The 72,089-nt window shown below is 45.4% G+C and overlaps 5 non-coding genes and 1 pseudogene across 5 annotated transcripts; 5 read left to right on the top strand and 1 right to left on the bottom strand.

Annotated features, from left to right (window-relative positions):
* Positions 1-1,454: 1,454 nt before the first annotated feature.
* Positions 1,455-1,526, top strand: trnat-agu (transfer RNA threonine (anticodon AGU)). Its single transcript has one exon. It is a non-coding gene; the product is annotated as a tRNA-Thr (tRNA).
* An 8,162-nt stretch (positions 1,527-9,688) lies between these two features.
* LOC137363040 (U1 spliceosomal RNA) lies at positions 9,689-9,836 on the top strand (annotated as a pseudogene).
* A 5,409-nt stretch (positions 9,837-15,245) lies between these two features.
* trnar-ucg (transfer RNA arginine (anticodon UCG)) lies at positions 15,246-15,334 on the top strand. Its single transcript is given in 2 exon segments — positions 15,246-15,282; positions 15,299-15,334. It is a non-coding gene; the product is annotated as a tRNA-Arg (tRNA).
* A 7,235-nt stretch (positions 15,335-22,569) lies between these two features.
* On the top strand, positions 22,570-22,641 carry trnam-cau (transfer RNA methionine (anticodon CAU)). Its single transcript has one exon. It is a non-coding gene; the product is annotated as a tRNA-Met (tRNA).
* A 10,298-nt stretch (positions 22,642-32,939) lies between these two features.
* trnam-cau (transfer RNA methionine (anticodon CAU)) lies at positions 32,940-33,011 on the top strand. Its single transcript has one exon. It is a non-coding gene; the product is annotated as a tRNA-Met (tRNA).
* Positions 33,012-45,992: 12,981 nt separating this feature from the next.
* Positions 45,993-46,066, bottom strand: trnas-aga (transfer RNA serine (anticodon AGA)). The gene has a single exon. It is a non-coding gene; the product is annotated as a tRNA-Ser (tRNA).
* Between the last annotated feature and the right edge of the window lie 26,023 nt (positions 46,067-72,089).

The raw sequence follows: 72,089 nt of genomic DNA, 5'->3' as shown, positions 1-72,089 counted from the left end.
GGGGGGAAGTGGGGAATGATCGTCCGGAGAATGGGATGGCACTGTTTAAAGGGGATTTGAGGAAAAAATGTTTCACCTCGAGGGTGGTTGGAATCTGGAACACATTGCCTGAAGGAGTGGTAGAGGCAGGAACCCTCACAACATTTAAGAAGTATTTCGATGAGAACTCAAAACGCCACAGAATACAAGGCTACGGCCACGTGCTGGAAAATGGGATTAGAATAGATAGGTACTTGATGGCCGGCACGGACACGATGGCCGAAGGGCCTGTTTCTGTGCTGTATAACTCTATGACTCTATGAAACCTCACTGAATTACAGAGGGTGTGCAGCACTGTCAGAGGTGCTGTCCTTCTGATGAGACTTCAAACAGCGCAACGTTCTCCGAGTATCAACCAAAACATGTCCATTGTGTAGATATGTGCCATATTTGCTTATGAAATGACAGTCACTGCTCCGAAAGTAATTCACTTTAGGTGAATTAAGATGACTTGGTACGATATAATGCACAAGAAGGAGCGGGGGACTGTTGGGGGTGGGACGGAGTCGGCGATGGCAACCTTTGAGGGGATTTTTGGGTCGAAGTTGTTTTCTGTGATAAATTGAGGAGCTCCATCTTTAAGCCTGGCAGCTGCCTGAATGTCACAGACAGTGACGTTTCAGTGGAAGAGGCTGCATTTGCGCATGTGCTAGTACAGCGTCACCTGGTGGTTGCGTTGTCAGCAAATGCAGCGTTTTAACTTTGGCTCCACGATGACATTTTTTTCCTCAATTAAAATAGGTTGAGTGCCTGAATAACTTCTTCACATGTTGCCTTCTGTTCTTCATGAGGATGTTGCCTGCACACTCCCTTCATTGCAGACAATAGCGTACTGACCTGTTCCATGTCTGGCTTCTGCACGAGACCCGATGCAGTACGATACCTTGCAAACCTCTGGAACCATCTCGGCCAGTCCTCGGCTTGGTTCAGTCCAGTGACCTTTTCAAAGGTACAGGCAAAGATTTCTCCATCTTCGCTTTGGTTTACTGTGGCCCCCATATAATATTCTGATATATGTCAAGGCTTAGTACAGAATTTATAAGAATCTGACGGTTAAAATAACCTGAGTTTACTCTGCACACCTTGCATTGAAGGTTCCATCTACAACTCTCCATGAGGTGCCGTACAGATTATATTACAGCATTTCCTGTGATGATGCACATAGTCTATTTATATAATCTGCCCAGTAACAACCCAATGTCCACTCATATTATTGTACAGATGTGAGAAAAGCTGAGGATGGGAATGGGATGTCTGAATGAAGATTTCATGATGCTGATGATGTAAATGAGGCTGATCTGTTCCCCATTCCACAATCCCTCTTCATTTCTGTGCATGTTTCTCGATGCTGTTTCAACCAAATTGAAAAAGAATCACAAATCCTCCTCTGGAGCCTCAGGTATTTGTTCAGGAAAGGCATGGTGGCCAGGTGGTAAGGCGTCAGTATAGTAAACTGAAGATCACGGGTTCAATCCCCGTCCATGCCTTATGATTAGTTTATCACTTTAAATGTGATGTTTCCAGAAAAGATGTCCGTTTCATTTGTGTCGGCCATCTGGAAATCAGTGTCATGTTGCACTTTATCCTGGACACTGGGAAGAACATGACGAGAAGCCACATGGTTCCTCGAGCCTTCTCTGCCGTTGATAGAGTGAAAATAACTAAGGTCCAAGCACAGAACCTTATTACTGTGCATTTGCTTGATATTTAACAGAGCTATTCTATTAATCCCACATCCCGCACTCCTGTCCTTTCCCCCATTGCCCTGTCATATTTTCCATGTCAGGTATATATCCAATTCCATTTCGAGTTAACATTGAATCTGCTTCCACTGACCTTTCAGGATTGCATTCCAGACCAGAACAACACACTGCTGAAAAAACAATCTCCTCATCACAACTCGAATTCTTTTGTCAATTACTTTAAATGTGTTTCCTCTGGTTACTGACCCTTCTGTCACTGGCAACACTTTCTCCTTCTTTACTCTATCAAAACTCTTCAGGATTTGCATTTCCTGCTGCCTTTGCTGATATAACAAGGCTGAGCACACATCACCAAAAGGAATATGATTGGCTCTGAATCACATTTATCCTTCCTGTCAATCTGATGTGGACCTTGTATTTTCCCGGAACCAAACAACCTGAGCAACAAGTGTGGGTTCCAGCGATTCCCACCGCTCTGAGAGAGAGAGGATGTGATAATGAGCCAGATAGAAGAAAGGAATGAGATAGAGAGTAAAATAGCCCTGGTCTGTTTCTACTAACCCCCGGCCCCCTACTTAAAATGGCATCATTTTCTCCTGCCTCTCCACATTCTAATCCATTGATTAATGCAATCCTTTCATCTGGAACATAGAACATAGAACAGTACAGCAACGTACAGGCCAGTCGGCCCACGATGTTGTGCCGAACCTTTAACCTACTCTAAGATCAAACTACCTACATACCCTTCATTCTACTATCATCCATGTACCTATCCAAGAGTCGCTTAAATGTCCCTAATGTATCTGCTTCTACTGCCACCGCTGGCAGTGCATTCCACGCACCCACCACTCTCTGTGTAAAGAACCTACCTCTGACATCTCCCCGAAACCTTCCTCCATCACCTTAAAATTATGCCCCCTGGTGATAGCCCTTTCTGCCCTGGGAAAAAGTCTCTGGCTATCCACTCTATCTATGCCTCTCATCATCTTGTACCCCTCTATCAGGTCACCTCTCATCCTTCTTCGTTCCAATGAGAAAAGCCCTAGCACCCTCAACCTTTCTTCGTAAAACATACCCTCCAGTCCAGGCAGCATCCTGGTAAATCTCCTCTGCACCCTCTCTAAAGCCTCCACATCCTTCCTATAATGAGGCGACCAGAACTGAACACAATATTCCAAGTGTGGTCTAACCAGGGCTTTATAGAGCTGCAGCATAACCTCGCGGCTCTTAAACTCAATCCCCCTGTTAATGAAAGCCAAAACACCATACGCCTTCTTAACAACCCTATCAACTTGGGTGGCAACTTTGAGCGATCTATGGACATGGACCCCAAGATCCCTCTGTTCCTCCACACTACCAAGCATCCTGTCTTTAAGCCTGTATTCTGCATTCAAATTCGACCTTCCAAAATGAATCACTTCACACTTTTCCAGGTTGAACTTCATCTGTCCCTTTAATTCCTGTTTCCTAATCCATTGATGTTTCACAATGTACTGAACTGTCCCAATCCATTGAAATAACTCAGTCTATAGAATTTCCCAATCCACTGATATTTTCCAGTCCATTGACTTTCCCAATCCATTAATGGTTCCTGACCATTGACATTCCCAATCCATTTATATTGCCTGTGATTTCAAAGCAACTGTGGAATACAAATAGTATCAGTATTATCAGATACATCGAGACGAGGTGCAATAGCCAAGTGGACAGATGTCAGGTTTATAAAGAAAAAAGCACTGGCTCGATATTTGTCCAGTCTATCACTGGATCTGAACTCTCAACCTACTGTTTTTCTTTGGGTCTGCTGACTTGTAGATGTGAAGAACCATTGGATGTTTCTCAATCCTCTGACTTTTCTCATTCTTGTGCCATATTTGTTCCTTTGGGTTCACCAGTGAAGAAAATTATTCCCTATTACATTTGGTGAAGACTTTAATAACCTCACATCCTTGTGTCTCACCGTCTCAGGTCAAACTCCCAACAGAAACTTTAAACATTTAACTATTCTGCTGGAAACATTTTCAAGGGCACAGACATTCCTTCATTACGCTTCCTTCTTTGACATGTGATTGACAAATATGTGTGTAATGGAGAGAGAGAGAGTGAAAAAAAAAGAGAGAGAGAGAGAGAAAGAAAGTTAGAGGACCAGCTAAAGACAGATAGAGAGAGGGAGGCAGAGAGAGGTAAAGCGATAGACAGAGAGAGAGAGAGAAAGAGAGAGAAGGAGAGAGAGTCATTGAGTCCTGGAGTCACTACAGCACAGGAAGTCATTTTGCCCATCAAGCCCATGTAAATCAATCCATTCAGTCCCATTCCCCCGCTCTATCCCCATCGCCCTGTAAGTTATCTAAACCTGTCATATTTATTATAATCTTGTACATGTCTATCAAATCTCCGCTCAATCTCCTTTGCTGCAAGGAGTACAACCCCAGCTTCTCCAACCTAACCTTACAGCTAATATCCCTCATGTCTGGAACCATTCTGTTAAATCTCCTCCACCCTCTCAAGGACACTCACATCCCTCCAAAAGTGTGTTGACTAGAACTGGATGCAATTCTCTGGTTGTGGCCCAACTAGAAATTTATACAGGTTCAGCATAACTTCCCTACTTTTGGACTCAGTACCTCTATTTATGAAGCCCAATATCGCATATGCTTTGCTAACGACTTTCTCAATGTGTCCTGCCACCTTCAAAGAACTATGCATATGAATTCCCAGGTTTTTATTCCTAAAAATATGCTTTCTTCATATAAATCTGTAAAAAATGCATTATACAACAGTTCAAAACAGCACCAAGTTGACATTCCAAAAAGTGCAAAGGAAATCAGTGTTCTTCAATACAGGAGTGAGTTGCCTCACAACCCTTCCATTCCATTTTACCTGACATGGACATTTTACAGCAAACCCATACCTGGTGTATACAGCACAAGGGTTTCCAATGGGTCCAGCTGCCCAGTTCACTATGGCGGGGGGACCTTACACAGTGGTCTTTCCCCATTGAGCCTTTGCAGTGGCTACCCCAAGCTTTAGTGCGTCCCTCAGCACGTAGTCCTGGACCTTGGAATGTGCCAGTCTGCAAAACTCGGTCGTGGACAACTCCTTGCGCTGCAAGACCAGCAGGTTTCGGGCAGACCAAAGAGTGTCTATCACCAAATTGATGGTCCTCCAGCAGCAGTTAATGTTTATCTCGGTGTGCATCCCTGGGAACAGCCTGTAGAGCACAGACTCCTGTGTTACAGAGCTGCTTGGGATGAACCTCAACAAAAACCACTGCATCTCTTTCCACACCTGCTTTGCAAAGACACATTCCAGAAGGAGGTGGGCAACTGCCTCTTCCCCATCGCAGCCACCTCGAGGGCCGCGTGTGGAGGGGGTGAGACTTCGGGCATGCAGGAAGGATCTGACAGGAAGGGCTCTTCTTAGCACCAACCAAGCGACATCTTGGTGCTTGTTTGAAAGTTCTGGTGATGAGGCATTCTGCCAAATGACTTTGGCAGTCTGCTCGGGGAACCATCCGACCGGATCCACCATCTCCTTTTCCCGTAGGGCCTTGAGGACATTCCGTGCAGACCACTGCCTGATGGATTGGTGGTCAAAGCTGTTTTCCCGCAGAAACATTCCGACGAAGGATAGCTGTTACGGCACAGTCCAACTGGATGAAGCGATCCGCGGCAATGTGACCAGACCCATCCTTCGCAACACCGGGGACAGATAAAACCTCAGCACATAGTGACACTTGGTGTTTGTGCACTGGGGCTCTACACACAGCTTGGTGCAGCTGCACACGAAGGTGGTCATCAGGATGAGGGCGACGTTGGGTACATTTTTCCCGCCCTTGTCCAGAGGTTTGAACATCGTGTCCCTCCCGCCCTGGTCCATTTTAGATCTCCAGATAAAGCGGAAAATGGCTCGGGTGACTGCCACAGTGCAGGAGTGGGGTATGGGCCAGACCTGCGCCACGTACGTCAACAACGAGAGTGCCTCGCACCTGATGACCATTTTCTTACCCACAATGGAGAGAGATCGCTGCTCGCACACACTCAGTTTATTGTGCACCCTGGCCACTCGTTCCAGGTTTTGGAGCAGGCCCCGGCCCTTCCGAACCATATCCCCAGCACCTTCAGGTAGTCTGACCTGATGGTGAAGGGGACAAAGGATCGGTCGGCCCGGTTCCCAAAGAACATGGCCTCACTCTTGCCATAGTTGACTTTGGTTCGAACTGGTCGCAGATGCTCATCTGTCTGCGAGGGGATGGTGGATCCGAGCAGAAGACAGCAACATTGTCCATGTGCAGGGAGGCTTTTACCTGAGTGCGTCCACTGACTGGGATTGTCACCCCTCTTATGCCTGCATCCTTCCTAATGGACTCTGCAAAAGGTTCGATACAGCAATCAGACAAGACAGGGGAGAGAGGACAGCCCTGTCTGACTCCAGATTGGATCAGGAAACTTTATGATTCCCACCCATTGATTGAGACTGCACTACTGATGTTTGTGTAAAGCAGTTTGAACCAATTGCAGATTCCCTCCCCAAACCCCATTTTGGAGAGCACGTCCATCATGAATGTGTGCAATATCCAGTCAAAAATCTTCTCCTGGTCCAAGCTGATGAGGCAGATGTCCATATCCCTGAGCAGTGTGAGACTATCAGAGAGCTTCCTGCTGAGCACAGTGCAGACCTGGTCAGGGTGAATCACCAACTCCAGAGCAGACTTGACTCGACTGGCTATGACTTTGGACAGAATCTTGTAATCAACATTAAGCAGTGAGATGGGCCGCCAATTTCTGATTTCCGCCCTCACCCCCTTCCGCTTGCAGATGAGGGTGATGATGCCTTTCCTCATGGATTCTGACATGCTGCTGGCCAGGAGCATACTGTCGTATACTTCCAGCAGGTCTGGGCCGACCCAGTCCCACAGGGCCGAATACAACTCAACCGGTAAGCCGTCGCTTCCGGGAGATGTACTCGTCTCGATGGACCTGATGGCCTTTGTCAGCTCGTCCAGAGTTAGCGGCTTGTCCAGTCTCTCCCTCATGCTGTCTTCCAAGACCTCTGTGATAGATGACAGGAAGAACTGGGAAGCCGTGCTGTCTGTGGGCTTCGCGTCTTGCAGCCCAGCATTAAAGGATTTGCTGATCCTTAATATTTTTTTAGAGATACAGCACTGAAACAGGCCCTTCGGCCCACCGAGTCTGTGCCGACCATCAACCACCCATTTATACTCATCCCCTATTCTTACCATATCCTCACCTGTTCCTATATTTCCCAACCACCGACCTATACTAGTGGCAATTTATAATGGCCAATTTATCTACCAACCTGCAAGTCTTTTGGCAGGAAGCCGGAGCACCCGGAGAAAACCCACGCAGACACAGGGAGAACTTGCAAACTCCACACAGGCAGTCTCCAGAATTGAACCCGGGTCACTGGAGCTGTGAGGCTGAGGTGCTAACCACTGCGCCACGGTGCCGCTGTGTTGGATTGCAAAGACGTTACTGAGCCATCCTGTTCCTTCAAGCTGCTGATAACAGAGCTCTCTCTGTGTACATTTTGGAAGAATAAACGTGAGCACGTCTCATCCTGCTCAATGGAGAGGACTCTGGACCGGAAGATGATCTTGGAGGCCTCCGTGGCAAAGAGCGAGGCCTGCTCGTTCTTCACCTCTTGGACATCCTCCTTGACCTCGACTCCCATCGACTGCAGCCAGAGCAGATTTTGCATTCTTTTCTGGAGTCGGGACATTTCCCTCTGTCTCTCTCTCGCCCTCTGATCACCTTTGAAGAGAAAGAATCTTTATCTTAACAACCTTAATAAAAGTGCGTCCCTCAGCATGTAGTCCTGGACCTTGGAATGTGCCAGTCTGCAAAACTCGGTCGTGGACAACTTTTTGCGCTGCAAGACCAGCAGATTTCGTGCAGACCAAAGAGTGTCTATCACCAAATTGATGGTCCTCCAGCAGCAGGGAAATGGACCGGGTCCGGAGGGACACGATGTTCAAATCTCTGGACAAGGGCGGGAAAAATGTACCCAACGTGGCCCTCATCCTGATGACCGCCTTCGTGTGCGGCTGCATCAAGCTGTGTGTAGATCCCCAGTACGCAAACTCCAAGTGTCACTACGTGCTGAGGTTCTATCTGTCCCCGGTGTTGCGAAGGATGGGCCTGGTCACATTGCCGCGGAATGCTCCATGCAGTTGGGCGGTGCCGTACCACCTATCCTTCGTGGAGTAGTTTCTGCGGGAAAACACTTTTGACCACCGATCCATCAGGCAGTGGTCTGCACGGAATGTCCTCAAGGCCCTACGGGAAAAGGAAACGGTGGATCATGTCGGATGGTTCCCCGAGCAGACCGTCAAAGTCATTTGGCGGAATGCCTCATCACCAGAACTTTCAAACAAGCACCAAGACGTAGCTTGGCTGGTGGTGAGAAGGGCCCTCCCCGTCAGATCCTTCATGCACACCCGAAGTATCGCCCCTCCGCACAATGCCCCCGCGTTGGCTGTGGTGGGGAAGAGACGGTCGCACACCTCCTCCTGGAATGTGCCTTTGCAAAGCAGGTGTGGAAAGAGATGCAGTGGTTTTTGTCAAGGTTCATCCCAAGCAGCTCTGTAACACAGGAGTCTGTGCTCTACGGGCAGTTCCCAGGGACGCACACCGAGATAAACATCAACTGCTGCTGGAGGACTATCAATTTGGTGAAAGACGCCCTTTGGTCTGCCCGAAACTTGCTGGTCTTCCAGTGCAAAGAGTTGTCCACCACCGAATGTTGCAGACTGGCACATTCCAAGGTCCAGGACTACGTGCTGAGGGACGCACTAATGCTTGGGGCAGCCGCAGCAAAGGCTCAATGGGGAAAGACCACAGTGTTAGGTTCCCCCACCAAGCTGGACTGAGGGGCTGGATCCATGGGAATCCCCTCGAACTGTATCGTTAATATTCTCAATTGCTGTAAATGTAAAACTGTAATTAACATGACAATTGTGAAACAGAAGGGTTGGGAAGAAACTCATGACAGTATTGAAGGAAACTGATCTCCCTTGCAATGTTTGTATTTTTTGGTGCTGTTTGGAAACTGTTTCGCAATGTAATTTTTACAGATTTTTATGAATAAAGAATATTTTGGAAATAAAAAAAAATAAGGTTCCTCCCACCAAGCTGAACTGAGGGGTTGGATCCATGGGAAACTCCTCGAACTGTTTTGTTGATATTTTCTTTTGCTGTAAATGTGAAACTGTAATTGGCATAACAATAGTGAAATGGAAGGGTTGTGAAGAAACTCATGATAGTATAGAAGGAAACTGATCTCCCTTGCAATGTTTGTATTTTTTGGTGCTGTTTGAAACTGTTTGGCAATGTAATTTTTGCAGATTTTTATGAATAAAGTATATTTTGGAAATAAAAAAAAAGTTCAAAGCAATACAGTGGTTTTTGTCATGGTTTATTCCAAGCAGCCTGATAACACAGGAGTCTGTGCTCTATAGACTGTTTCCAGGGACGCACACTGATACAAACATCAACTGCTTGGAGGACGATCAATTCAGCGGGAGATGCCTTTTGGTTTGCCAGAAACGTGCTGCTCTTCCAGTGCAAAGAGTTGTCTGTGACGGAATGTTGCAGACTGGCACGTTTCAAGGTCCAGGACTACGTGCTGAGGGGTGCACTTAAGCTTGGGGCAGCCGCAGCAAAGGCTCAATGGGGAAAGGCCACAGTGTAAGGTCCCCCCACCAAGCTGAACTGAGGGGCTGGATCCATGGGAAACCCCTCGAACTGTATCGGGAAAATTCTGTGTGCTGTAAATGTAAAATGACAATGAAATGGAAGAGTTGTGAGGCAACTCATGATTGTGTAGAAGGAAACTGATCACCTTTGCACTGTTTGTATTTTTTGACTTGATGCTGTTTTAAACTGTTTGGGAATGTAATTTTTACAGATTTTTATGAATAAAGTATATTTTGGAAATAAAGAAAAAAGTTCTCCCAGGATGAGGCTAACCTATTGTACTGTGGGTTTGCTGATGCCTGTGATGTCTTCAAATGTGGGATACTCAACTGCAGAATTTGTGATAGTTGGGGGTCAGCTTTTGCGCTCACCCCTGATTATATGAATCAAAAATAGAATTTACTAGCTGTTGCTGGACAGTGTTTCAGATCCCAATTATTTTTTGCTATAAACACTCGTGCTCGTTTCTTCGCAGCTCCAAGTACGCACTTCTCCACCTCAATGCGTGGACTTAGCTGGCAGGGGAGAGACCGTGATCAGTGGCGTTTGATAATACAGGTGCTGTTTTTGTGTTTTTTTGGGGGTGGGTGGTGGTTTCAGCACCGTATTTAGGGCATTTCGCCCTTTGGGATTGGAGATCTACCGTGGTGGTGGTTTCCCTGTCAGTTGAGGATTTCGTCCTTGTCGCAGGAAAACGTCAAGTAAAAATGGCTGCAACCAACACCAGAGCTCCAGGCCAGGGGGTGTGTAACACTGTTAGGTTGGCGGTGAAAGATAGTGAAAAAGGTGCACCCATCGACTGCGCCTACTTCATTAAGAATTTTGTTTTTCCAAAATATACTTTATTCATAAAAATCTGGAAAAAAACACTGCAGCCTCACAGCTCCAGCGACCCGGGTTCAGTTCTGGGTACTGCCTGTGTGGAGTTTGCAAGTTCTCCCTGTGACCGCGTGGGTTTCCGCCGGGTGCTCTGGTTTCCTCCCACAGCCTAAGACTTGCAGGTTGATCGGTAAATTGGCCATTGTACATTGCCCCGAGAGTAGGTAGTTGGTAGGAGAATTGAGGGAAGGTGGGGATGTGGTAGGGAATATGGGATTAATGTAGGATTAGTGTAAATGGGTGGTTGGTGGTCAGCACAGACTCGGTGGGCCAAAGGGCCTGTTTTAGTGCTGTATCTCTCCATGACTCGATGACATTCCAAAAAGTGTGAAAGAAATCAGTTTTCTTTCATAGAGGAGTGAGTTGCCTCACAACCCTTCCATTCCATTTTACCTGCCATGTACATTTTACAGCAAAACCATATTTGATGTATACAGCCCGAGGGGTTTCCCATGGGTCCAGTTCCTTAGTTCACTATAGCGGGAGGACCTTACACAGTGGTCTTTCCCCATTGAGACTTTGCAGCGGCTACCCCAAGCTTTAGTGCGTCCCTCAGCACGTCGTCCTGGACCTTGGAATGTGCCAGTCTGCAACACTCGGTCGTGGACAACTTTTTGCGCTGTAAGACCAGCAAGTTTCGGGCAGACCAAAGAGTGTCTATCACCGAATTGATGGTCCTCCAGCAGCAGTTGATGTTTATCTCGATGTGCATCCCTGGGAACATCCCGCAGAGCACAGACCCCTGTGTTACAGAGCTGCTTGGGATGAACCTCGACAAAAACCACTGCATCTCTTTCCACACCTGCTTTGCAAAGACACATTCCAGAAGGAGGTGGGCAACTGTCTCTTCCCCACCTACTCAGCAGAGATGACATCTGTTATTGAAGCAAAAAGCAGAACCGACCTGACGCACAACATGAAACCAGCAGCCAGAACATTATATGACTTGAAATTAGCCAAGGCAGTTGTGCAAAAGACAGTGAGACACTGTGCAAATAAACACTGGACAAAATCACAAATGTAACAAGGGTTGGGAAGAAACTCATGACAGTATTGAAGGAAACTGATCCCCCTTGCAATGTTTGTATTTTTTGGTGCTGTTTGGAAACTGTTTGGCAATGTAATTTTTACAGATTTTTATGAATAAAGTATATTTTGGAAATTAAACAAAAATGTGGGAGCAGCGTTCTCTCTCTATTACGGGTAAGAACCTGGTCATCAGGTGCAAGGTGCTCACGTTGTTGCTGTAAGTGGCACAGGTCTGGCCCATACCCCACTCCTGCGCTGTGGCGGTCACCCGAGCCATTTCCCGCTTTATCTGAAGATGCAAAATGGACAGGGTCCAGAGGGACACGATGTTCAAACCTCTGGATAAAGGCGAAAAAATGTACTCAACGTCGCCCTCAACCTGATGGCCGCCTTAGTATGTGGCTGCATCAAGCTGTGCATAGAGCCCCAGTATGCAAACACCAAGTGTCACGACGTGCTGAGGTTCAATCTGACCCCGGTGTTGCGAAGGATGGATCTGGTCACAGTGTCACGGAACGCTCCATCCAGTTGGACTGTGCGTTCGTGGAAATGTTTGTGTGGAAAAACACCTTTGACCACTAATCCATCAGGCAGTGGTCTGCACGGAATGTCCTCAAGTATATTTTTGGAAAAGAAAAGTCTGGAAGAGGAAAGACCGGCGGGAAAGCTCGGTCCAAGGCCAAGTCTCTCTCCTCCCGGGCTGGACTGCAGTTCCCGGTGGGCCGTGTACACAGGCTCCTGAGAAAGGGCAACTATGCTGAGCATGTGGGTGCCGGAGCCCCGGTCTATCTGGCTGCTGTGCTCGAGTATCTGACCGCTGAAATCCTCGAGTTGGCCAGTAACGCAGCCCAGGACAACAAGAAGACCGGCAACATCCTCAGACACCTACAGCTGGCTGTCCAGAATGACAAGGAGCTCACCAAGCTGCTGGGAGCGGTGACCATCACTCATGGCTGGGTGCTGCCTAATATCTAGGCCATGGTGCTACCCAAGAAAACCAGCGCTCCGGGCACCAAAACCAAGTCAATCTGCCAGGATTTTATCAAATACCCAAAGGTTCTTTTCAGAGCGACCCACAGTATCATTCTTGTAAATCTCCTCTGTACTCTCTACTCAGCAATTATGTCCTTTCTGTGATGTGATGACCAGAACTGTACGCAATACTCCAGCTGTGGCCAAACCACCGTTTTAAACAGTTCTCGCATTACATCCCTGCTTTTGTCGACCAAGAAAGGAAAGCATTCCATATGCCTTCTTCACCACTCTAGCTACCTATCCTGTCACTTTCAGGGACCTGTGGACATGCACTACAAAGTCTCTCACTTCGGCTACCCCTCTCAATATCTTCCCGTTTATTGTGTATTCCCTTACTTTGTTTGCAATCCCAAAATGCATTACCTCACACTTCTCCAGATTGATTTCCATTTGCCACTTTTCCGCCCACTCAACTAATCCATTCATATCATTCTTAAGTCGACAGCTATCCTCCTCACCATCAATTACACGGCCAATTTTTGTGTCATCAGCAAATTTCCCAATCATACCTCCCACATTTAATTCCAAATAATTAAAATATACCACAAACAGCAAGGGACCCAACACTGAGCCCTGTGGAATGCCACTAAAAACTGCTTTCCATTCGCAAAAACATCGTTGACTACTATCCTTTGTTTCCTGCCACTGAGTCAATTTTGGATCCAACCTGCCACATTCCCCTGTATCCCATGGGCTTTCATTTTACTGACCAGTCTGCCATGTGGGACCTTATCAAATGCCTTACTAAATTCCATGTAAACTACATCCACCGCACGATCCTCATCAATGCTCCTTGTTACTTCCTCAATAAACTCAATCAAGTTAGTCAGACATGACCTTCCCTTAACAAATCCATGCTGACTATCCCTGATTAATCCATGTCTTTCTAAGTGGTAGTTTATCCTGTCCCTCAGAATTGATTCTAATAATTTACCCACCACCGAGGTCAGACTGACCGGTCTATAACTATTTGGCCTATCCCTCACATCCTTTTAAAATAATAGTACAACGTTCGCAGACCTCCAATCCTCCGGCACCTCCCCCATATCCAGTGAGGATTTGAAGATGATCCTCAGCGCATCCACTATTTCCTCCCTGGCTTCCTTTCACAACCTCAGATGCAAACCATCTGGCCCTGGTGATTTATTCATTTTCAAGGATGTCAGACCCTCTAGTACTTCCACTCTCATTATGCTTATTGTATCTAATATTTCACACTCCTCTTCTTTTACTACAATGTCTGCATCATCCCTCTCCTTTGTGAAGGCAGAGACAAAAAACTCATTAAGAACCCAGCCCACATCTTCTGAATCCACACAGAAGTTCCCTTGTACATCTCTGATAGGTCATACCCTTTCCTTAGTTATCCTCTTGCTCTTAATGGACTGAGAAAACATCCTTGGGGTTTCCTTCAAGTAGTTGTATCCAGTCCACATCCACCAAATCACCTCTCAGTTTTGTAAAATTTGCCTTCCCCCAATTTCGAACTTTTACTTTTCGAGCTGCCCTGCCATTACTTAGCTTTACAAACTCATTATTGCTCGTGTAATAAGTGTAATAAGTAGAATAATTTACCAGTTACTCACCGATCAGCTTCTTCCCCTGTACCATGGAGGCTGAAAAGGCAGAAAAGAAAAGAGAGACCAAAGAGCACCTCTTTCCCCTAGTCAGTGAAGTCCCTCACACATCAACTCACAGCTTTACACTCTGTCCAAACAGCACTTTCTAATTAGTAATTATTAATAAATTACACTAACTAAAACATTAGTAAGCTGACCAATTACAAGGTCGCTATTTGAGGGTTTTTAAACAAAGAGCTTTTTTCCCTATCCCAACGGCTCTTTTCAGATCCACCCACAGTATCTAACAGGGCTGATTACTGTCTGAAGTCTGCTGTACCCACACCTCTGTCTATCCCTCTTCATCTGGAACAACCAGCGTCATCTTCCATTCCTTTCACCATCATGTGTTTAACTCGCTTCTCCTTATAGACAGTCAGATATCAATGTAATAATGAAATGATCTGTGTCAGTGCTGGCCATTTCCCTGTCCTGATTTCAGACCCCACTCTGGACACTTGTTTCTCATTCCAGGACCTTCTTGTATTAATATTCAGCACCACCTGTCAGTCAGAAACTTGTCTCAATGAACCGATCCTTTTACTGAACTTCCAACTGCTGCTGTCTATTTCTCGAGGGAAAGAGCAGCTCACTGTGGAAGGATGTGAGGGGAATGTAACCCGGCTGCTGGTGAGAAGGTCCCATCTTCTCAATTAAAAGCCTTTTATTTTACTACAGTGATTCCTAGATTCCCAGCTGGTCTGTTGAGGATTTTGTTTTCACAGAAATAACTTGTTAAATACAAATCTGATTCCAACACGTCAGTAGCAGGACAGAATGGGAACCTTTTAAAAGAATGAAGCAACTATTTCAGTGGCTTCTCACTGTCCCCCTGAAGCCTGTGTGAAGGGGAATTACCAATAGTCTGTAATTTATTACTTCCACACCGAGTTTGAGTTATTTGTCGCGTGAAAGATTGCTGAACGGAGTCTTTTACTGTCAGTTACGGATGAGAAGTTGACAAAAATTGGCAAAATAAAGCTGTTCATAAAATAGCACCAGCAATTTGAGTCGGTAAAAGCAAAATTGTGTTTTAAAAGTTTATTTAAACCGCTACGGGAAAATAGATTTTCATGTACTTTTCCAGTCGATCACTTCTTTTCCACAGTGAAATTGGCGGCTATCACAAATTCAAATATTCTGCCAGGTTGACAGGTTCAACCAATGATTTTTTGTATTTTGTGCTTCGAGGTTCTCTGATTGAATCATTCATGTAAGTTAATGGCTGTGTGGCCCAATGGATAAGGCGTCTGACTTCGGTATATTCTAAGACGTTATCAGAAGATTGCAGGTTCGAGTCCTGCCACGGTCATTTTGACCCGCAGGGATTTGGGGATTGAGTCGGGGACTGAACAGATTGGAAACCCGACATGGATTTAATGGGGCGAATGGCCTCCTCATGTGCTGTCACTGACTTTATGAGAAGAGGGTGACCAATCAGAAGTGGGCTGGGGTGACAGCGGGCTCAAACTGCAGGAATTCCAGGTCCCTGAATGACTGAGCTGAAACTGATCAGTTTCACTGCAGGAAACACCGTCTCGGGGGAAATAACATCACAAATAATTCCATTTGACTAATTATTCAATTATAAAACAATGGGCAGATGTGAAGGTGTGATGTTACTTTTCACTGTGAGGGGAGAATCCGCCATCTGGATAAATCAGTAACTTTATAACATCGTCTGTACGTTTGGTAAAGAAACAATGAAAACTCTCCCCATAACCCTGGTGTGGTGGAAAGGCTCAATTCAGAGATTGGAATATAACGAGAGCACAACATAAATCATTAACTGATATTTCCGGCATAAAACACACCCCAGCTCCCGTTCCCAGGTCACTGCTGTCCCTATGAGGCGGTGTGTGACTCTGAAAAGATACTTTGTTTTGTGTTTCTGCAGGAAAACCACAAAGATCCTCCCAGGCAGTGAAACTCATCTTCCCAGAAACTCCATAGCAGATTGAAACAGAAAACACAAAGACAGTGAGAAAGTTCCAGAGAGTTACTGAGCATTAAAACCAATGAAATAAATCAATTCTAGAGAGATGTTGGTGCAGTTTTTTCAGAGAGATTGTGGGTGGCTCTTAAAAGAGCCGTTGTGTTTCGAGTGTTTTCACTACATGGTGGAGTTTTCCTTGGAGTTGATGTACTTGGTCACTCACTTTGTCCCTTCTCATATTCCGAGCGCTTTGTTGGGTGGAAATATTTATTCAGGCAGTTTCAACAGCTCAGAGCCGACATTGAGTCAGAAACCAGAAATGGGAGTACGGGACACAGACAAGGAATTTACGCTGGACCTTTAGAAATCTCACTGGTTATAGGCCTCAGTTAGAGCGTTGTGTCTAATTCCATGCTCCACACTTTAGCAGGAATGTCAAGGCCTTAGAGAGGGTGCAGAGGAGATTTACTAGAATGTATCAGAGATGCAGGAATTCAGCTAATGTGGAAAGAATAGGGGTCTGGGGTGTGTGAAGCTGGGGTCATTCTTCTTAGAGCAGAATGGCAGTTAATAGTTGTGTTCAACATTGTGAAGAGTTTTTAGAAGAATAAAGAAGTTTAACTGCAATTAGACAGAGCCTTGGTGAGATCACACATTATGGGCGGCACAGTGGCGCAGTGGTTAGCACCGCAGCCTCACAGCTCCAGCAACCCGGGTTCAATTCTGGGTATTGCTTAGGTGGAGTTTGCAAGTTCTCCCTGTGTCTGTGTGGGTTTTCTCCAGGTGCTCCGGTTTCTTCCCACAAGCCAAAAGACTTGTTGGTAGGTAAATTGGCCATGATAAATTGTCCCTGGTTTAGATAGGTGGGAGGGAAATATAGGGTCGGTGGGGATGTGGTAGGAATATGGGATTAGTGCAGGATTAGTATAAATGGGTGGTTGTTGGTCGGCACAGACTCAGTGGGCCGAAGGGCCTTTTTCAGTGCTGTATCTCTCTGTGACTCTCGAGATGTGGATGCTCAATCATTGGGTATATCCAAGAGAGAGATCGATAGGTTTTTGGATACTAAGGGAATCAAGGGATCTGTGCTAGTGTGGGAAGATGGAGTTGATGTAGGAGATCAGCTGTGATCTTATTGAATGGCAGAGCTATTTCGATGGGCCGAATGGCCCACTCCTATTTTTTATGTAAAGTTCCATTCCTCTCAGGGAATATTTTATTTTCAAAAAGAGAAATACTGCACACACTGGAAATCTGAATAATAACAGAAGATTCTGGAAACACTCAGCAGTTCCAGCAGTATCTGTGGAGAGAGGAAGGTAGGAGCAATGTTTCAGGTATATAGAAGGGTCACAGAACTGGACCATTAACCCGAGCTTCTCTTCTCCACAGTTGTTTCCGGACTGGCTGAGTGTTTTCAGTATTTTAGGCTTTTTCTTTCTGTATTTCATCCATTTCCCATTTGACTATTTGCTGTGAAACTTTCAGCGTTGTGCTCAATTCTTTGTGTCGTTGTGTTTCCTTTATTTGAAGTAATGTAAATAGTATCCTGAAATGAATTTGCCAAATGGTTGGGCAAATTGTTCCAACCAGTTTTTGAGCAAGTTCTCCACATGCACCGTGAAGGATTCCTTCACATTTGCGAAGACCATACAGGACTTGCCTATCGATAGCAATGCCGTGTCCCTGTGTCATTTGACATTGCTAGCCTATTCACCAACGTACCACTTCAGGAAGCCATAGATATTTGCACTGCAGTGCTATATCATGGCGATCTAGACCCGTCACCATTGTGTGAATCAGTATTCATTGAACTTATGAACTCGGCAACTTGCACAGTTGGGTTCAGTTTTTTTGACACCATGTATCGCTGGTGTTGCCATGGGATCCCCTCTAGGCCCAGCTCTCACAAACATCTTTGTTGGATTCCATGACAAACCTGTTTTTAAGGGAATGACACCTAACCTCCTACCTCTTGCATATTTCCAATATGTAGATGATACGTTTGCTATATTTGAATCCGCAGCTGCATGAAATAATTTCCTTGCACGTCTTCATGGGCTCCATCCTACACTCAAATTCACCTTTGGAATGGAGCTGTCAAATGAGCTCCCTTTCCTTGATGTACTAGTTGAGAAATCTGCTAAGGGGTTTTCTACCACGGTCTACCGCAAACATACCTTCACTGGTCAATACACGCGTTGGGATTATTACAGTTCCACGCGCTATAAGATTGGTCTTATCGACAACCTCATAAATAGGGCTGAGCCATTTGCTCACCAAGCAAGCTTGATGCTGAAATAGGGCGAATCAAAGACATCCTGCATTACAATGGCTACACTGATCAGATCATTTCTCACTGTATATCACACAAACTTATAAATGGGCTGAAGGACATCATTTTGAGCCCTGAAAAGTGCCCAGTCTCCCTCAAATTACCCTGGAAGGGTAATATATCCCCAGTATTTGAGTAACAGGTGAAGCGAGCTGTTTCCTACTGTTCCTATGCAGGAGCAACAAGTGTGGTGTTCACCACTAACAGGATGCTGCTGTCAAGCAAAAGAGACGTCCTGCCTATCACACAAATAAGTAACGTGATATATGAATTTCAATACCATTGTGATGCTAGGTTTCTAGACCGTACATCCCAAAACTGGTGGATTGTATCAAATAACATGTCCCTTCCGCTGTTCGCAATGGGCCCTACCCAACCAACCCGTGCTTGCAAAACTCAAAACACAGTATCCAACATGAGATGTGATTCCACAATAGGACAACATTTGCTAAATAATTCTCAGTGTGCTTAGAATTACACTGACAACCGATTTAAGACTGTCAGTGGGGCTCGCAGTGTGGTGCACTGGTGTGTACTGTAAGCTACATATATTAATACACAGGGCCCTGTTCTTTGCAGACAGAAAGAACATGCACACACATTGTGCCAGTTTCAGCTAAACAAAATAAGTGACAGCCATTCACTGGCTCATTCCAAAGGGCAATGCCTTGACCAATCAGAGTCAAGCTGCCTGGTTTAAATTTCAAACAAAGCTGGGCAGTTATCTGTCAGTTACCATAAACTGATGCATTCTGAATGGCAATGCCTCGACCAATCAGAGCTCACTTGCCAACCAATCAGCACTCTCTTCTCAGACAGAAGAAAGTTGTTGTTTTCCTTTAAATTGGTATTCTTGTGGATTGCCCTGCTGAGTGCAAGACGAAAACAACTGGCTACCAAAGTCTGGACAACATGTCACTATTTTCTCGAAATGATTACTTTTATTTTCAATACAAAAATATAAAGCAATATGAGTGTAACATTTACAGACAAATTCTATTACCTCAAATTGCCTGATTCTTTCACACTGACAGACTATGTGAACTACTGTCCCGATTTTGCAGTTCTCACTTCCAGTTAGCAAATGTCAACAATCTGTGATACAGTGCAGTTTACAGACCAGACCGTCAATCACAACATGCAATAATTGTTCAGCTTCTGTTGGACTGGTGGGATTTAGAAATACTAGGAATTGAGATGAGCTGTTATTGTATTTAATTATTTCTTTCATGGGATGTGGACGTCGCCAGCCAGGCCAGCATTTATTGTCCATCCCTAATTGCCCATGAGAAGGTGGTGGTGAGCTTCCTTCTTGAACCACTGCAGTCCATGTGGGGTAGGTACACTCACAGTGCTATTAGGAAGGGAGTTCCAGGATTTTGACCCAGCGACAGTGAAGGAATGGCGATCTAGTTCCAAGTCAGGATGATGTGTAGCTTGGAGGAGAACTTTCAGGTGGCGGTGTTCCCATGCATCTGCTGCCCTTGTCCTTCTAGGCAATAGAGGATGCAGGTTTGGAAGGTGCTGCCTGAGTAGCCTTGGTGCATTGTTGCAGTGCATCTTGTCGATGGTACACACTACTGCCACTGTACGTCAGTGGTGAAGGGAGTGAATGTTGTGGACGGGGTGCCAATCAAGCGTGTTGCTTTTTCCTGGATGGTGTCGTGCTTCTTGAATGTTGTTGGAGCTGCACCCATCCGGGCAAGTGGATAGTATTCCATCACACTCCAGACTTGTGCCTTGTAAATGGTGGACAGGCTTGGGGAGTCAGGAGGTGAGTTACTCACCGCATGATTCCTACCCTCTGACCAGCTCATGTAGTCACACTATTTATAAGGCTCCTCCAGTTCAGTTTCTGGTCAATGGGAACCCCCAGGAAGTTGATAGTGGGGGATTCAGCGATCGTAATGCCGTTGAATGTCAATGGAAGATCGTTAGATTCTCTCTTGTTCGAGATGGTCATTGCCTGGCACTTGTGTGGCGCGAATGTTACTTGCCACTTATCAGCCCAAGCCTGGATATTGTCCAGGTCTTGCTGCATTTCTACATGGACTGCTTCAGTATCTGAGGAGTCGCGAATGGTGCTAAATTTTGCAATAATCAGTGAACATCCCCATTTCTGACCTTATGATTGAAGGAAGGTCACTGATGAAGTAGTGAAGAAGGTTGGGCCGAGGATACTACCCTGAGGAACTCCAGCTGTAATGTCCTGGAGCTGAGATGATTGACCTCCAACAATCACAACCATTTTCCTTTGTGCTAGGTGCAATTCCAACCAGTGGAGAGTTTTCCTCTTGATTCCCATTGACTCCAGTTTTACTCTGGCTCCTTGATGCCATATTCAGTCAAATGCTACCTTGCTGTCAAGGGCAGACACTCTCACCTCACCTCTTGAGTTCAGCTCTTTTGTCCTTGTTTGAACCAAGGCTGTCATGAGGTCAGGAGCTGAATGGCCCTGGCGGAACCCAACTGAGCATCACTGAACAGGTTATTGTGAAGCAAGTGCCCCGTCGATGACATCTTCCATCACTATACTGATGATTGAGAGTAGACTGATGAGGCAGCAATTGGCTGGGTTGGATTTGTCCCGCTATTTGTGTTCAGGACATACCTGGGCAATTTTCCACATTGCCGGGTAGATGCCAGTGTTGTAGCTGTACTGGAACAGCTTGGCTAGGGGCGCGGCAAGTTCTGGAGCACAGGTCTTCAGTACTATTGCCGGAATATTGTCAGGGCCCGTAGCCTTTGCTGTATCCAGTGCCTTCAGTCGTTTCTTGATATCACGTGGAGTGAATCGAATTGGCTGAAGACTGGCATCTGTGATGCTGGGGACTTCAGAAGGAGGCCGAGATGGATCATCAACCCGGCACTTCTGGCTGCAGATTGTTTCAAATTCTTCATCCTTGTCTTTTGCACTGATGTGCTGGGCTCCCCCATCATTGAGGTTGGGGATATTTGTGGAGCCACCTCCTCCTGTTGGTTGTTTAATTGTCCACCACCATTCATCATTGGATGTGGCAGGGTGTAGATCTGATCCGTTGGTTGTGGGATCACTTAGCCCTGTCTATTACATGCTGCTTCTGATGTTTGGCATGAAAGTAGTCCTGGGCTGTAGCTTCATCAGGCTGATGCCTCATTTCAAGGTATGCCTGGTGCTGCTCCTGGCATGCCCTCCTGCACTCTTCATTGAATAAGGGTTGGTCCCCAGCTTGTTGGTAATGTTAGAGTGGGGGAATATGCCGGGCCATGAGGTTATAGAATGTGGTTGACTACAATTCTGCTGCTGCTAATGGTCCACAGCAACTCATGGATGCCCAGTTATACATTGCTAGATCTGTTCAAAATCTATCCCATTTAGCACAGTGGTAGTGGCACACAACACGATAGAGGGTATCCTCAATGTTAAGACGGGACATCATCTCCACAAGGACTGTGCAGTGGTCACTCCCACCAATACTGTCATGGACTGATGCATCTGCGGCAGGCAGATTGGTGAGGATGACGTCAAGTATGTTTTTCCCTCTTGTTAGTTCCCTCACCACCTACTGCAGACCCAATCGAGCAGCTATGTCCGTTAGCACTGGGCCAGCATGGTCAGTAGTGGTGCTACCGAGCCACTCATGGTGATGGACATTGAAACCCCCCAGCCAGACTACATTCTAGACCCTTGCCACCCTCAGAGCTCCCTCCAAGTGGTGTTCATCAGTCTCTCGCTGTCTCTTATAATAAAAACAAGAAATGCTGGAACCACTCAGCAGGTCTGGCAGCATCTGTGGAAAGAGAAACAGAGTTAACGTTTCGGGTCAGTGACCCTTCATCGTTCCGATGAAGGGTCACTGACACGAAACGTTAACTCTTCGTTCCGATGAAGGGTCACTGACCCGAAACGTTAACTCTGCTTCTCTTTCCACAGATGCTGCCAGACCTGCTGAGTGGTTCCAGCATTTCTTGTTTTCATTTCAGATTTCCAGCATCCGCAGTATTTTGCTTTTATCTCGCTGTCTCTTGCTGGTTTGCTCAGTACCTTTCTCTGTCTGTTCCTTTCTGGGTCCTGATAATATCTTCCTGGTTTTCTGTGTGTCTTTCTCTGCCTGCCTCATTGTCGGTGCTGTTACTCAGTGTCCTTGTGTCATTGTGCAGTGAGGGTGAGTCCGTCAGCACGTGTGTTGCTGAGTCTGGGATTCTTGAGAAATCCGACTCCAATCCTATTTTGATAAAAACATTGGGGAAATGAACATATTTCACTAACGGGCAGCTGAAATTGAAAGCAGCAGCTAGCAGAGTGGCGCAGCGGAAGCGTGCTGGGCCCATAACCCAGAGGTCGATGGATCGAAACCATTCTCTGCTATTTATGCTTGGTAATAATGCAAACAGTTCACTTTCAAAACATCAAGTATTTCCCCATAATAACAAGATGCTTCCAAAGGCACTTTATTGCAATCAGCTTTTTCCTTCCAGTGAACACATCAATCAGCAACAAATCACTTTTGCTCACACGAACACAAGCTGCAAACACGGACCAGCCAAGTCTCTCCCACTTTGTCAACCCCTTCCTGCAGAGCCACCTCTCCACCACCAGATGGTGATGTTGGCCACAATAAAACCAGGACAAATGGTCACAGTGAGGAGACGGTCAGCAACAGAAAATAAAACAATAACAGGGAAAACCTTTACACAACAACAGGGTACATCTTTACACAACAGAAAACATATTTACACAACAGGAAATACCTTTAGATAACAGGGAGAACACAATCATACAAATGCCTTGTTTCTCCATCTCAGTCTCGTTGTCTCTCTCTCTGTCCCTCACTTTTGCTTCCTTACAGTCTATAGGTTTTCTGTGTGTTTTACTCTCTGTCCCGTTGTCAATGGTGTTACTCAGCATCCTTGTAACATTGTGTAGCCAGGCTGAGCCTCCCAACACCTGTGTTGCTGTAATGAAAACAGAAAATGCTGGAAATGCTCAGTTGGTCTGGCAGCATCTGTGCAGAAAGAAACAGTTAACAGTTCAGGTCTGTTTCCTGAGCTCACATTAACTTTGTTCTCTCTCCACAGATGCTGCCAGACCTGCTGAGTATTTCAAGCATTTCTTGTTTTCATTATGGCACAGAGTTCCCTTTTCAAACTGACTGAATTAACCACAATAATGTACTCTGAGATTCAAGTTAAATATCAGCCCAATATTTATACACATTATGAGTTTATAAGTTTCAGTATTAATTCCCATAGTGCATCCTGACATATACATTAGATATAACATAACATAAGAACAGAAGAAATAGGAGCAGGAGTAGGTCATTCGGCCCCTCAAGCCTGCCCTGCCATTCAGTAAGATCATGTCTGATCTGCCCCAGACCTCAACTCCTCTTTACATAAAAGCAAAATACTGCGGATGCTGGAAATCTGAAACAAAAACAAGAAATGCTGGATTCACTCAGCAGGTCTGGCAGCATCTGTGGAAAGAGAAGCAGAGTTAACGTTTCGGGTCAGTGACCCTTCTTCGGAACTGACAAATATTAGAAAAGTCACAGATTATAAACAAGTGAGGTGGGGGTTGGGCAAGAGATAACAAAGGAGAAGGTGCAGATTGGACCAGGCCACATAGCTGACCAAAAGGTCACAGAGCAAAGGCAAACAATATGTTAATGGTGTTTTGAAAGACAAAGCATTAGTACAGATTAGGTGTGAATATACTGAATATAGAACATCAGCAAGTGCAAACCTGAAGAAAAACAACCTGAAAAAAACAGTGGGTAAGCAAACTGAACAAACTAAGATGAAATGAAATAAATGCAAAAAATGTAAAAAGGAATGCAAAAAAAGGAAGAAAAAATAACTAAAAATGACTAAAAATGAAAGTAAAGTGGGGGGCTGTCATGCTCTGAAATTATTGAACTCAATGTTCAGTCCGGCAGGCTGTAGTGTGCCTAATCGGTAGATGAGATGCTGTTCCTCGAGCTTGCGTTGATGTTCACTGGAACACTGCAGCAATCCCAGGACAGAGATGTGAGTATGAGAGCAGGGGGGAGTGTTGAAATGGCAAGCAACCGGAAGCTCAGGGTCCTGCTTGCGGACTGAGCGGAGATGTTCCGCAAAGCGGTCACCCAGTCTGCGCTTGGTCTCCCCAATGTAGAGGAGACCACACTGTGAGCAGCGAATACAGTATACTACATTGAAAGAAGTACAAGTAAATCGCTGCTTCACCTGAAAGGAGTGTTTGGGGCCTGGGATAGTGAGGAGAGAGGAGGTAAATGGGCAGGTATTACACCTCCTGCGATTGCAAGGGAAGGTGCCCTGGGACGGGGACGAGGTGGTGGGGGTAATGGAGGAGTGGACCAGGGTGTCGCGGAGGGAACGATCCCTTCGGAATGCTGACAGGGGAAGGGAGGGGAAGATGCGACTGGTAGTGGCATCACGCTGGAGGTGGCGAAAATGGCGGAGGATGATCCTTTGGATATGGAGGCTGGTGGGATGAAAAGTGAGGACAAGGGGAACCCTGTCACGGTTCTGGGAGGGAGGGGAAGGGGTGAGGGTAGAGGTGCGGGGAATGGGTCGGACACGGTTGAGGGCCCTGTCAACCACAGTGGGGGGAAATCCTCGGTTGAGGAAAAAGGAGGTCATATCAGAAGCACCGTCATGGAAGGTAGCATCATCAGAGCAGATGCGTCGGAGACGGAGAAACTGGGAGAATGGAATGGAGTCCTTACAGGAGGTAGGGTGTGAAGAAGTGTAGTCGAGGTAGCTGTGGGAGTCAGTGGGCTTATAATGGATATTGGTAGACAACCTATCCCCAGAGATGGAGACAGAGAAGTCGAGGAAGGGAAGGGAAGTGTCAGAGATGGACCATGTAAAGGTGAGAGAAGGGTGGAAATTGGAAGCAAAGTTGATAAAGTTTTCCAGTTCGGGGCGGGAGCAGGAAACGGCACCGATACAGTCATCAATGTACCGAAAAAAGAGTTGGGGGAGGGGGCCTAAGTAGGACTGGAACAAAGAATGCTCGACATATCCCACAAAAAGACAGGCATAACTAGGACCCATGCGGGTACCCACAGCGACACCTTTTACTTGAAGGAAGTGCGTGGAGTTGAAGGAGAAGTTGTTCAATGTGAGAACAAGTTCAGCCAGGCGGAGGAGGGTGGTGGTGGATGGGGACTGGTTGGGCCACTGTTCCAGGAAGAAGCGGAGAGCCCTCAAACCATCCTGGTGGGGGATGGAGGTGTAGAGCGATTGGACGTCCATAGTGAAGAGGAGGCGGTTGGGACCAGGAAACTGGAAATTGTCAAAATGACGTAGGGCGTCAGAAGAGTCACGGATGTAGGTGGGAAGAGACTGCACCAGCGGAGAAAAGATAGAGTCTAGATAGGAAGAAATAAGTTCAGTTGGGCAGGAGCAGGCTGACACAATGGGTCTGCCGGGACAGTCCCGTTTGTGGATTTTGGGAAGGAGATAGAAGCGGGCTGTCCGGGGTTGCGGGACTATGAGGTTGGAAGCTGTAGAGGGAAGATCTCCAGAGGAGATGAGGTCAGTGACAGTCCTTTGGACGGTGGCTTGATGTTCGGTGGTGGGGTCATGGTCCAGAGGGAGGTAGGAAGAGCTGTCTGTGAGTTGGCGTTGAGCTTCTGCAAGGTAGAGGTCGGTACGCCATACAACAACAGCACCACCCTTGTCTGCAGGTTTGATGACCATGTCGGGGTTAGACCTGAGAGAACGGAGTGCCTCAAGTTCAGAGGGGGACAGGTTAGAGTGAGTGAGGGGGGCAGAGAAATTGAGACGACCAATGTCTCGCCGACAGTTTTCAATGAAGAGATCAAGAGCGGGTAAGAGGCCAGGGTGAGGGGTCCAGGTAGAGGGAGAATACTGGAGGCGGGTGAATGGGTCTGCTGGTCGGGGGGAGGACTCCTGGTCAAAGAAGTGAGCCCGGAGGCGGAGGCGACGGAAGAAGAGCTCAACGTCATGCCGAGCGCGAAATTCATTGAGGTGGGGGCGTAAGGGGATAAAACTGAGTCCTTTGCTGAGTACAGAACGCTCAGCATCAGAGAGGGGGAGGTCAGAGGGTATAGTGAATACACGGCAAGGGGTCAGATCAGAAGGGGTGGGGTCAGAGGGAAGTGAAGCGGAAGGAGGATCTGGAGGGGCATTAGTCCCCATCAGCTGCTGGAGCTTGCGTTCCTTAACACCTGAAAGGAAGAAAAAAAGTTTTTTGTTAATGCGTCGGATGAGACGTAAGATGAGATGAAACTGCGGAGTAGAACAGATTTGAGATATGGTGAGACGGTGCTGCTGGAGAGAGAGGTCCAGTGTGTGCATATGGCGGCGCATAGCACTGAGTGTAGATCTCAGGATGCGGCGAGAGTAGCAGTCCGAGGAACGTTGTATTTCTCGGAGATACCTGTGATCCTGGGTGGTTTCAAAGCATGATGGGTGAAACTGCAGTTGGAATCCACGTGGAATCAGTCGGAGCCGGAGACAGTCACTGAGGAAGGAGATGTGGCTGTGAAAACGAATTTTGGTAGATACCTTATCAAACACCAGGAGGGAAATAGAAAGCAATGAAGGTGAACAAGGTAAAAGAGACAAACGAAAATCCCGTCGGAGAGAAGAGCAGAACTTCTTCAAGGTAGGCATTCCTGGAAGAGAAGTGGCAGTGAATTTAACACTAAAATAAAAGCAAAATACTGCGGATGCTGGAAATCTGAAACAAAAACAAGAAATGCTGGATTCACTCAGCAGGTCTGGCAGCATCTGTGGAAAGAGAAACAGAGTTAACGTTTCGGGTCAGTGACCCTTCTTCGGAACTGACAAATATTAGAAAAGTCACAGATTATAAACAAGTGAGGTGGGGGTTGGGCAAGAGATAACAAAGGAGAAGGTGCAGATTGGACCAGGCCACATAGCTGACCAAAAGGTCACAGAGCAAAAGCAAACAATATGTTAATGGTGTTTTGAAAGACAAAGCATTAGTACAGATTAGGTGTGAATATACTGAATATAGAACATCAGCAAGTGCAAACCTGAAGAAAAACAACCTGAAAAAAACAGTGGGTAAGCAAACTGAACAAACTAAGATGAAATGAAATAAATGCAAAAAATGTAAAAAGGAATGCAAAAAAAGGAAGAAAAAATAACTAAAAATGACTAAAAATGAAAGTAAAGTGGGGGGCTGTCATGCTCTGAAATTATTGAACTCAATGTTCAGTCCGGCAGGCTGTAGTGTGCCTAATCGGTAGATGAGATGCTGTTCCTCGAGCTTGCGTTGATGTTCACTGGAACACTGCAGCAATCCCAGGACAGAGATGTGAGTATGAGAGCAGGGGGGAGTGTTGAAATGGCAAGCAACCGGAAGCTCAGGGTCCTGCTTGCGGACTGAGCGGAGATGTTCCGCAAAGCGGTCACCCAGTCTGCGCTTGGTCTCCCCAATGTAGAGGAGACCACACTGTGAGCAGCGAATACAGTATACTACATTGAAAGAAGTACAAGTAAATCGCTGCTTCACCTGAAAGGAGTGTTTGGGGCCTGGGATAGTGAGGAGAGAGGAGGTAAATGGGCAGGTATTACACCTCCTGCGATTGCAAGGGAAGGTGCCCTGGGACGGGGACGAGGTGGTGGGGGTAATGGAGGAGTGGACCAGGGTGTCGCGGAGGGAACGATCCCTTCGGAATGCTGACAGGGGAAGGGAGGGGAAGATGCGACTGGTAGTGGCATCACGCTGGAGGTGGCGAAAATGGCGGAGGATGATCCTTTGGATATGGAGGCTGGTGGGATGAAAAGTGAGGACAAGGGGAACCCTGTCACGGTTCTGGGAGGGAGGGGAAGGGGTGAGGGTAGAGGTGCGGGGAATGGGTCGGACACGGTTGAGGGCCCTGTCAACCACAGTGGGGGGAAATCCTCGGTTGAGGAAAAAGGAGGTCATATCAGAAGCACCGTCATGGAAGGTAGCATCATCAGAGCAGATGCGTCGGAGACGGAGAAACTGGGAGAATGGAATGGAGTCCTTACAGGAGGTAGGGTGTGAAGAAGTGTAGTCGAGGTAGCTGTGGGAGTCAGTGGGCTTATAATGGATATTGGTAGACAACCTATCCCCAGAGATGGAGACAGAGAAGTCGAGGAAGGGAAGGGAAGTGTCAGAGATGGACCATGTAAAGGTGAGAGAAGGGTGGAAATTGGAAGCAAAGTTGATAAAGTTTTCCAGTTCGGGGCGGGAGCAGGAAACGGCACCGATACAGTCATCAATGTACCGAAAAAAGAGTTGGGGGAGGGGGCCTAAGTAGGACTGGAACAAAGAATGCTCGACATATCCCACAAAAAGACAGGCATAACTAGGACCCATGCGGGTACCCACAGCGACACCTTTTACTTGAAGGAAGTGCGTGGAGTTGAAGGAGATGTTGTTCAATGTGAGAACAAGTTCAGCCAGGCGGAGGAGGGTGGTGGTGGATGGGGACTGGTTGGGCCACTGTTCCAGGAAGAAGCGGAGAGCCCTCAAACCATCCTGGTGGGGGATGGAGGTGTAGAGCGATTGGACGTCCATAGTGAAGAGGAGGCGGTTGGGACCAGGAAACTGGAAATTGTCAAAATGACGTAGGGCGTCAGAAGAGTCACGGATGTAGGTGGGAAGAGACTGCACCAGCGGAGAAAAGATAGAGTCTAGATAGGAAGAAATAAGTTCAGTTGGGCAGGAGCAGGCTGACACAATGGGTCTGCCGGGACAGTCCCGTTTGTGGATTTTGGGAAGGAGATAGAAGCGGGCTGTCCGGGGTTGCGGGACTATGAGGTTGGAAGCTGTAGAGGGAAGATCTCCAGAGGAGATGAGGTCAGTGACAGTCCTTTGGACGGTGGCTTGATGTTCGGTGGTGGGGTCATGGTCCAGAGGGAGGTAGGAAGAGCTGTCTGTGAGTTGGCGTTGAGCTTCTGCAAGGTAGAGGTCGGTACGCCATACAACAACAGCACCACCCTTGTCTGCAGGTTTGATGACCATGTCGGGGTTAGACCTGAGAGAACGGAGTGCCTCAAGTTCAGAGGGGGACAGGTTAGAGTGAGTGAGGGGGGCAGAGAAATTGAGACGACCAATGTCTCGCCGACAGTTTTCAATGAAGAGATCAAGAGCGGGTAAGAGGCCAGGGTGAGGGGTCCAGGTAGAGGGAGAATACTGGAGGCGGGTGAATGGGTCTGCTGGTCGGGGGGAGGACTCCTGGTCAAAGAAGTGAGCCCGGAGGCGGAGGCGACGGAAGAAGAGCTCAACGTCATGCCGAGCGCGAAATTCATTGAGGTGGGGGCGTAAGGGGATAAAACTGAGTCCTTTGCTGAGTACAGAACGCTCAGCATCAGAGAGGGGGAGGTCAGAGGGTATAGTGAATACACGGCAAGGGGTCAGATCAGAAGGGGTGGGGTCAGAGGGAAGTGAAGCGGAAGGAGGATCTGGAGGGGCATTAGTCCCCATCAGCTGCTGGAGCTTGCGTTCCTTAACACCTGAAAGGAAGAAAAAAAGTTTTTTGTTAATGCGTCGGATGAGACGTAAGATGAGATGAAACTGCGGAGTAGAACAGATTTGAGATATGGTGAGACGGTGCTGCTGGAGAGAGAGGTCCAGTGTGTGCATATGGCGGCGCATAGCACTGAGTGTAGATCTCAGGATGCGGCGAGAGTAGCAGTCCGAGGAACGTTGTATTTCTCGGAGATACCTGTGATCCTGGGTGGTTTCAAAGCATGATGGGTGAAACTGCAGTTGGAATCCACGTGGAATCAGTCGGAGCCGGAGACAGTCACTGAGGAAGGAGATGTGGCTGTGAAAACGAATTTTGGTAGATACCTTATCAAACACCAGGAGGGAAATAGAAAGCAATGAAGGTGAACAAGGTAAAAGAGACAAACGAAAATCCCGTCGGAGAGAAGAGCAGAACTTCTTCAAGGTAGGCATTCCTGGAAGAGAAGTGGCAGTGAATTTAACACTAAAATAAAAGCAAAATACTGCGGATGCTGGAAATCTGAAACAAAAACAAGAAATGCTGGATTCACTCAGCAGGTCTGGCAGCATCTGTGGAAAGAGAAACAGAGTTAACGTTTCGGGTCAGTGACCCTTCTTCGGAACTGACAAATATTAGAAAAGTCACAGATTATAAACAAGTGAGGTGGGGGTTGGGCAAGAGATAACAAAGGAGAAGGTGCAGATTGGACCAGGCCACATAGCTGACCAAAAGGTCACAGAGCAAAAGCAAACAATATGTTAATGGTGTTTTGAAAGACAAAGCATTAGTACAGATTAGGTGTGAATATACTGAATATAGAACATCAGCAAGTGCAAACCTGAAGAAAAACAACCTGAAAAAAACAGTGGGTAAGCAAACTGAACAAACTAAGATGAAATGAAATAAATGCAAAAAATGTAAAAAGGAATGCAAAAAAAGGAAGAAAAAATAACTAAAAATGACTAAAAATGAAAGTAAAGTGGGGGGCTGTCATGCTCTGAAATTATTGAACTCAATGTTCAGTCCGGCAGGCTGTAGTGTGCCTAATCGGTAGATGAGATGCTGTTCCTCGAGCTTGCGTTGATGTTCACTGGAACACTGCAGCAATCCCAGGACAGAGATGTGAGCATGAGAGCAGGGGGGAGTGTTGAAATGGCAAGCAACCGGAAGCTCAGGGTCCTGCTTGCGGACTGAGCGGAGATGTTCCGCAAAGCGGTCACCCAGTCTGCGCTTGGTCTCCCCAATGTAGAGGAGACCACACTGTGAGCAGCGAATACAGTATACTACATTGAAAGAAGTACAAGTAAATCGCTGCTTCACCTGAAAGGAGTGTTTGGGGCCTGGGATAGTGAGGAGAGAGGAGGTAAATGGGCAGGTATTACACCTCCTGCGATTGCAAGGGAAGGTGCCCTGGGACGGGGACGAGGTGGTGGGGGTAATGGAGGAGTGGACCAGGGTGTCGCGGAGGGAACGATCCCTTCGGAATGCTGACAGGGGAAGGGAGGGGAAGATGCGGCTGGTAGTGGCATCACGCTGGAGGTGGCGAAAATGGCGGAGGATGATCCTTTGGATATGGAGGCTGGTGGGATGAAAAGTGAGGACAAGGGGAACCCTGTCACGGTTCTGGGAGGGAGGGGAAGGGGTGAGGGTAGAGGTGTGGGGAATGGGTCGGACACGGTTGAGGGCCCTGTCAACCACAGTGGGGGGAAATCCTCGGTTGAGGAAAAAGGAGGTCATATCAGAAGCACCGTCATGGAAGGTAGCATCATCAGAGCAGATGCGTCGGAGACGGAGAACCCTCTTTCATGCCAGCTCTTCATAGCCCTCAACTCTCCAATATTTCAAAAATCTATTTACATCCTCTTTAAATACTTTCAGTGATTTAGCCTCCAATACTGTCTGGGGTAGAGAATTCCAGACATTCACTCCCATCTGAGAGAAGAAATTCCTTTGCATCTCAGTTTAAATGAGTGTCCCCTTATTCTGTAACTATGTAGCCTAGTTTGAGATTCCCCACTAGTGGAAACATTTTCTCAACATCTACCCTGTTAATAAAAACAAGAAATGCTGGAAATACTCAGCAGGTCTGGCAGCATCTGTGAAGAGAGAAGCAGAGTTAATGTTTCAGGTCAGAGACCCTTCTTCACCCTGTTAAGCCCCCTCAGAATCTTGTACGTTTCAAAAAGATCACCCCTCATTCTTCTAAACACGAATGAATAACCTGTTTAGCCGTTCTTGATAATTCAACCCCTTCATCTCAGGAATCAGCTGAGTGAATCGCTTTTGAACTCCTCCAATGCCAGTACATCCTTTCTTAAGTCTAAATCTCAAGTGTGATATCAGATTGAGAGAATCTGAAAGATAGTATAACCTGAGATACAAACTGAGAATTCAGTTTAAAACTCCCCCGGATTGTGAAACTAAAAGATACAATAGCAATTTAATTTGTATAGACTGTGCGTTGGATCACATTCCAGCCCTCATACAGTATCAGACTGGATGATACTGTAGCAATTCCATTAGTGCAGACTCAGCTCTACATTACAGAGCAGGGAACATATTTAAACAACCGGGAACACTTTTACACAAGATGGATCATATTTACACAACTGAGAAGACCTTTACCCAACAGGGAACCATTTTACACAATAACAGAGAACATCTTTACACAACAGCGAATACAGTAACACAACAGAGAACATATTACACAGCAGGAAATATCTTTAAAAGAACACAGGGAACATCTTTACACAACAGAGAACACAATTACATAAATCATGAGTCTTTCGCTGTCTCTTGCTGGTTTGCTCAGTTCCTTTTTCTGTCTGTTCCCTTCTGGGTCCTGATAATCTCTTCCTGGTTTTCTGTGTGTCTTTCTCTGTCTGTTCCCTTCTGGGTCCTGATAATCTCTTCCTGGTTTTCTGTGTGTCTTTCTCTGTCTGTTCCTTTCTGGGTCCTGATGATCTCTTCCTGGTTTTCTGTCTGTCTTTCTCTGCCTGCCTCATTGTCGGTGCTGTTACTCAGTGTCCTTGTGTCATTGTGCAGTGAGGGTGAGTCTGTCAGCACGTGTGTTGCTGAGTCCGGGATTCTTGAGAAATCCGACCACAAACCTATTTTGATAAAAACATTGGGGAAATGAACATATTTCACTAACAGGCAGCTAAAATTTGCAATAGTAGTTAGCAGAGTGGCGCAGCGGAAGCGTGCTGGGCCCATAACCCAGAGGTCGATGGATCGAAACCATTCTCTGCTATTTATGTTTGGACGGAAGACAAACAGTTCACTTTCAAATCATCAAGTGTTTCCCCAAAAAAGCAAGACGCGCTCGATTGCAATCAGCTTTTTCCTTCCAGTGAACACATCAATCAGCAACAAATCACTTTTGCTCACACGAACACAAACTGCAAACACGGACCAGCCGAGTCTCTCCGACTTTGTCAACCCCTTCCTGCAGAGCCTCCTCTCCACCACCAGATGTTGATGTTGGCCACAATAAAACCAGGGCAAATGGTCACAGTGAGGAGACGGTCAGCAACAGTAAATTAAACAATAAGAGGGAAAACCTTTACACAACAACAGGGTACATCTTTTCACAACAGAAAACATATTTACACAACAGGAAATACCTTTAGACAACAGGGAGAGCACAATCATACAAATGCCTTGTTTCTCCATCTCAGTTTCGTTGTCTGTCTCTCTCTCTCCGTTCCACACTTTTGCTTCCTCACAGTCTATTGGTTTTCTGTGTGTTTTTCTCTCTGTCCCGTTGTCGATGGTGTCACTCAGCGTCCTTGCAACATTGCGTAGCCAGGCTGAGCCTCCCAACACCTGTGTTACAGAACATAGAACAAAGAACAGTACAGCACAGTACAGGCCCTTCGGCCCACGATGATGTGCCGAACCTTTAACCTACTCTAAGATCAAAACTACCAACATACCCTTCATTCTACTATCATCCATGTACCTAGCCAAGAGACGCTTAAATGTCCCTAATGTATCTGCTTCTACTACCATCGCTGGCAGTGCATTCCATGCGCCCACCACTCTCTTGTGTGAAGAACCTACCTCTGACATCTCCCCGAAACCTTCCTCCATCACCTTAAAATTATGCCCCCTGGTGATAGCCCTTTCCACCCTGGGAAAAAGTCTCTGGCTATCCACTCTATCTATGCCTCTCATCATCTTGTACCCCTCTATCAAGTCACCTCTCAACCTTCTTCGTTCCAATGAGAAAAGTCCCAGCTCCCTCAATCTTTCTTTGTAAGACATGCCCTCCAGTCCAGGCAGCATCCTGATAAATCTCCTCTGCACCCTCTCTAAAGCTTCCACATCCTTCCTATAATGAGACGACCAGAACTGAACACAATATTCCAAGTGTGGTCTAACCAGGGCTTTATAGAGCTGCAGCAGAACCTCGCGGCTCTTAAACTCAATCCCCCTGTTAATGAAAGCCAACACACCATACGCCTTCTTAACAACCCTATCAACTTGGGTGGCAACTTTGAGCGATCTATGGACATGGGCCCCAAGATCCCTCTGTTCCTCCACACTACCAAGAATCCTGTCTTTTCGCCTGTATTCTGCATTCAAATTCAACCCTCCAAAATGAATCACTTCACACTTTTCCAGGTTGAACTCCATCTGCCACTTCTCAGCCCAGCTCTGCATCCTGTCAATGTCCTGTTGCAACCTACAACAGCCTTCCACACTATCCACAACTCCAGCAACCTTCTTGTCACCGGCAAACTTGCTAACCCAGACTTCCACTTCCTCATCCAAGTCATTTATAAAAATCACAAAGAGCAGAGGTCCCAGAACAGATCCCTGCGGAATACCACTGGTCACCGAGCTCCAGGCTGAATACTTTCCATATACTACCACCCTCTGTCTTCTATGGGCCAGCCAATTCTGTATCCGGACAGCCAACTTTCCCTGTATCCCATGCCTCCTTACTTTCTGAATGAGCCTACCATGGGGAACCTTATCAAACGCCTTGCTGAAATCCATATACACCACATCCACTGCTCTTCCTTCATCAATGTGTTTTGTCACATCTTCAAAGAATGTAATAAGGCTTGTGTGGCATGACCTGCCCCTCACAAAGCCATGCTGACTGTCTCTAATCAAACTATGCTTTTCCAACTAATCATAAATGCTGTCTCTCAGAATCCTCTCCAATAATTTGCCCACTACCTACGTAAGACTGACTGGTCTATAATTCCCAGGGTTATCCCTATTCCCTTTCTTGAACAAGGGAATAACATTTGCCACCCTCCAATCATCTGGTACTACTCCAGTGGACAGTGAGGACGCAAAGATCATCGCCAAAGGCGCGGCAATCTCTTCCATCGCTTCCCTTAATATCCTTGGGTATATCCCGTCTGGCCCCAGGGACATATCTGTCCTCATGTCTTTCAAAATTTCCAGCACATCCTCCCTCTAAACATCAACCTGTTCGAGCATATCAGCCTGTTTCACGCTGTCCTCACAAACGACCAGGTCCCTCTCACTAGTGAATACTGAAGCAAAGTATTCATTTAGGACCTCCCCTACCTCCTCCGACTCCAGGCACAAGTTCCCTCCACTATCCTTGATCGGCCCTACCCTCACTCTGGCCATCCTCTTGTTCCTCACATAAGTGTAGAACGCATTGGGATTTTCCTTAATCCTACCCGCCAAGACTTTTTCATGTCCCCTTCTAGCTCTCCTAAGTCAATTCTTCAGTTCCTTCCTGGCTACCTTGTAACCCTCTAGAGCCCTGTCTGATCCTTGCTTCCTCAACCTTAAGTAAGCTTCCTTCTTCCTCTTGACTAGCTGTTCCACATTTCTTGTCATCCAAGGTTCCTTCACCCTACCATCCCTTCCTTGCCTCATCGGGACAAACCTATCCAGCAGTCGCAGCAAGTGCTCCCTAAACAACCTCCACATTTCTGTCGTGCATTTCCCTGAGAACATCTGTTCCCAATTTATGCACCCCAGTTCCTGCCTAATAGCATTGTAATTCCCCCTCCCCCAATTAGATATTTTCCCATCCCGTCTGCTCCTGTCCCTCTCCAAGACGATAGTAAAGGTCAGCGAGTTGTGATCACTATCACCGAAATGCTCTCCCACCGAGAGATCTGCCACCTGGCCTTGTTCGTTGCCAATCACCAAATCCAACATAGCTTCCCCTCTAGTCAGCCTATCTACATATTGAGTCAGGAAACCTTCCTGGACACACCTGACAAAAACTGCTCCATCCAAACTATTTGCACTAAGGAGGTTCCAATCAATATTAGGGAAGTTGAAGTCACCCATGACAACAACCCTGTTACTTCTGCACCTTTCCAAAATCTGCCTCCCAATCTGTACCTCCGTGTCTCTGTTGCTATTGAGGGGTCTATAGAAAACTCCCAATAAAGTGACTGCTCCTTTCCTGTTTCTGACTTCCACCCTCCTCGATGACCTCCCTTTCTGCAGCTGTGATACTATCCCTGATTAACAATGCCACTCCCCCACTTCTTTTACCTCCCTCCCTATTCCTTTTGAAACATCTAAACCCCGGAACATCCAACATTCATTCCTGCCCCTGTGATCTCCAAGTGTCCGTAATGGCCACAACATCGTAGCTCGAAGTACTGATCCATGCTCTAAGTTCATCACCCTTATTCCTGACACTTCTTGCATTAAAATAGACACACTTCAACCCATCATACTGGCTGAAACTTTGCCCTGTCAACTGTCTAACCTTCCTCACAGACTCTCTGCACTCGGTATCTGCCTGTTCAACAGCTACCCCATCCACTGATCCGTAGCTCCGGTTCCCATCCCCCTGCCAAACTAGTTTAAACCCTCCCGAAGAGCTCTAGCAAACCTCCCGCCCAGGATATTGGTGCCCCTCCAGTTCAGATGCAACCTGTCCTTCTTGTACAGGTCCCACCTTCCCCAGAAGCTATCCCAATGATCCACATAACTGAAGCCCTCCCTGCTACACCAGCTCTGTAGCCACGTGTTCAGCTGCACTCGCTCTCTGTTTCTAGCCTCACGAGCACGTGGCACCGGTATCAATCCTGAGATTACTACTCTGCTCGTCCTGCCTTTTAGCTTCCAACCTAACTCCTATATTCGCTTTTCAGGTCCTCATCCCTTTTCCTAGCTATGTCATTGGTACCGATATGGACCACGACTTCTGGCTGCTCCCCCTCCCCCTTAAGAATCCTGTAGACTCGATCTGAGACATCCCTGACCCTGGCACCCAGGAGGCAACATGCCATCCGGGAGTCTCGTTCGCGACCACAGTATCTCCTGTCTGTTCCTCTAACCATTGAATCTCCTATTACTATCGCTCTCCTATACTCCACCCTTCCCTTCTGAGCCGCAGAACCAGGCTCAGTGGGAGAGACCTGGCCGCTGTGGCTTTCCCCTGGTAGGTCCCCCCCACCCGACCGTATCCAAAACGGTATACTTATTATTGAGGGGAACGGCCACAGGGGATCACTGCACTGTGCGCCTATTCCCTTTCCCTCCCCTGATGGTCATCCAGCTACCTTTATCCTGTGACTTAGGTGTCAGTACTTCCCTATAACTGCTCTCTATCATCCCCTCTGCCTCCCGCATGATCCGAAGTTCATCCAGCTCCAGCTCCAGTTCCCAAACGCGCTCTGTGAGGAGCTGGATTTGGGTGCACTTCTCACAGGTGAAGTCAGCAGAGACACAAGTGGTGACCCTTACCTCCCACATCCTGCAAGAGGAGCATGCAACTGCCCTAGCTTCCATCCCCTCTGCTCAAAATTGACAACAGAGAATAAAAAAATATAAAGGAAAACCTTAGCTTACCAAATCCTCCACACAAGAGTCCTTTTTTTTGGTTGGAGGAGGAGGATGGGTGGGAGACACTACACGTGTAGTGTTTTGGGTTTAGCCTCTGCCCGAATATATAAGTTCACTTACCCAGCAGTCCCCGTGTCCGCGTCCGCCGAATCGCCAGGTAAGTACTTTATAGTGAAACTTACCTTCCCAGCTGCCCCCTGGCTCGCACTATCACCGCTACTGCTGATCAAAGGTGTTGCTGTAATAAAAACAGAAAATGCTGGAAATCCTCAGAAGGTCTGGCAGCATCTGTGCAGAGAGAAACAGTTAACAGTTCAGGTTTGTTTCCTTATCTCACATTAACTTTGTTTCTTTCTCCACAGATGCTGCCAGACCTGCTGACTATTTCAAGCATTTTCTGTTTATGTTTCAGATTTCCAGCATCTGCAGTATTTTGCTTTTGTTCGTGTGTTGCTTTGTCTGGGACTGTTTGAGTGCAATGCTATTGCTTTATAAACAGCGTTGAAACAAACATTTATCTAGTTAACACACAGCACTAATACACAGCTGGATATAAACAGCAGCCTGCAGCAGAGGGTGCAGTGGATGTTTATTAACACAAATAATTCACCAACACTATATTTACTGCTATCCACAATCACACCACGCTTCATCTTAACACGTTTTATTCTTCATTGACATCAACTTCTTGCTTCCAATAAACACTTCAATTTGGAACACAGCTTCCAAATCACCTTTATTCACAAACCCGAACACAAGCTGCAAATGCTGCAAACACACACCAGCCCAGACTTTCCCCTTTCTGTCAACCCATTCCTGCATCACTGCCTCTCCACCAACAGTTGTCGCTAGAATCATACAATCAGAGAATGGCTACAGCACAGAAGGAGATCGTTCGGCCTGACGAACCCATGTTGGCTCTCTGCTAAAGCAACTCACCACGTCTCACTCCCCAGTCAGTTCAATTTCGGTGGTGGGAAAACTTCTCGAAAGAATAATTCGGGACAAAATTAATAGTCCCATGGGCAAATGTGGGTTAATTCAGGAAAGACAGGATGGATTTCTTAAGGGAAAGTCATGTTTAACTGTCCTCCTGGAGTTTTTTGATGAGGTAACAGAGAGGGATGATGAGGGCAATGCTGTTGATGTGGTGTACATGGACTTTCAAAAGGTCTGACAGCATCTGAAAGGTCACTGACCTGAAACGTTAACTCTGCTTCTCTCTCCACAGATGCTGCCAGACCTGCTGAGTATTTCCAGCACTTTTTGTTTACATTTCAGATTTCTAGCATCTGCAGTATTTTGCTTTTATTGACTTTCAAAAGGAGTTTGATACAGTGCAACAGAACAGACTTGTGAACAAAGTTATAACTCATGGAATAAAAGGGACAGTAGTAACATGGATATGGAATTGGCTGAGTGACAGGAAACAAAGAGTAGTGATCAATGGATGTTCTTCGGGCTAGAGGAAGGTTTGTAGTGGAGTTCCGCAGGAGTCAGTATTGGGACCCTTGCCTTTCCTGATATATATTAATGACCTAGACCTTGGTGTACAGTGCAGAATTTCAAAGTTTATGGATGATACGAACATTGGAATCATTGTGAACTGTAAGGATGATAGTGTAGAACTTCAAAAGGACATAGACAAGTTGGTGGAATGGGAGGACAGATGACAGGTGAAGTTCAATGCAGAGAAATGTGAATTGATTCATTTTGGTCGGAAGAACATGGAGTGACAATGTAGAATAAAGGGTACAATTCTAAAGGGGGTGCAGGAGCAGTGGGACCTGGGGTTATATGTCATTGGTTGAGAGAGTGGTTAATAAAGCATGCAGTATCCTCGGCTTTAGTAATAGAGGCATAGAGTACAAGAACAAGGAGGTCATGTTGAACTTGTATAAGACACTCGCCTCAGCTGAAGTACTGCATCCAGTTCTGGGTGCCACACTTTAGGAAAGATGTGAAGGCATTGGAGAGATTATGGAAAAGATTCATGAGAATGGTTCCAGGGATGAGGAACTTCAGTTATGAAGATAGATTGGAGAAGTTAGGACTGTTTTCCTTGGAGAAAAGAAGGCTAAGAGGAGATTTCATGGTGGTATTCAAAATGATGAGGGGTGTGGACAGAGTGGATAGGGAGAAACTGTTCCCACTTGTGAAAGGATCGAGAACGAGAGGGCACAGATTTAAAGTAATTGGTAAAAGAAGCAAAAGCGACATGAGGAAAAACTTTTTCACACAGCGAGTGGTTAAAGTATGAACTGCCTGAGAATGTGATGGAGGCAGGTTCAATTGAAGCATTCAAAGGGGAATTAGACTGTTATCTGAAAAGGAAGAATGTGCAGGATTATGGGGAGAAGACGGGGAAGTGACATCAGGTGAATTGCTCATTTGGAGAGTCAGTGCAGACACGATGGGCCAAATGGCCTCCTTCTGGGCAGTAACAATTCTGTGATTCTGTGATTCCAATATTCAAGTCATTTCTATATATGGTGGTCCTGACACTGACCCTTGTGGACATCACTGTTCACCATCTTCCATTCTGAAAAACAACCAAATATCACAACTCGCTTTTCTTGATATTTCATCCATTTTTTAATCCAAGCAGATACTGACCCTCCTATTCCAGGAGCCTCAGTTTTGTTACCCAGCCTTTTATGTGGTAGTCTGTCAAACGCTTTCTTAAAATCCATATAGACAACATCCATTGCTTTCCCTTCATCAACCTTTTCTGTTACTTCATCAAAAAAATCAGTTATATTAGTGAAGAACTGGAAAGGTGCTGAAGCTTTCAGTTTTCGGTCGACCCAAACCAAGTTCAAGGCCTGAATAATGAACCGATTGCCTCATTAGTTCTGTGAATAATACAATGATTTAATAGACAAAGTTTTGAGACATTCCTGCCCATAAATCTTGGTAACAGAGTGTGTGGATCTCCTGACTCAGAATGTTTAATGGATACAGTCCTCAGATCCGACAAGGAACCCCTGAACATCCACAGTAAAGACAGTGTGGATGAGGAAATGTAAGAGCTGGGAGCTGAAACTCAGGGACGGCCGAGCTCTCCTGTCATTGAGCTTGTGTGTCTGCTCTGCTCGCCGCACTTCCGGCTCTACTTTGTTTCCAATGAAAAGATGAAAAGGGCCGTTCGGTTTTCCTCTCACTGAGAGCGTGTTTCACTCGGGTTAATATAACCCGGGACTTTTGCTGCTGAAATGAATTCTGCAAGGTCCCAGCAAACACACTGGCTCCCTCCTTTCTCCCCTCTTTCTATCGGATTGTTTTACCAGGAGGGGCTCAATAATAACAAACCCCCTGCAGGGAATGACCGCAAATTGAGCATCTAAATGGGGCAAGTGGGCAGCTTTCTGAGTTCTAGGTTCCCCCTACCCCGCCCCTCCCTCCCTCCAGTCCAAGCCCCTCTTCACTTTCTTTGGGACTTTGATGAGGGTGAAATGGGGAAAGTTCCCATTGATGTTTGAATGCTGAATTGCTGCAGAGATCTGCGCACGCGCGATGCAGCCCCGCCCCAGTGGGACGTCATAATAAGGAGTGGAGCGCATGCGCAGCCTTTCCCCAACCCAGTCTGTGAGGCCATTCACTCAATCAGGGGAAGATGCTTTAAATCAGCTGCTAATGGAGACTTCCCGGGCCCGGGGGAAGGGAACAAACAGCATCTACTTCCAGCAGCCACTGCTTTGGGAGCGTGTCCGCAGATGTGCTCAGAGATTAGCATTGAGTGGTGGGAAGTTGAGGGGGAGTCGGGGAGTGTTTGTAACAGACACTGTGGAGCAGGAGCTGCTCCCGGAACATGGAGTGAGCCGGGGACACGGGGAAGGGAGAGTTCATTCTCGGACAGTGTCTGTACAGGCTCAGGGAGACACAATGGGAAGAAATCACTATTGAAAATCACTGACAATTTCACCACCCAAAGGAGAGGGAATTTTCCTGCTTTAGTTCCAGTCTCTCACTGTTTGTTGGATTGTGAACAGTGGGGGGAAAATAGCCGCAAAATAACGATGTGGACAGTTAGACAAAGAGCATTTATTGCAGACACCAGGTGAGAAGTGTGAAAGGCACATTTTAAATAGTGGCCGCTTGTTTTCCGTTGAAATAGAAATGTGACTGTGTAAAGGTCACTGCTCTGTCGGACAGTCCCAGTCATTGAGCAGTGCAGGGCTTGTGTTGTTTCTGAATGTCACAAACTTGTTGTAAAACCACTGCAAACACCTGGTAAACAGAAGCTGAATACTGCAGTACTGCAGTGGAGGCAGACACTGACACCGTTTGTGTTCTTGATTTTCATTTTGTGATTGTTCATAATGATTATTATTGGGATGATTACATTGATCGCTTTTGTATCTTCCACCTCACCAGTTCTTTCATTCCTGCAGGAAAATTCATGACGGAACCTGAATAGATGTGGTGATTCTTGGACACAAGGAAAAGTGCAGTGATCTCGTTCCAACACACAGTCGGTACAGGATCACTCCCAAAGCACAGAGATACTGCCAGCTCATCAGTTCCACTGGAACAAACAAAAGAAGTAGTCAGACAGACACTGATCCCAAAGTCAAGAGACATATTTTCAATCCAACAGTCAAACAACAGCAGGAGAGACAGAAGTTGTTTCTATTTCACTCCAATTCAGTACAGCTGACAGGTTGATACATCAATCACAGTCCAAAAACATACTCACTATCAGATCAAAATAAACTCTGTCACCATGGTCACATTTTAAATATAAAATCTGAAATAGAACAGACAAAATTTACAGAATTGAAAGGTACAGAATGAATGCAAGGAGGCTTCAAGGGGATTTGGACAGGTTAAATGAATGGGCAAGAACATGGCAGATGGAATATAATGTGAATAAGTGTGAAGTTCTCCACTTTGGTCAAATAAACAGAAAGACAGAGTATTTGTTAAATGGTGAGAGGTTGAGAAGTGTCGATGTCCAAAGGCACCTGGGTGTCCTTGTTCATGAGACACGAAAAGCTAGTATGCAGGTGCAGCAAGCAATTCGGAAGGCAAATGGTATGTTGGCTTCATTGAAAGCGTATTTGAGTACATGAGTAAAGATGTATGAAGTCTAGATGAGACCGCACCTGGAGTATTCTGTACAATTTTGGTTTCCTTATCGAAGGAAGGATAGACTTGTCACAGAGGGAGTGCAACAGAGATTCACCGGTCTCATCCCCTCGGATGGTGGGATTGTCTTATGATGAGAGACTGCAGAAACTGGGCCTGAATTCTCTAGAGTTTTGAAGAATGAGAGGTGATCTCATTGAAACAGACAAAGTTCTTACAGGGTGTCACAGGGTAGATATGGATAGGATGTTTCCTCTGTCTAGTGAGTCCAGAACAAGGGGACACAGTCTCAGAATAAGGGCAGACTGAGATGAGCAGGAATTTCTTTACTCAGAGGGTGAAAAATCTGTGGAATTCTTTATCCCAGAGGGCTGTGGAAGATCAATCATTGAACATATTCAAGACAGAAATCGATAGATTTCTAAATACTAACAAGATCAAGGGATATGGAGATAGCAGAGAAAAATGGCGTAGAGGTAGATGATCAGTCACGATCTGTTTGAATGTTGGAGCAGGCTCGATGGGCTGAATGGCCTAATGCCCCTATTTCCTATGATCCTATGAATCCCAATAATGTACATCAGAACGTTAGACCAAGTTATGCATTACATACCAGTTCAAAAATCCCACAGAGATTAAGACTGAAAGATACAGTATCAAGCCATTACTACAAAATGAAGGACTTGGAGCTTGCAGACCAGCCCATGTATAAGATTGAAAGTTATATTTTCATTCACAATCGTTTTCACAGAACTGAATATTGAATACCAATCCACACTTGTACAGGACTACCAAATAAAACCTACAACTGTAAAATACAGTTAATCCATATTTTAAATTAAACACAAGACAAACAAATATTGATACATTAAGAGAGCGGGAAACAGTGAGAGCAGAGTGGAGCATAAAGAGCCCAGGAGAGAGAGGGAGCAAGAGTTCACTCGGAGAGCAGGGAACAGCGAGAGCAGGCGTCAAAAAAGGCAAAGGAATACACAATTAATGGGAGAACACTGAACGGTGTAGAGGAAGTGAGGGACGTTGGAGTGAATGTCCACAGATCCCTGAAGTAGCAGTGCAGGTCAATAAGCTGGTTCAGCAGGTAAATGGAATCCTTTCCTTTATTAACTGAGGTATAGAGTATTAGGGTGACCTGGTATCCATGACAATAAGTCACTGACAGCTAACATTCAGGTGCAGCAAGCAATTAGGAAGGCTAATAGTATGTTAGCCTTTATCACAAGAGGATTTGAGTACAGGAGTAGTGAATTCTTGCTTCAATTGTATAGAACCTTGGTTAGACTGCACTCGGAGTACTGTCTGCAGTTTTGGTCCCCTTGCCTGAGGAAGGATATTATTGCCATAGATAGAGTGCAAAGAAGGTTCATCAGACCTGTTCCTGGGATGGTGGGACTGTCCTATGTCGAGAGATTGGGGAAACTGGGGCTGTATTCGCTGGAGTTTTGAAGAATGAGAGGTGTTCTCATTGAAACTTACAAAATATTTAAAGGACAGTCAGGGTAGATGCAGCTAAGATGTTTCCCCTGGTTGGGGAGTCGAGACCCAGGGGACGCAATTTCAAAATAAGGGGCATGCCACTTCGGACAGTTTTGAGGAGAAATGTTGTTACTCAGAGGGTTGTGAATCTTTGGAATTCTGTACCCCAGAGGGCTGTGGAAGCTCAGTCATTGAGTATGTTTAAAGCAGAGATTGGCAGATTTCTAAATACAAATGACATAAGGGAATATGAGGAAAGTGTGGGGAAAAGGGCATTGAAGTGGATGATCAGCCATGATCATATTGAATGGTGGGGCAGGCTCGATGTGCTGAATGGCCGACTCCTGCTCCTATGTTCCTATGTTCCTAACTCCACATTATCGATGAGACACAGCCTCAGGCCGACTTGTCGTGTGTTGCAAACAGATAACACTGCTTCTGATCTTCACCAGAACAGAGAGTGAGATGTAAAATTGATCATCAAACATACTGTGAGAGAATACAACAGAATAAAACACATGGAGAGACACTGTGGAATAACAAATAGATTAGATTGGAATGTTGAATTATGATTGGAATGGATAAAACAGCAGATTAAATTGGGACAGAAAAGAGAAACTGATGGGAAGAAGGAAGAAAAGAAAGGATGGATCTGTTCACTTTTTTCAGTTTTTTCACTGGTCCATAAAAGCTGGATTAAAAAAAGATGCAAAAAACAGAGAATTTCACCAAAAAGGGAGATTAAATGCTGCCGAAACCTTGGATCGAAGGATGCCCCAACAGATCACCTGTTTAACTGTCTCCTCACTGGGGGATTTCAATCAATGAGCAATATTATTCTCTCCTTTTCTTTTGTTAAATGAAACCACTACTGTCACTTGGAGTTAATATCCCTGTGTTCCAACTCCTGAATAATGAAATTGTGAGTTTCGTGATATTTTCTGGACACATTTCCTGCTGAAAGAACTAAGAGCTCTTTTCTAATTTACACAATGCGATATACACACTCATAAAGCCTCCGAAACTAGCATCCTTGGTGCTGCTCTCTCCTCCCAAACCTCATCTCATGTGACTGTTACATCATCACTCTGAATGTGGGAGGGGTTAATCCCACTGTTTTCAGCATTAACCCTTTCCATCCTCATACTGCACTGTCTGTCCAAAATAATCGGTGGAGGGAACTTGAATTATCAAAACAGCAACAGCTGCCAGTTGAAAATCAACTCAACCCATCAGAGAGAGACTGTCAGAGAACTTCCTGCATCCAGTCCTGACCCTGTCACATGAAGCAGCTGCTCACCCAGACCCCACTCTCATCAACACTGAACATTTTTACTGAGACCCTTCAAATACTGTTTATAAAAGGCCGCAAAGATCAAAGTTCACACAGTTGTATTAAATGCAACAAAGTTTAATATCTTCTCACCGTTTCTCGGTAACCACATGAGACTTAGGTTTTCTTATTTGGTTCCTTTGATTTTTCTTGTTCCTGACTGACAAATATTCCAAACCTCAGATAAACCCTCCCACTTGCGTCATGTCCCAGTCTCGGTTAAAAGCAACACATAATGACACAAACACTCTCCTTCAGTGAGATTAATATCAAGCTGTTTTCCAGGTTGAATGGAACTGTGAACAAATTTATGTCAAAGAAGTTAACTTTGATGTATGAGCACTGAAATTCTGTCCAAGGAGAAACAGCCATTCCAAACTCATATCCTACACAAAGGCTGTTTTTTTATGTGATTGAATTTCATCAAGTATTTTGAATTAAAGTTCACAAGACACAGATGTCAGTGTTGATAATGAAACTTTTCAAGCATGTTGCAACTGTGAAATAAAGCTTTGCTGGGAGTTGAACCCAGGATCTCCTGTTTTCTAGACAAGTGCTTTAACCAACTAAGCTACAGAGCCAGATCACGAATGTGCGTGCAATTGAAATCAGAGGAAGGCCTTGTAGATAGTGGGCAGGCTTTGGCGAGTCAAGAGCTGAGTTCGTCACGGCAGTGTTCCCAGCCTCTGACTCGCTCTTGTAGTTGTTGCTGTAGTTGGAATTGTAACAGAAAACCGTCTGTCTCGGAAGACGATGGGCTACACCCGGGGTGTACGTCACTTCTGTGCAAAAAATCGTTTGTTGTGGCTGTAGAGGATGACTCGTGAGTGACAATCCCTTCCGCAGCTGGTACAGATGAATATCATTGGCCCGAGGTCGACTGATAATTTTTCCTTCCTCTGAGCTCTCTTTCCCTCCATCTGGTCATTTCTTTTGTCCTCTGCTTTTCCCATGGTCTTCCTGAATGCCTTTCTCCAGGAATTCCAGTCAGCAGGAAGGACTTCCCATGCATTGACTCCAATCCCAGTCAGCTTGAGATCTCGCTTTGCAGATGTCCTTGTATCACAGATGTGGGTGACCTGTTGGTCTCGTGCTGATAGCAAGCTCACCATAGAGCGTGTCTTTGGCAAAGCGACCGTCATCCATTCAGCACACATGACTCAGTCAACAGAGTCACCGCTGACTCAAGAGGGCAAACATGCTGCGGATCCCTGCACGCTGGTGTACTTCTGCATTCGGCACTCTGTCCTGCCAGAAGATGCCCAATATCCATCTGAGACAGTGGAGGTGGAAGCTGTTCAGCTGCTTTTCTTGGCTTGTATAAGTTGTGGATGCTTCTCTACTCTAAAGGAGGGTGCTGAGAACACAAGCCTGTTGCACGCGGAGTTTTGTATTTTCGATCAGTTTGCTGTCGGTTCACACTCGCCTTCTCAACTTTGACATGACAGCTGCAGCATTGACAATCCTGGTGCTGATTTCAGTATCAAGGGACAGATTGCTGGTGATTGTTGATCCAAGGTATGTGAAGCTGTTGACAACCTCCAAAGTGAGCCTGTCGATGTTGATGGAAGGTGGAGTCTCTCGTCTTGGCCCATAACTTTGATCTTCCTGATGCTGATCGTCAGTCCAAACTCCTTGCAGGCCAGGGAGAACCGATATGCAAGCTGCTGTTAATGAACTTCATTATGGGATGTCAGCACAGCGTCATCAGCAAAGAGCAACTCACAGACCAAGAACTGACTCATTTTGGTCTTGGTGCGCAGTCTTGCCAAGATGAACAGCTTGTCATCAGCTCTGGTATGCAGGTGGACACCCCCATCTGAGTCACTGAAAGTTTAAAATAGCAGCATGGAGAAGAATATGCCAATTGTAAAGGATGTGAGCTGTGAGGAGGTTACAAGGAGGCTTCCAGGGGACTTGGACAGGATAAGTGAATGAAATGACAGATGGAATATAATGTGAATAAGTGTGAAGTTATCCACTTTGGTAGAATAAACAGAAAGACAGAATATTTCTTAAATGGTGAGAGGTTGGGAAGTGTTGATGTCCAAAGGGACCTGGGTGTCCTTGTTCATGAGACACTAAAAGCTCGCATGCAGGTGCAGCAATCAATTAGGAAGGCAAATGGTATGTTGGCCTTAACACGAGGGGTCATGAGTACAGGAATAAAGATGTCTTGCTGCAATTGTATAGAGCCTTGGTGAGATTGTGCTGGAGTATTGTGTACAGTTTTGGTTTCCTTATCTAAGGAAGGATATACTTGCCACAGAGGGAGTGCAACGGAGGGTCACCAGACTAATCCCTGGGATGGTGGGATTGTCTTATGAGGAAACTGGGCTTGTATTCCTTAAAGTTTCATTTAAAAGGCCATTTAAAACTGAGATAGGGTGGAATTTCTTCACTCAGAGGGTGGTGAATCTTTGGAATTCTCTACCTCAGGGGTTTGTGAAAGTTCAATCATTGAGCATGTTCAGGACAGAAATTGATAGAAATCTTGATACTCATGACATCAAGGGATATGGGGAGAGCGCGGGAAAGTGGTGTTGAGGTAGATGATCAGCAAGGATGTAATTGAATGACAGATCAGACTCGACAGGTGAAACTGCCTCCTCCTACGTTCTGAAGAGAGTTTGCAACAGGACACAGCCCTGTTTTACCCCACTGCTGATCGTGAAAGTGTCTGATGTTGCTCCATTGTAACTGACGGAACTGTGCATGTTCTCGTGGAAAGAAGAGATGACGCCCAAGAGTTCAGGAGGGCAGCCTAGTTTCCACAGCAGTTTGAAGAGTCTGTCTCTGCTAACAAGATCGAAGGCCTTGGTGATGTCTATAAAGACAATGTAGAGTGGTCTGTACTGTTCACAGTACTTCTCCTGTAACTGCCGAAGTGAGAAAATCATGTCGACTGTCGATCTACCAGCTCTGAAGCTGCACTGAGACTCAGGATAGATGTGTGATGTCAGGGTCTGCAATCTGGTCAGAGCAATGTGAGCAAAGACCTTCCCCACAATACTTAGCAAGCAGATGCCTCGGTAATTGCTGCAGTCACTGCGATTCCCCCTTATTGTTGTACAAGGTGACAATGTTTGCATCACGCATGTTTAGAGGCGCAGATCTCCCCTTCCAACAGAGACACAGAAGTTCATGGAGATGCTGCAGCAGAGCTGCTTTTCCACTTTTGATGATTCCAGGTGGAGTACCATCATTTCCCAGGGCTTTACCACTGGCAAGACGGTCAATGGCCTTGTTGAGCTCTACTATGGTGGGGTCACTGTCCAACTCCTCCACGACAGGGAAGTCTGGAATGGTGCTGAGAGCTACTTCAATGACAATGTTCTCCGTTATGTAGAGTTCAAGGTAATGCTCCACTCACCTTTCCATCTGCTTGTTAGGTTCAGTGATGATCGTCCCTGTCTTTGTCTTCAAAGGTGCTGATTTAGTTACTGCTGGGCCCGTTGCTTTCATAATTTTTTTTTTATTCATTCATGTGATGTGGTCATCACTGGCTAAGCCAGCATTTATTGCCCATCCCTCATTTCCCATGAGAAGGTGGTGGTGAGCTGCCTTCTTGAACCGCTGCAGTCTGTGTGAGGTAGGTACACCCACAGTGCTATTAGGAAGAGAGTTCCAGGATTTTGACCCAGCAACAGTGAAGGAAAGGCGATATAGTTCCAAGTCACGATAGTGTGTGGCTTGGAGGGGAACTTGCAGGTGGTGGTGTTCCCATGAATTTGCTGCCCTTGTCCTTCTAGTTGGTAGAGGTTGCGGGTATGGAAGGTGCTGTCTAAGGAACCTTGGTGTGTTGAATTCCTTCATATGTCCCTCTAGCATCCCCCAGATTCAGCGGCAGATTGTATGCTGTTGCAGCTGTCTTGTGTGTGTCATCAACCTGCAGAAGGTTGTCAGTAAGGCCAGGACACATGGTCCTTACATTCCAGCTTGTGATGCGAAGCACTGGTGTCTTCTTTGCTGAGTTTGTCTTGCCTGGTGCATAGATTATCAATCCGCCAGTTGAGAGATATCTCTCTAACCTGCAAGCACCCATTGAAGCAAGTAGGTCGTGGCAGGACAGCACCTAACTGACTGGGGGCTGCACAGCTTGGAGTAGGTGGTAGTTCTCCAATGAGACGCGATGATCTCTCCCACTGTCAAAAGTAACCCCTGGTGCTCATACTCTACACCAATTGAGTGAGAGCTTATAATCGGTAACTGTTTCTTCCCATGTTTTGCTAATGTTTAACCACGAAGCTGGAGTGTCCTCTCCAGGGCACAGGCCTGGGCAAATAGTATGGAGACACTGAGCATCAGGACCCCCTCTCAGCATTGCTAGTATTGTCCAAAGGAAAGGAAAAAAACAGTACTGTTTGGTACCAGCTCTGCTGTCGGAGTTGCTGGAAAACTACCTGATAAGTAACAGGTAACCGCCTACGGGACTCCACTCCGGATTTACTGTCCAGGTTTACTCCCTAAGCCTTCTTCTCTCTCAAGACACCCACAGGGAAGTGAGACATTTTGCCCATAGATGGGGCTCTGTTCTTTGGCATCAGGATGGAACCACACGCCAGTGGGCCTGCATGACATGCACAAGGATATCACACACTGCCCCATCCCTGGGACAGCTCAGAGAGATACCCTGATGATAATACACCCCACAGGAAAATCACAAACAGCCCCATCCCTTGGACAGCTCAGGGTCAGACACTGCACACACTGCAACAACAGTGACATTACTGTATTAGTCCCTCCATTCTGAATCACCCTACTTTATGCTTTCCGTCTCTCAGCTAATTTTGTATCCACGCTGCCACTGCCTCCTTAATCCCATCTGCTCAAATTTTGTTAACAAGTCTATTTTATGGTACTTTTTCAAACACAATTTTGAAGTGCAGACACACACCATCAACCCCACCACACTGGTCAACTCTCTGTGAAACTTCATCAAATAAATTAATTCATTAATTAATTCATACACAATCTTCTGTTAACCAATCTGTTCTGGCTGTCATTTATTAGCCCATGTTCGACCAAGTGCCAGTTAATTTTCTCCTGGATAAGTGTCTCTAAAAGTTTCCCCACCACTGACATTAGACGATCTGGTCTGTAGTTCCTGGGTTTATCTCTCTTTTTAAACAGGGCTGTAAAATTAGCAATCCTTGCAGACTTATCTTTCAGTTCTGGAAAGTCTATTGTGGACAATCTCTTTGGGCTGACTTTAACCAATTAAAGCAACAGGATACTTGATTAATAAGTCCAGAACTTTTATTGAGAGTAAAATAGTACTTAATAATTGGAAGTAAAATTATCTTGAACAAACTTGGGGAATATAACTTTACAGCTCTAGCAGGTGTGTGGACTGGTCGAGCTTGGTCTCAGAGTGTCACGGTCCTCTTTGTCCAGTCTAGATCCCTCATCAGGTGGAGAACTTGGTCGATGATCTGAGCCTTTACCCCTGAGGTCTTCTCGTGTTCCTGCACACTGAAACCTGACAAAATCCCTACTTTTAACCCCTGGATGGCCATCACACCACCTTGTAAAATAATAATTGGTCTGAGCTGTTGCTAGGTACATTTAATTAATGATGTCTTCCACTAACAGCCAACTGTCCTCAGAATCTCAGACATGAGTACGATGGAGTGGTTTCACACTGTCTCCCAATCTGATCTGAAACAAGTTTCCTATTCATTAAATCGAGACTCTTGAAAATGCTGGAAATACTCAGCAGGTCTGACAACATCTGTGGAGAGAGAAACAGAGTTAACGTTTCAGATCTGTGATCTTTCATCAGAACTGGGCTGAAATTGTCTGAGGGACTGAGATTGTGGAATCAATTTCAGGGTCAAAAACATTGTACTCTGCAAGGAAAGGAAGATGGTGATTATTAAGTATAGTGCAAGAATATAGATGCTTTTACATTATTTGAATCAACATTGATTTAAACTTTGTGCTCACGAAACCTATCTTTTGATCAAAATGACATTGATAACAATGGAAAAAGCAACACATGCATTTCACGACCACAGGACTTTTTAAAGCCTTTTACAGCCAATGAAGGACTTTCCAAGTGTTGTCACTGTGCAGTACAATGCAATACCCGACAAGAAGGATATTTCACATTCGAGTCACTCAAGTCCCAGGCAATGACCTTCTGAAACAAGAGAGAATCTAACCCTCTCCCCTTGACATTCAACAGCATTACGATTGCTGAATCCCCCACGATCAACATCCTGGGGGTTACCATTGACCAGAAAATGAATAGCAGTAGCCATATAAATATCATGGCTACAAGAGAAGGTCAGACACTAGGAATCCTGCGGCAAGTAACTCACCTACTGACTCCCCAAAGCCTGTCCCCTATCTGAAAGGCACAAGTCAGGAGTGTGATGCAATACTCTCCATTGCCTGGATAGGTGCAGCTCCAACAACACTTAAGAAGCTCAACGTCATCCAGGACAAAGCAGCCCACTTGATTGGCGCCTCATTCACTATATTCACTCTCTCTATCACCAACACACAGCGTGCACCATCCACAAGATGCACTGCAGCAACGCAGCAAGCCTCCTTACACAGCACCATCCAAACCCGTGACTTCTATCACCTAGAAGGACAAGGGCAGCAGATGCATGGGAACACCACCACCTGCAATTTCCCCTCTTTGCCACACACCATCCTGGAATTGAAACTATATCACCGTTCCTTCACTGTGGCTGAGTCAAAATCCTGGAACTGCCTTCCAAACAGCAACACATCGACTGTAGTGGTTCAAGAAGGCAGCTCACCACCACCTTCTCGAGGGAATTAGGAATGGGCAATAAATGCAATAAATAATAATAAAATCAATAAAAAAGACAATAATCCCCAAAAGTAGAAAATCCATATGAAAATGAAAATATAATAAAGCACAGTCAGCATAGATTTCACAAAGAAAGTCTTGATTAACCTTATCTTTGAAGAATCAACAGCAAGCGTAATACAACAGATGTAGAAGAGTTTAAGTTAATAAAGCCTCATCCTTTTAAGTGCTTGAACCAACAAATTGTGAGTTAACAAACAAGCACACTAACTGACAGAGCTGGGTGTTGTTCTTTCTAGATTCCCCTAAAGCAGGGTGTCAATGAGTTAAATCTTCAGGTTGCTGCAACCAGAATAGCCATTGTCCACGATCAGTTTTACTGTTATAAATAAAGGGTGGAACATTCATTGTGAATCGAGAGAAACAGTCTGGTCCTGCACACTGCAGACACATCCACGTCATCACCAACCAGTTCTCCATTAATTGATGCAGTTATTTGACTTTTCCCCATTAGCTCCATGGAATTAATTTTGAAAGATTTTAAATTCCAAGAAGTTTTGTTAATATTCAGCCCTTGAGAAGAAATCATTCCCTGGCCACAGTGGAGAGTGCATTGAATATAAAACAGTAGACTACCAGGGAACACAGAGAAAACTCATCAGCTAATCTAGAATTACTTAGTTTTCTTATTTTTGCTCTTGCTATTCGGTTTTTCATCATTTTCAGCTCCTGACTGTGGATATTATTGTGATTAAATGTGAAAAGATGCACTGTGTCTCAGCCCCGGTATATTGGCTCTTTCTCTGTACAGTGCTGTACACACTCAGATACTGACAGTGTCTCTCCCTGCCTCAATTTTCCAGCCCTGACGGTGCAGAAAGCGCTGCTCAAAGTTACACATTCTGACTGTTTGCAGTTGATTAATGAGAGATTATTAACGTATCCTTCTGCAGTGCTGCCTCGGTTAATAACAGCAGATCGAAGTCACATTTCAGATACAGAAACAGACGCATCAATTATTCACTCTTTCCCAGAGTGAGTGAGGCCGGGACAAGCAGCAACATTCCAGCCCCACGCTCTGCAATTACCCAGCACCAGCGGAAAGCAGTGAATACAGATTCAATCAGTGGGTTAATGTCCATTACAGGGATGCAAGATTCCACGGCCCAGGACAAACATCCCCATATACCGAGAATAAGCTCAGGAAAACCAGGGGGAGTTAATATCCCAATCACTGAGCATTCCAGTCACATTGAACAAGTTCCTGAACTGAGTGAACTTTCAAATTACAGAAGTGATGACGAGGTCAATAAGGTCTGAACAGTTGAGGTGACTGAGCCGTTTCAGCTTCTCTGTTCAGGTTGCAGCTTTCACTGGAGGCACTTCTGACAACTTGATTTTCAGTTACTTTACAGAGTTTCCTTGAAGGTTTGAGGTGGAGTAAATACTGAGGAACTGTTTCTAACTGCTGAACGGTCAATAACCGAAGGTTACAGATTTAAAGTGACTCACAAAACCAGAAGGAACATGAGGAAAAATTCCTTTCTGCAACATGTGGTTAGCATTTCAGTTATGTAGATAGATTGGAGAAGCTGGGGTTGTTCTCCTTAGAGAGGAGATTTGATAGAGGTGTTCACAATCATGAGGGGTCGTGACAGACCCGAAAGAGAGAAACTGTTGGTAGAAGGATTGAGACTCAGGTAAAAGCTGTGGCTCAGTTGGTCACACTCACCTCGAAATCACAAGCTTCTGGGTTCAGATTTCACAGCTGACACTCCAGTACAGCACTGAGGGTGTTGAAGGTGCTGCCTTTCAGGTGTGATGTTAAACCAAGACCTGGTCTGCATGTTTGGGTGAATGTAAAAGATCCCATGCTGCAATTTCAAACAAGTGAAGAGCAATTCTCCCTGGTGTTGTGATCAATATTTGTCCCTCAATCAGATCAGTTGGTCATTATCACATTGCTGTTTGTGGGTATTAGCTGCTGCATTTCTGACATTACAACAGTGATTACACTTCAAAAGTATTTCATTGTCCACAAAGTGCTTTGATATATCCAGTGGTCAGGAAAGGTGCTATATAAATGCAAGTCTTTTCTTTATTTATCACAACACATTACTGTGTAAAAAATGGTTCTTCATGTCACCTCTGGTTCTTTTGCCAATACCTGATATCTGTGTCCTCTGCTTACTGACCCTTTTACCACTGGAAACAGTTTCTCCTTATTTAAAGTATTGAAAAACTCCATGATTTTGAACAAATGTGTCAAATCTTTTCTGAATTTTCTCTGCTGCAAGGAGAACAACCCCAGCTTCTCCAATCTCTCCACATAACTGAAATCCCTCACCCTGCTACCATTGTTGTAAATCTCTTTTTTATTCTTTCATGTGATGTGGGCACTGCTGACACAATGTGATTCCTGTCAACGGAGCGGCCCGCTGACATCATCGGAGAGCGCCAAGCTGCACATAGGCACAGCTACATCTTGCCAGGATTAAGTGGCACATGCACAGGATGATGTCATGGCTCAGCACCAACATCATCGCATATCCGCCCATGGTCCATCTTCGCACATTCACGCTAAAGCGTCATCGGGTATCCAGCCTCTCACTCAGCTGAAGGAAGCGGCTGAATGGGAGACTTTGAGGTTGGAGCTCTCCCCCCTCGGACTTGACGCTTCTTCTCCTCAACTGCTCGCTCTCCACCTCGCTGCTCCCCTGGATGATTGTTCCCCGCTCGCGTCACCCAGCTCTCCTGCCACTCGCTCCCAGCCCCTCAACCCCCACTCCAGCCATTAGCTCTAGGCCATGCCACTTCCCTCCTCTTGGCCACTCGTTCTTCACTCCTACGTCACACTTTATGAGAGGCATAGATAGTGTAGATAGCCAGAGTCTGTTTCCCATGGTAGGGGTGACTAAAACTAGAGGGCATAGATTTAAGCTAAGAGGGAGGAGGTTTAAAGGGGGTCAAAGGGGTAAATTTTTCACAGAAAGAATCGTGGGTATCTGGAATGAGCTGCCTGGTGGAGGCAGGAACAGTAGTCACATTTAAGAGGCATCTGCACAGGTACTTGAATGAGCAAGGCATGGAGGGATATGGAATTAATGCAGGCAGGTCGGATTAGTATAGATAGGCATTATGGTCGGCATGGACGCGGTGGGCCAAAGGGCCTGGTTCTATGCTGTGTGACTCTATGACTCTCTGTGACTCCTGTTAATTGTTTAATTATCCACCACCATTCAAGACTGGATGTGACAGGTCTGCAGAGCTTTGATCTGATCTGTTAATTGTGAGATTGCTTAGCTCTGTCTATTGCATGCTGCTTCCGCTATATGACATGCAAGTAATTCTGTGTTGTCGCTTCACCAGGTTGACACCTCATTTTTAGGTCTGCTTGGTGCTGCTCCTGACATGCCCTCCTGCACACTTCATTGAACCACTATTGCTCCCTTGGCTTGATGGTAATGGTAGAGTGAGGGATATGCCAGGCCATGAGGTAACATATTGTGTTTAAATACAATTCTGCTGCTGCTGATGGCCCACAGTGCCTCATGGATGCCCAGTTTTGAGCTGCCAGATCTGTTCATTTCTTCCCTCAGATATAAATGAAAAAAAAATTCTGAAGAAATGCATGAACTAAATAAAAAGGAGAGAGAAATAAATACTGACAAAATAGATGTCAGCATTTGGAAGGTAAAAAGATTTCAGTTTTATTATTGATGAGTGAGAGGAATATATCACACTTTGGGGCTTCTGTAAGTGGATTTACTGTATCAGAGTAGAAGTACTGTATCGGGCCTTGTTAGCTCAGTTGGTAGAGCATGAGACTTTTAATCTCAGGGTCTTGGATTTGAGACCCTTGTTGTGTGGTTGTTCTTCCCTTTTTCAGTCTTCATCGGCAGAGAGTTCAAGGAGTGTTTGAAATTAAATTCAACAACATCACCAGATTTCAACCCCCCCCCCCCTTGCCCCCATCCCAGTGTAGTTGACAGGACCCTCAACCTCTGCCTTCCCCCTTCCCCTCCCTCCCAGAACTGCGACAGGGTTCCCCTTGTCCTCACTTTCCACCCCACCTGCCTCCACATCCAAAGGATCATCTTCCACCATTTCCACCACCTCCAGCGTGATGCCACCACCTACCACATCTTCCCCTCCCCTGTCAGCATTCCGAAGGGATCGTTCCCTCCACGACACCTTGGTCCACTCCTCCATTATCCCTGACACCGCGTCCCCTTCCCAAGGCACCTTCTCATGCAATCGCAGGAGATATAATACCTGCCCTTTTCCCTCGTCTCTGCTCATTATTTAAAGCCCAAACACTCCTTTCAGGTGAAGCAACGATTTACTTGTACTTCTTTCAATTTAGTGTACTGTATTCGCTGCTCACATTGCAGTCTCCTCCAAATTGGGGAGACCAAACGCAGATTATGTCGAACACCTCTGCTCTGTCCGAAAGCATGACCCCGAGCTTCTGTTTCCTTGCCGTTTCAACACTCCCCCCTGCTCTCATGTCAACATTTCTGTCTTGGGCCTGTTCCAGTGTTCCAGTGAAAATCTCCATGGAAAGAACAATCTTACACGCCAGCTCAAATGTTGGATTTTGTATGTTAAGTATCTTTTCTCATCCAAAGATTACACTATCAATCATTCACCACTCTGTCTTCTCCTGAATTTCGAGTTCAAATTTGTTTGTGAAGTTGAGTGACACGTTAAGACAGCACAGTCTTTGTCTTTGTGAAGGAAGTGATTTCAGAATGGCTGTTTGAAACTGTCCCTCCTTGCACAGAAATTCAGTGCAAATGCTCAAATCACCCACAATTTCTTTGTGAGAAATTTGTTCACAATTGCATTCGACATGGAAACCGCCTCAACATTAATCTCACTGAAGGAAAGTGTGACTGTGTTGTTTGTTTCAGAGTGTTGGTGCCGTTATGTGTCGCTCTCAACCAAGACTGGGACACAACGCAAGGTTGATCCAAGGTTGGCATATATTATCATTCAGAAGCAAGAAAAATCAAAAGGAACCTAACAAGAAAACCCAGTCTCCAGATGTGAGAATCTGTAGATCCGCTTTGGGAAAATGAATCAGAGCAGAATGAAGGGTGAACTGTCCGACTGCCCAGAAGAGATGAAGACACAGCTCAGTCAGCACATTCCCCTGGTTTATGATGCTGGAACATTCCTCACACAGAAATTATTCAACCCGATGACAAACGTGCTTACAGCCGATAATTTATTAAGATAATTTTTTTTTGAGCTACAACACAAACAGCTACTCGACAATGTGGAAAATTGCCCAGGTGTGCCCTGTCCATAAAAAAAAAAGCAGGACAAATCCAATCTGACCAATTACCGCCCCATCAGTCTACTATCAATCATCAGCAAAGTGATGGAAGATGTCATCAACAGTGATATCAATCACCACGCATTTAGCAATAATCTGCTCATCGATGCTCAGTTTAGATTCCGCCAGGGCCTCTCGGATCCAGGCAAACATTTGGAAGCTGGAGTATAATGTGGGAAAATGTGAGGTTATTCACTTTGGTAGTAAGAACAGATAAATTAAATATTATTTAAATTGCGAGAGACTACAGAATGCTGAGGTATAGAAGGATCTTGGTGTCTTCGTACATGAATCACAAAAAGTTAGCATGCAGGTAGAGCAAATAATTAGGAAGGCAAATGGAATGTTACCCTTTATTACAAGGGGAATGGAGTATAAAAGGAGAGAAGTCTTGCGACAAATGTACAAGGTGTTGGTGAAACCACACCTGGAGTACTGCGTACAGTTTTGGTCTCCTTATTTAAGGAGGGATATACTTGCATTGGAGGCAATTCAGAGAAAGAGGTGGGCAACTGTCTCTTCCCCACCACAGCCACCTCGAGGGCATTGTGCGGAGGGGGTGAGACTTCGGGCGTGCAGGAACGATCTGATGGGGAGGGCTCTTCTCACCACCAGCCAAGTTTCATCTTGGTCCTTGTGTGAAAGTTCTGGTGATGAGGCATTCCACCAAATGACTTTGGCAGTTTGCTCGGGGAACCATCCGACTGGATCCACCATCTCCTTTTCCTGTAGGGCCTTGAGGACATTCCGTGCAGACCACTACCTGAAGGATTGGTGGTCAAAGATGTTTTTCCACAGAAACTTTCCCACGAAGGATAGGTGGTACGGCATGGTCCAACTGGATGGAGCATTCCGCGGCAATGTGACCAGGCCCATCCTTCACAACGCTGGGGACAGATAGAACCTCAGCATGTAGTGACACTTGGAGATTGTGTACTGGGGATCTGCGCACAGCTTGATGCAGCCGCACACGATGGTAGTCATCAGGATGAGGGCGACGTTGGGTACAATTTTCCCGCCCTTATCCAGGGGTTTGAACATCGTGTCCCTCCAGACCTGGTCCATTTTGGAACCCCATATGAAGCGGAAAATGGCTCGGGTGATCGCCACAGCGCAGGAGTGGCGTATGGGCCAGACCTGCACCACGTACAGCAATGTGAGCGCCTCACACCTGATAACCAGGTTCTTCCCCACAATGGAGAGAGATCGCTGCTCCCACATGCTCAGCTGATGGTGTATCCTGGCTACTCGCTCCTTCCAGGTTTTGGTGCACGTCCCAGCCCTTCCAAACCATATCCACAGCAACTTCAGGTAGTCTGACCTGACGGTGAAGGGGACAAAGGATCGGTCAGCCCAGTTCCCAAAGAACATGGACTCGCACTTGCCGTGGTTAACTTTGGCTACCGAGGCGAGTTCGAACTGGTCGCAGATGCTGATCAGTCTGCGAACGGACAGCGGATCCGAGCAAAAGACGGCGACGTCATCCAGGTACAGGGAAGTTTTAACCTGAGGGACTCCACTGCCTCGGATTGTAACCCCCCCTTATGCTTGCATCCTTCCTAATAGACTCAGCAAAGGGTTCAATACTGCAAACATACAAGACAGAGGAGAGAGGACTGCCCTGTCTGTCTTTGCAAATCAGGTGTAGAAAAAGATGCAGTGGTTTTTATTGCGGTTCATCCTAAGCAGCTGTGTAAAACAGGAATCTGTGCTCTACAGGCTGCTCTCAGGGATGCACACCGAGATCAACATCAACTGCTGCTGGAGGACTATCAATTCGGTGAAAGACGCCCTTTGGTCTGCCCGAAACTTGCTGGTCTTCCAGCGCAAAGACTTGTCCATGACCTAATGTTGCTGACTGGCACATTCCAAGGTCCAAGACTACGTGCTGAGGGACGCACTACAGCTTGGGGCAGCCACTGCAAAGGCTCACTGGGGAAGACCACTGTGTAAGGTCCCCCCACAAGGTGAAGTGAGGGGCTGGATCCATGGAAATCCCCTCGGGCTGTATCCAGAAAATATTTCTCCGCCTCCAGGCTCACTTCCTTGACCAGGAGTCCTCCTCCCGACCAGCAGACCCATTCACCCACCTCCAGCATTCTCCCTCTACCTGGACCCCTCCCCCTGGCAACTTACCCGCTCTTGATCTCTTCATTGAAAACTGTCGGCTGGACATTTGACATCTCAATTTCTCTGCCCCCCTCACTCACTCTCACCTGTCCCCCTCTGATCTTGAGGCACTCCGTTCTCTCAGGTCTAACCCCGACATGGTCATCAAACCTGCAGACAAGGGTGGTGCTGTTGTTGTATGGCGTACCGACCTCTACCTTGCAGAGGCTCAGCGCCAACTCACAGACAATTCTTCCTACCTCCCTCTGGACCATGACCCCATCGGCGAAAATCAAGCCACCGTCCAAAGGACTGTCACTGACCTCATCTCCTCTGGAGATCTTCCTTCTACAGCTTCCAACCTCATAGTCCCGCAACCCCGGACAGCCCGCTTCTACCTCCTAACCAAAATCCACAAACGGGAATGTCCCGGCAGACCCATTGGGTCAGCCTGCTCCTGCCCCAATGGACTTACTTCTTCCTATCTTGACTCTATCTTTTCTCCGCTGGTCCAGTCTCTTCCCACCTACATCCGTGACTCTTCTGACGCCTTACGTCATTTTGACAATTTCCAGTTTCCTGGTCCCAACCGCCTCCTCTTTACTATGGACGTCCAATCGCTCTGCACCTCCGTCCCCCACCAGGATGGTTTGAGGGCTCTCCGCTTCTTCCTGGAACAGAGGCCCAACCAGTCCCCATCCACCACCACCCTCCTCCGCCTGGCTGAACTTGTTCTCACATTGAACAACTTCTCCTTCAACTCCACGCACTTCCTTCAAGTAAAAGGTGTCGCTATGGGTACCCGCATGGGTCCTAGTTATGCCTGTCTTTTTGTGGGATATGTCGAGCATTCTTTGTTCCAGTCCTACTCAGGCCCCCTCCCCCAACTCTTTTTCGGGTACATTGATGACTGTATCGGTGCCGTTTCCTGCTCCCGCCCCGAACTGGAAAACTTTATCAACTTTGCTTCCAATTTCCACTCTTCTCTCACCCTTACATGGTCCATCTCTGACACTTCCCTTCCCTTCCTCGAATTCTCTGTCTCCATCTCTGGGGATAGGTTGTCTACCAATATCCATTATAAACCCACCGACTCCCACAGCTACCTCGACTACACTTCTTCACACACTACCTCCTGTAAGGGCTCCATTCCATTCTCCCAGTTTCTCCGTCTTCGACGCATCTGCTCTGATGATGCTACCTTCCATGACGGTGCTTCTGGTATGACCTCCTTTTTCCTCAACCGAGGAATCCCCCCCACTGTTGTTGACAGGGCCCGCAACCGTGTCCGGCCCATTACCCGTACCTCTGCCCTCAACCCTTCCTCTCCCTCCCAGAACCGTGACAGGGTTCCCCTTGTCCTCACTTTCCACCCCATCAGCCTCCATATCCAAAGGATCATCCTCTGCTATTTCCGCCACCTCTCGCGTGATGCAACGACCAAACGCATCTTCCCCTGTCAGCATTCCGAAAGGATCGTTCCCTCCGTGACAACCTGGTCCACTCCTCCATTACCCCCACCACCTCGTCCCCATCCCATGGCACCTTCCCCTGCAATCGCAGGAGGTGTAATACCTGCCCATTTACCTCCTCTCTCCTCACTATCCCAGGCCCCAAATACTCCTTTCAGGTGAAGCAGCGATTTACTTGTACTTCTTTTGATGTAGCATACTGTATTCGCTGCTCACAATGTGGTCTCCTCTATATTGGGGAGACCAAGCGCAGACTGGGTGACCGTTTTGCGGAACACCTCCGCTCGGTCCGCAAGCAAGACCCTGAGCTTCCGGTTTCTTGCCATTTAAACACTCCCCCCTGCTCTCATGCTCACATCTCTGTCCTGGGACTGCTGCAGTGTGCCAGTGAACGTCAACGCAAGCTCGAGGAGCAGCATCTCATCTTCCGATTAGGCACACTACAGCCTGCCGGAATGAACATTGAGTTCAATAATTTCAGAGCATGACAGCCCCCCATTTTACTTTCATTTTTAGTTGTTTTTTCTTTTTTCTTCTTTTTTGCTTTTTTACATTTTTTACAACCTTTTTTATTGCATTTATTTCATTTCATCTTAGTTTATTCAGTTTGCTTACCCACTGTTTATTTTCAGGTTTGCTCTTGCTGCTGTTCAATATTCAGTCCGTTAACACCTATTCTGTACTAATGCTTTGTCTTTCAACACACCATTAACATATTTTTTGCCTTTGCTCCATGACCTTTTGGTCAGCTATGTGGCCTTGTCCAACCTGCACCTTCTCCTTTGTTATCTCTTGCCCCACCCCCACCTCACTTGCTTATAACCTGTGACATTTTTAATATTTGTCATTTCCAAAGAAGGGTCACTGACCCAAAACGTTAACTCTGCTTCTCTTTCCACAGATGCTGCCAGACCTGCTGAGTGGTTCCAGTATTTCTTGTTTTTATTCCAGAAAATATTTGTTTGCTGCAAAAAGTACATGGCAGGTAAAATGAAATGGAAGGGTTGTGAGGCAATTCATTCCTGTACTGAAGGAAACTGATCTCCTTTGCAATCTTTGTATTGTTGACTTGGTGCTGTTTTTGAACTGTTTTGTAATGTATCTTTTTACAGTTTTTTTAACGAATAAAGTATATGTTGGAAATTAAAAAAAACGTTCAGAGAAGGTTCACTGGATTTATTCCTGTGATGAAGGGGTTGTCTTGTGAGGAGGATTGAGCAGGTTGGACCTATACTGATTGGAGTTTAGAAACATGAGAGGTGATCGTATTGAGACATATAAGATTCTGAAGGGTCTTGACAGGGTAGATGCTTAGAGGATGTTTCCCCTCGTGGTAGAATCTAGAACTAGGGGACACAGTTTCAGAATTAGGGATTTTCCATTTAAGAAGGAAATGAGGAGGAATTTCTTCTCTCAGACAGTTGTTCATCTTTGGATTTTTATCTACAAGGAAGTCAAGGGTTATGGGGGGCAGGCAAGAAAGTGGGGTTGATGCCAAGATCAGATCAGCCACGATCCTATTGAATGGCGGAGAAGGCTCGAGGGGCCAAATGGCCTCCTCCTGCTACTATTTCTGTTCTTATGATCTCATTGCAGCTTGTTCCAAATAGAGACAAAAGAGTGGAATTACAGAGGAGAGGTAAGAGTAATTACCCTTGAGTGAGTGTGGCATCAAGGATCCCTAGCAAAATTGAAATCAATGGGAATCAGGGGGAAACTGTCCACTTGTTGGAGTCATACCTAGCACAAAGCAAGATGATTATGGTTGGTGGAGGCCGATCATCTCAATCCAGGACATTGCCTCAGGAGTTTCTCAGGGTAGTGTCCTAGGCTCAACCATCCTCAGCTGTTTTATTAATGAGTTTCCCCTCAACTTAAGTCAGAAGTGGGAATGTTAGGTGATGATTCACAACTCCTCAGATACTGAAGCAGTCCATGTCCGCAAGCAGCGAGACCTGAACAACATTCAGGCTTGAGCTGATAAGTGACAAGCGACTTGGTTGCCACAAAAGTGCTACGCAGTGAACATCTCCAATGAGAGAGAATCAAACCATCTACCTTTTAATACTCAGCAGCATTATCATCACTGAATCCCTCACCAACAACATCTTGGGGGTTACCATTGACCAGAAACTAAACTGGACCAGTCACATCTATGCTGCGGCTTTTAGCGTAGGTCAGAAATTGGGAATTCTGCAGCAAGTATCTCACCTCCTGACATGCCAAAGCCTGTCCATTGTCTACAAGGCACAAGTCAGGAGTGTGATGGAACACTCTACAATTTTCTGGATAGCTGCAGTTCCAAAAACACATAACAAGCTCAATACCACCCAGGATAAAGCAGTCCTCTTCATCGGTACCTCACCCACCACTTTAAACATTCACTCACTCCACCACCAGAGCACAGTGGCAGCAGTGTGTACCACCTACAAGATGCACTGCAGTAACTCGCTAAGTAACGTTCAACAGCACCATCCAAACCCGTGATCACTACCACCTCGAAGGATAAGGGCAGCAGATGCATGGGAACACCACCACCTGCAGGTTCACCTCCAAGTCACTCACCATCATGACTTGGAACTATATCACCATTTCTTCACTGTTGCTGGGTCAAAATCCTGGAACTCCCTCCGCAATAGCACTGTGGGTGTTCCGACACCACATTGACTGCAGCAGTTCAAGAAGGCAGCTCCCCACCACATTCTCAAGGGCAATTAGGGATGGGCAATAAATTGCCAGCGATACTCACACCCAAGAATGAATAAAAAACAAATCATTCTCCACAGATTCCCCACAATCCAGGCTTGGACATTTACTTCAGGAGCACAGAGCTTTATATAACTACAACATGAGTTCCAATCTTCAGATTCCATTAGCCTTTCACATTATTTTCTACCAGTCCACTAGCTTTTAGTGATTCAGCATTCGGGTCTCTGCTTCTCCAGTTTCTAACATCTCACCACTTATAAAAAACACTCTGATCTATCTTTCGTAGGTCCTGGATGACCCCTCATTTTAAGCTCCATCTGCCAAAGCATTGCTCACTCACTTAATCTATCAAGAAGATTTGAAAATAAATTTCTTGCCAAAGGATAATGTTTTGCTTCTGCTCCCTCGCCATTTGCTTTTCCCGTTAGTCTTTCATTTGGTGTAAATCCAGAGAAAGTAAAGATGGAAGGCAGGAGGGAGGGAAAAAGTTTCCTCCTTTTCATGATCCCTATTTGATCTTCATTCCAGTCCAATTTGGGCGAAGAATTCCAATTGTCTGTCTCAATTTTAATAAAGGATAAACAATTCTGGAATCACCAGCGAGATATTGACAAGAACATGTTTCCAGGCCAACTTTCCACAAAAGCTCCCCCACAACAATGTACCAGACTCTTCACAAACTAACGACAAAATTGGGATCCGAACCCACACATGCAAAGCAAAATGCATTAGCACGCCACCGTCTTAACCTCTCGACCACCTTGTCAGCTGTTTGGACAGTACAGATCCTGGCTGTGCAGCCAGATGTGCAATGATGGAAATGCAGCTTCTGTAAGCAAATGAAATTTCCATCACATCAGGACATGGCCTGTTGGGAATGGAGCGGTGTGAAACATTTCCAGACCATGTCCAACACGTTTCTACTCAGTGTGAAAATCCACCACGGAAAGACTGGAACATACAATCATATCATCACATCATGATTAACATCACTCAGACACCTGAACCATGAGGTCACTGACGAAGTCATGATGACCGAATTTCTCATGAAATGACAACTGAACTAACTGACTGGAAGAATTGCTTTAACACCACGTGATCAGAGAGGCACAGCCTCAGACCGACTTGGCAGATGAGTATTGATTGAATAATTTCTGTGTGAGGAATGTTCCAGCATCATAAACCAGGGGAACGTGCTGACTGAGCTGTGTCTTTATCTCTTCTGGGCAGTCGGACAGTTCACCCTTCATTCTGCTCTGATTCACTTTCCCAAAGCGGATCTCCAGATTCTCAAATCTGGGGACTGGGTTTTCTTATTTGGTTCCTTTTGATTTTTCTTGCTCCTGACTGACAAATACATTCTAAACCTCGGATCAACCCTCCCCTTTGAGTCGTGTGATAGTCTTGGTTAAAAAAGACACAAAACGGCACAAACACTCTGAAACATACAACACGGTCACACTTTCCTTCAGTGAGATTAATGTTGAGCTGTTTTCCAGGTTAAGTGCAACTGCAAACACATTGCTCTCAAAGAAATTGTAGGGGATTGAGTTGCCATTGAAATATTAGCACTGAACATTTGTACAAGGAGGAACAGCCATTCCAAACTCACATCCTTCACAAAGGCAACCACTGAGCTGTTTTCTTGTGTGAATAAAATTCATAAGAAAAGTTAAAGTTCACAAGAAAACAGATGTAAACGATTGATAGCTAAACTTTTGAAGCAATTATATGAATCCAAGATTTTCTGATTATTGGACAAACACTCGAGCCAACAAAACTGCAGAGGCAGATCACAAATGCTGTGACAACTAAGGGCAGAGGAGGGCACTCTTTATTCTCATCCCACTTCTCCACAGGTCACAACATCTAGTTTAACTTTTCCCACTTACTGAAACAGTCAATCATATACTCTATATTTCCCAGAATAGAAGACACTGACCAGATTTCTTTAATGAACAACAAAATGATTCATTTATTGTGGAACAAGTTTTAACTCGTCATGAAGTAAAGCATAAACACACAGGTGGAAATTTTAAAAGTTCCCTTTTCACCTTTACTTTTAAAGTATTTTTTTTTAAATCTTCGAGCCACATGCACACACACACATACACCGGTTAACTGAAAAGATAAAAGGGATTTAAAAAAGAATTTTTAAAAAAATTTTGTTATGTTGGAGAAAATCCAGATTGTGCCCAATTGTTGAACAAATTCTCCGGACTCAGATGTTGAGAATCAAACACTTTATTGCATGATATCATGGGGTGGCACACCTTACCTAAAGGCGGTCCAGTGCTACTCCCAAAAAGCTACAGATCGCCGTGGACTTATATAGTATAAAAGAGGCAGAGCTAACAGTTTCACAATTAGATAAGCACCCACAAGACTGCCTACGTAACGGTGCACCATGCAGGGTCCGAGGTCAGCAAAACATCAGTTTCAACAATAACAAGCTAGTTCCTTAATTCAATGCCCACTCCAGACACCATATCTGGCCGTAACGTCTGATTGTGGTTAGCTGCTCTGTCTACATTTTATGACCATTGGTTGTGGTTAGATTAGCTCCAAGCTGTCTCCTGCTTTTCTGCTTCTACAAAGTTAAGTAATAATTAGCAAAGCTAAGAACATTTCTCCAACAATCCCTCCTTTTATCATACCATGATAATACAGAATCATCATGAGTCGAGGGAGAGGTAGGGGCTTAAAGTAATCATTGAAGCATAATATCTTTTTCTGCCATTGCGCTGTAGCAGCCGCAAGGCCAAGCTAGCAATACATGATTGATTAATCTCAGCTTAAATGTCCCCATAATATTCTGTTCTTAAAATTCTAAAATTCTGTTCTCACAGTCCCCTCTTGACTCTTCTACAACCCTTTTAAGAATCCTTCCCTTGATCCAACCTAGGTGCCTTTAATGGTCTCTATTTGGCTAGAAACAGCCTTCAACACCCGGAGGGGTCGCACTCAATACGTTGTCTGCTTATATCTCAAGGGGGCAGCGGGAACCCTGTAAAGGCATAAGTTTTGCAGGGGCTTCAAATACTTGCTTACAAAATAAAAGGGTGGTACACTTGTACAATTACAAATTCATTAAAACATCAATGTTACATTATTGATTGTATAAACATAATACAATTTCATAAAGTACATTGATCATTCATTTGCTCACTTTAAGTATATATGAAAAGGTTATACAATTACCCTTTTACGGCACAACTAATTGTCCCACCTTTGACAGAGCAAGTTCGAACACTAATTGCTTTTCAGGTAGCTGTCCAACCTGTGTTCATACATCCTCTTGCATCGCCTAATTAATTTCTTAAGTTGCCAAATTAAGTATGTCACATCTAACACCATGATACCCAAAACCACTATCAGGACATGGGAGATGATTCTAAACCAGGGGTGTATCTGCACGTCTGACCCCAGTTACAGAGGTCCTCCTGCAAGGTAGAATCATTTATCTTGTCAATCTCATCTTGTAGCATCTTCGACTGTTGTTCCAGCTTGCAATGGCTTCTAGCTGCTGTCTATCTTTACCCAAGCGTGTGGGCAATGGTTGAATAGTATATTCATAGTCCCGGAAGTAATATATCAAATCCTCCTTAATACTTTCTGTCACAGTTATCGTTTCTGCCTTTTGTTCATGTATCTCTACCAACTCCATTTTCCCTACTCGGGTTGGTATTTGTGGGTTGAACCAAAATGTACTGTTGCTCACCGGACAAGTCCGTTTATGTCCATACTGGTACTCCTACGCTGTGGTGGTTAAGCAATATCTCCCCTTTCCCATATAGGCCACATGGGTTAGTCCTGAAAATGCTTTCCTAGCCTCCCTGGTGCAATTTACAGTGGCATTAAATCCACATTTTGATTCTGCCAATTTATCTATAGGATGAGGACATATGATCACCTGGTTTTCCAGACTACACTCCGACAATGGACAATGTTGTTTTTTTTTTTAGAGATGCAGCACTGATACAGGCCCTTCGGCCCACCGAGTCTGTGCCGACCATCAACCAACCATTTATACTAATCTTGCACTAATCCCATGTTCCTACCACATCCCCACCTGTCCCTATATTTCCCTACCACCTACCTATACTCGGGGCAATTTATAATGGCCAATTTACCTATCAACCTGCAAGTCTTTGGCATGTGGGAGGAAACCCACACAGACACAGGGAGAACTTGCAAACTCCACACAGGCAGTACCCAGAATTGAACCCGGGTCGCTGGAGCTGTGAGGTTGCGGTGCTAACCACTGCGCCACTGTGCCGCCCTTACCAATTACCTCTTTTCCAATTTCCATAACATAGGGTAACACATCATTGTATTTTATGTAATCTTTTTATCATTTTCTCATTACCAAATTCCTGTCTCAACAATTGTCACAGTAATATCTTGTACAACTCTTGGGTCTTCTCAGGGCACCAGTCAGGTAGCTGGATATCTGAGAAAATCAATATTACCGGTACCAACTCAAGCTTTACAATATCATATACAATCTTATTCGTTTTTTATTATCGCAAGTCCATTTTCTGGTCCTGTAGTCAATGCAAGGCAAGGGAGACCAGTCACTTGTGGCTGTTGGGTCGTAACCTTACTCGTCGGTAATTCGGATGTGGGGTTAACCATGGGGGTTGGTGCTTCTTGTCTGTTTAATCTCACAACCTGAAATAGGAACTGTCCTTTTTTTACCTTAGAGCTTTAATATCTTGCGCTAGGGGGAGTTCGAGGATTGGCTGCTCTCACTTTTGCTTTGTTTCATGCTTTCCCTGTGTTATTACTATTCCCAAATAAGAAACCTTTTCCTTCATTATCGGTGCCATTTTCAGCCTAACTTTCAATCTGACCTTCTGAAGGAAGGTGGAATATCGATGGATTATTATAAAATCCCTGGGAGAGACATGTCCAGATGTCCTGTTGTCCCTTGAACGTAAACGCAAATTTATATTGACACTCTTGTGCCAACTGTATGGACCAGAACCCATTACTAATGTTCAACCACTGATTTTGTTATTTTCTAAAACTTTGATTGTCCTCTTAAATATCAGATAGATTTCCCTTTGAGTGCTTTAAATAACCACTCATATCAATTAAAGTTTGTTTATTGATTCCAATTTCTTATGCCCAGACTTGGTTGCGCTTTTTGTACATTAAGGACAGAAATGCTTGCAACTATCTTTCCTTCTCAAGCATTTTGTCTCATTGATAAAGATGCTGTGATATTTAATGTCTGCAATTAAGTTTTAAATTCTCAAAGCTGCTGGATCTCTTGTTGTGGCATCAGTTCTCATGTGGCCTTGGAACCTGCCGTCACCTGCTTAAAAAGAATCCATTGTGCTTCTGCCCCTGAGCCCAATGGGTTAATTTGTCCAATTCTATCTGGCAACTTAGAAATGTAAAATTTGGCAATGTCCAATATGTATAAATTTGACTCTCAGCAATGCAAAAAGCTGCAGCGGGTTCAGTTCTTTGTTTGTCTCCAAGGGGGCGGAGCAAAACATTCTCAGCTACGTCACTTTACGAAAAAAAAATTTTGATCAAAAAGAACTATCCATTTTAAATGTTTTTCAATCCTTTTGGTATCCTTAGGGTTTATAAACAACAAAATCATGTGTAACATTTTCAACTTCAAAGGAAAGCATCTCCATCAGGAAAGACAGCATTTTTAGATTAAACTCCAATTGTTTCCAAATTCCAATTCACTGCAATAAATATTTTTTTAAAAAATCAAAACTGCCGATGTTATATGAGTGAGTCCCACGTCCGGAACTTAAGACTCCTCCAAAACATGACATAATAAACTTGAAAGTTCATTGTTGCAACAAATGAAATTTCCAGTTCTTCAACTTAAACAGGTCAATTAACCTTAACAGTATTAATTCAATTCAGACTTATTAACTTATAATACTTATTAACTACACACAACAGAACAGAATAGCACGTGCTTATTTTAAAAGATAGGTAAATTACGTCATTTTTCTTGCTCTTTCTTCAGGTGCCAGCCTGTAATAAAACCAAAAACTAAAGAAAAAGTTATTTAACATTCTTACAACAAAAGATTTAACACCAGCTTTTTAAACAGACAGAATCTTTCCTATATCTCCTTTGTTTATTTATCTCTCCCTTAAAACAATATAACAGTCAATAAAACATGTCTTCAAATTTAGACTGTAAAATAAAACAATAGCAAAGTTTCCAATTAAAACAATGTTCCAAACCCCAAATTAGATTTCTGCCGGACATCTTCAGACCTTCAAGGCTGAAGCTTATCCCTCAGAAAATTGTTCATTGCCTTTTCACAGTTGCAAAAACAACCAAAAATAAAACTTTAACTTAAAATATAATTCAATTTTATATCCCATTCCTGGGTGCACAATCCTAAATCGAAATGAACACACTCAACAATCACTTTTCACACTCATTCAATTCCAAACAACTTAACAGACTCATGCTTTTAACATTAAAGCCAGACAACAAAGAGTTAACGACAGTCAGTTCTGCAGAACACAAACTGTAAAATCCAGATATTCAATTCATTCGCGGAAGCTTCCTACATTCTCACAGTCGCATCAAAGACACAGTTACTTGTTTTACTCTAAAACATATATTTACCATGGCGCTTCTGCGTCTTCTTCGAGGGGGGAAACGGACGTGGGTCGCCTTTCTCCAGAGGACATGGATTACTCGTCCCTGGGGGCAACCCTTCCTTCTTGGAAGCCATTGAGTCCACTCTTACTTCTACTTTCTCAAAACCTTCTAATTTTATGAGTTAATTTCTATGGAATAAACAACATTAACACAAACAAAAGACAAAACCACACACAAGGAGACAAACAGGCGCAGTTAATGTTAAATTCTCAAGGTCAGCTAACCGGCTCATCCCTGTCTCTTCAGGTCAATGGTATTTTCGTTCTCCAACTCTTGTCACCCGCATCTTTCTCTAGGGCCTGATCAGCGGGTGTACTCAGGAGCCCCGAAAATGTGCCTGTTGGGTCAATTTCGTAATTTAGTTACAGCCCCGTCATCTCTGTCCCATATCTTGTCACCGTATTTTACTCACTTCCCATGTGTGAGAGTTAACTTCGTATACTCATTGGGATCAGGTATTAGCCCCAGCCGACTATGCCTGATTCCTAAATTTACTGCATTTTCCACTTATCTACTTTTCAACTTCCCTTCGCAGAATTACTCACTTCCCATGTGTGAGCTTAACTTACTCAATTTTAGACCTTTTCTGATCAGGTTTCAGCCAATTCTTCCTTGACCCCTTTGTTCCCTTCGCCCATTTAATTCCTGGCCTTCACGTGGGACCCAATTGTCCTCTTAATTCCGGCTCAGGCTGGGTGATTGGGATATCAGGGTTGCAGAAAGGTTGACTTACCCCTGATCCTGTTGATTATTTTTTCACTAGGTTCTTTTGGATCCCGTGAACTCAGGGATCCTGCCAACTACGCCAAACTGTTGGAGAAAATCCAGATTGTGCCCAATTGTTGAACAAATTCTCCGGACTCAGACGTTGAGAACTAACACTTTATTGCATGATATCATGGGATATAACACCTTACCTAAAGGCGGTCCAGTGCTACTCCCAAAAAGCTACAGATCGCCGTGGACTTATATAGTATAAAAGAGGCAGAGCTAACAGTTTCACAATTAGATAAGCACCCACAAGACTGCCTACGTAACGGTGCACCATGCAGGGTCCGAGGTCAGCAAAACATCAGTTTCAACAATAACAAGCTAGTTCCTTAATTCAATGCCCACTTCAGACACCATATCTGGCCGTAACGTGGTTAGCTGCTCTGTCTACATTTTATGACCGTTGGTTGTGGTTAGATTAGCTGCAAGCTGTCTCCTGCTTTTCTGCTTCTACAAAGTTAAGTAATAATTAGCAAAGCTAAGAACATTTCTCCAACATGTCACAAACACAAAAAAAACCTCTTGGGCTGTTTACTTGCTCATTTTTGAAGAAAACATCAGATGAGATACGTTGCTCCAAAATTGGAATACAGTCTAACTTCTGAGTATCGGTAGACAGGTCACTAGGGTATTTTAGAACAGTTCTTTTCAGAAGGCATTGAGAATTAATTTTAGCAGGCATTCTTCAAAGACATGCGATAAGATGAATTAACTCAGTGGACTTCTCAGGGTCTTTTAAAGATTTTCTGGAA

Source organism: Heterodontus francisci, unplaced genomic scaffold (genome assembly GCF_036365525.1).
Source record: "Heterodontus francisci isolate sHetFra1 unplaced genomic scaffold, sHetFra1.hap1 HAP1_SCAFFOLD_51_2, whole genome shotgun sequence".
Taxonomy (NCBI): domain Eukaryota; kingdom Metazoa; phylum Chordata; class Chondrichthyes; order Heterodontiformes; family Heterodontidae; genus Heterodontus; species Heterodontus francisci.
This window is presented reverse-complemented; position numbering and strand designations above follow the sequence as displayed.